The sequence below is a fragment of the Vicia villosa genome, linkage group LG3, assembly GCF_029867415.1.
Source record: "Vicia villosa cultivar HV-30 ecotype Madison, WI linkage group LG3, Vvil1.0, whole genome shotgun sequence".
NCBI classification, from domain to species: domain Eukaryota; kingdom Viridiplantae; phylum Streptophyta; class Magnoliopsida; order Fabales; family Fabaceae; genus Vicia; species Vicia villosa.
The window spans coordinates 214,648,075-214,719,600 of record NC_081182.1 but is presented as its reverse complement, the minus strand read 5'-3'; the positions used below and the strand labels follow the sequence as shown (position 1 = coordinate 214,719,600).

At 33.2% G+C, this 71,526-nt stretch overlaps 8 protein-coding genes across 9 annotated transcripts; 4 read left to right on the top strand and 4 right to left on the bottom strand.

The window, feature by feature from the left end:
* Window positions 1-1,496: 1,496 nt before the first annotated feature.
* On the bottom strand, window positions 1,497-4,110 carry LOC131593516 (phytolongin Phyl1.1-like). Of its 2 annotated transcripts, none has more exons than XM_058866023.1 (2): window positions 3,978-4,110; window positions 1,497-2,867 (listed from the first exon to the last, which is right to left on the bottom strand). In XM_058866023.1, the coding sequence occupies exon 2, from the start codon at window positions 2,621-2,623 to the stop codon at window positions 1,796-1,798; it is 828 nt and encodes a 275-aa protein (XP_058722006.1). In that variant the 5' UTR covers window positions 2,624-2,867; window positions 3,978-4,110; the 3' UTR covers window positions 1,497-1,795. The 2 variants fall into 2 exon arrangements, with proteins under 2 accessions (XP_058722006.1, XP_058722005.1); XM_058866022.1 differs by having other exon boundaries at window positions 1,497-2,961; window positions 3,978-4,063.
* A 17,019-nt stretch (window positions 4,111-21,129) lies between these two features.
* On the top strand, window positions 21,130-23,250 carry LOC131659915 (WAT1-related protein At1g25270-like). The gene is made up of 7 exons (XM_058929029.1): window positions 21,130-21,323; window positions 21,424-21,486; window positions 21,572-21,688; window positions 21,859-22,120; window positions 22,223-22,381; window positions 22,815-22,966; window positions 23,079-23,250. The coding sequence occupies exons 1-7, from the start codon at window positions 21,130-21,132 to the stop codon at window positions 23,248-23,250; spliced, it is 1,119 nt and encodes a 372-aa protein (XP_058785012.1).
* Window positions 23,251-25,333: 2,083 nt separating this feature from the next.
* LOC131659914 (zinc finger BED domain-containing protein RICESLEEPER 2-like) lies at window positions 25,334-25,969 on the bottom strand. Its single transcript, XM_058929028.1, has one exon. It carries the CDS (start codon window positions 25,967-25,969, stop codon window positions 25,334-25,336), a length of 636 nt encoding a protein of 211 aa, XP_058785011.1.
* A 17,785-nt stretch (window positions 25,970-43,754) lies between these two features.
* On the top strand, window positions 43,755-47,378 carry LOC131593514 (endoglucanase 9-like). The gene is made up of 6 exons (XM_058866019.1): window positions 43,755-44,009; window positions 45,641-46,144; window positions 46,316-46,465; window positions 46,543-46,654; window positions 46,748-46,911; window positions 47,000-47,378. Exons 1-6 carry the CDS (start codon window positions 43,800-43,802, stop codon window positions 47,324-47,326), a joined length of 1,467 nt encoding a protein of 488 aa, XP_058722002.1. The 5' UTR covers window positions 43,755-43,799; the 3' UTR covers window positions 47,327-47,378.
* A 116-nt stretch (window positions 47,379-47,494) lies between these two features.
* LOC131593515 (uncharacterized) lies at window positions 47,495-49,018 on the bottom strand. Its single transcript, XM_058866021.1, has 5 exons — window positions 48,928-49,018; window positions 48,822-48,843; window positions 48,601-48,706; window positions 47,852-47,959; window positions 47,495-47,752 (listed from the first exon to the last, which is right to left on the bottom strand). The coding sequence occupies exons 1-5, from the start codon at window positions 48,986-48,988 to the stop codon at window positions 47,651-47,653; spliced, it is 399 nt and encodes a 132-aa protein (XP_058722004.1). The 5' UTR covers window positions 48,989-49,018; the 3' UTR covers window positions 47,495-47,650.
* A 1,586-nt stretch (window positions 49,019-50,604) lies between these two features.
* Window positions 50,605-52,175, top strand: LOC131657356 (endoglucanase 9-like). The gene is made up of 5 exons (XM_058926767.1): window positions 50,605-50,871; window positions 51,042-51,191; window positions 51,269-51,380; window positions 51,471-51,634; window positions 51,723-52,175. The coding sequence occupies exons 1-5, from the start codon at window positions 50,626-50,628 to the stop codon at window positions 52,047-52,049; spliced, it is 999 nt and encodes a 332-aa protein (XP_058782750.1). The 5' UTR covers window positions 50,605-50,625; the 3' UTR covers window positions 52,050-52,175.
* Window positions 52,176-52,223: 48 nt separating this feature from the next.
* LOC131657355 (uncharacterized) lies at window positions 52,224-53,774 on the bottom strand. The gene is made up of 5 exons (XM_058926766.1): window positions 53,696-53,774; window positions 53,589-53,610; window positions 53,372-53,477; window positions 52,575-52,682; window positions 52,224-52,475 (listed from the first exon to the last, which is right to left on the bottom strand). The coding sequence occupies exons 1-5, from the start codon at window positions 53,754-53,756 to the stop codon at window positions 52,374-52,376; spliced, it is 399 nt and encodes a 132-aa protein (XP_058782749.1). The 5' UTR covers window positions 53,757-53,774; the 3' UTR covers window positions 52,224-52,373.
* Window positions 53,775-66,047: 12,273 nt separating this feature from the next.
* LOC131659913 (F-box/kelch-repeat protein At3g23880-like) lies at window positions 66,048-67,187 on the top strand. Its single transcript, XM_058929027.1, has one exon. The coding sequence runs from the start codon at window positions 66,048-66,050 to the stop codon at window positions 67,185-67,187; it is 1,140 nt and encodes a 379-aa protein (XP_058785010.1).
* The last annotated feature ends 4,339 nt before the right edge of the window (window positions 67,188-71,526 follow it).

The following is a 71,526-nucleotide window of genomic DNA, read 5'->3' as shown; positions in this document are numbered from 1 at the left end:
ATGTGGCTACCCTCAATTTCGAAGGAGTTTGAGATAAAGGTAAGAAAACCTATGTTCCCATTCTTAGACAACAAATTTATAATTGATTGGCGAAAATTCCTATGCTATACGGAAGAAGTAAGCAGATTAAAACAAAGTTTAATAAAGAAATAAGCATATTGAATCAAAAGTTTCATTTTATTAAAGAACAATTCAATAAGAAAATGTTAAGGTGATTTATTACTCAACTGAAAAACTAATAGATACTTATTCACTAAACCATTTAAGATTGACACTTTTGAAAGACTTAAAAAAACTTAAATTAAAGTTTTATGTTGACTTTCTTATAATTTAAATTGTTTTTTTAACTTAAGTTATTTTATTAAGACACTTAACTTTAATTGAAATAATTAGCATTAAGATAGCATCAATTGAATTTGGTTATGCAAAATTTAAGACTTTCAGAAAATGTAAATAAAATGTGAATACTTTTATTGAAAATGACCACTTACTTTCTTCTATGAATTATTCAAGTGAATGCAAAACCAAGTCTTAGAGTTAGAAACCAAACATGAAAGAGACACGACAACATGTTTCAAGTAGACACATTTGGTTTTAAATTTAATAAATAGACAAACCAAACATCATTGCTCAATTCATCAATTTGATTCAGTCTTTTGAGAACTAGTCAACAACAAATCTTTCAACCTCTCTCTAAAATTTGACCCGGCAATTTTCCTTCTTTTGATGAAACTTTCAAAGAAAAAAAAACTGAATGTATATTGGTTATAGTTATTCTCGTTGATGAAGCACCGACATCTCTTAAAACATATTTGTCTTTGTTCATGTCGATATTAAACACTTATATTTATATTGACATTTATCATTATATTTATATTGACATTTGTGATTCCGTTTAATTTATTTATTTTTTTAAAATTATTACCAGTGTCAGAGAATCAGTAGGAAAATCAGTAGTAGGGTCATATTCGGAGTGTTTGCACTTCATATGTGGATAAAACTTGAAAATATCTAGAAGACCATAATCTCAATATTAAAAAAAAAACATTTTTTTCGCAAATCCTAATTCAACTAACAAGAGTCAATATTACTAAATTAGAAACCATCAGAGTTCGAACCGTGATATTCATGTGAGTTTATAGTAGTTATTACCACTTCGTCCAGACAAAAAAACAAAGCCAAAAAGGCTTAATTGCAACTTTAGTCCCCCTATTTTGTCTTTTTTTTTTTATTTTGATCTCTCTATTTTAAAAATCACTATTTTAGTCCCCTTTTTAAATTTTCAGTGCAATTTTTGTCCCCCTATTTTGCCTTTTTCTGCAAAATTAGTCCCTATTCCTGTATCTTTTTCAATAGAAAATTCAAAAGGGGGACCAAAATCGTGGTTTTAAAAATGAGAGGACTAAAATCGAGAAAAAGACAAAATAGAGGGACCAAAGTTGCAATTAAGCAAAAAAAAAAAAAAAAAAAAAATATTACCAATCATATCTACATGCTTGTATGTATGAAAGAGAAATACAGAAACAGACCAAACCTTTAAAATCTTCTCAAAATTCATATACAAGTACAAATTTTTAAAAGTGATGAAACTGTACATAAACATCTATAATTAAAAAACTCATATAGTATTGAATAAACCAGAAACACATGCCTAAAAATAGATCTTACTAACATGACAAATGTGTGATTTTCTCCAACTACATTCTCCACTAAAGAAACTAATTTCTGTTGTTGATCGATCACGCACAGAAAAACGATCAAATTCAGAGTCGCGTAAGAGGTTTGAATTTGAATTCTATCGAATGCAGGATATACCGCGGCATACTACTAACCAGATGACAAATAATATAATACATACAGCTGCATCGATAGCTAGAACAATACGTACTTGGCGCCACCATTTCTTACGAACGTTATGAGGGGCTTGTCTCATTCTCGTTGAACCGATATCCTTTTGCAGAGAAGTAGATGCACCTGCGCCGCCTTGGCTAATACCGTCCAGATTTCCTGAATCAGCCCTTACTCCTCTATCCGTAGATTTTCGATGCTCCTCTAACTCAACATCTCTCATTACAATCACGTGATCCTTTACTTTCTTTTTCTCTGGTTTGCTCGATTTTCCTAATAAAGGGGCTTTTGTTGAAACAGCGCCTTCGATTTGTCCGTTCAAATTGTTCGGTGACGGAGACAGACCGTCGTAGGAAGCTTCGTCTCTCCAATTACTACCATTACGCGAGACATTCTCTAACGAAGTGATCAGATTGCGAATCACAGGAACCAGTTTCTCTTGAATGTTAATCGAATTCATGCTTGACGAAAATCCCCTTGAACCTTTTCTAGCTACCTTTCTGAATTCATCTCTAACGTGTTCCAAAAACCGAAGAACTACCAAGTTACCAATACCTTCATCGACAATCGCAAAGTAAACATATCCATCTTCCATTAGAAATTCGTAAGTCCTTTTACCTATTGTCTCAAAATACCACCTGTGAAAAGAAGGGGCCGCCTCCAAGCACAGGGCCGCGACTTTCTCAACTTCTTCACTTCCGCCACTATATGCATACAGGACGTGCTTACCTTTAGAAACACAACAGTAGTGAACTTTATTTTGAATCGAATCCATTGACGACCGGCGGTTCAATAAATATATCCCGTATCAAATCGCAACCAACTCCACTCAAATGACAGAACCGCAGATCATAAAATTTGCTTCTCTCTATGTCTCAGATGTTAAATCTCGGAAAACACCGATATGTCGTTATCATAAAAAACAAACAAACAAACAAACCAAAATCTTCAAGTCTTGTCTCAAACAAAAGCCGTTAACGTAATAAGCAAAACCAAGCGAAGTTCTCGAAAATCGCCGGCTGCAAAATCAAAACATCCGAGGTTACCAACACGAACCTTCAGCTAAGTAAATCATAAACAAAGCTCTTCATTCTTGCCAAGGGACCAACTTGACTATTCATATGGAAAAAAAGGCAAATATTCTTTTAGTAAAGAAACAAATACTACTAAAGTATAATAGGTTAATATAGTAGGTAATAACAACAAGCAACATTCATATATACAAAAAACTCCTCAATCAAATGACATGAAGCATCGACTCTCGGATCCAGATTCCGTGCAGTCACGCCACGCCGACAGACACTTCAGATAGAATACGGGATCAGGATTCTCTTAAGTTACAAACTGCGTGAACTCACACAATCAGGATCCGGTTACAAACTGTCTGAGTGCGTGAATGCATGCAGTCTCCTACTGTACTGAATCCAAATTTTCGAATTCGAGTTCCATGTCCAGCACAGACAAAACATAGTTTACTGGTTTAGCTTTTGGAAGAGCCAAAATCAAATCAATTCCAGAGATGTAGAATTGATTTTGAGGTGTTTGATTCTTCTAAAGTAGAATTGATTTTGTTTTCAAAATTGATTCTACTAGAACCGGTAACTTTTGAGTTTAAATATTGAAATCTACTATTCAACTCGATCGATTTTGCATAAAATTATTCAAACATAAATCACTTTACATCAACTCACTTTTAACCAGACATAATCAATTCACTCAAAATCAATTTTTTTCACCGCAGAACCAAACATACTCACAGTCACTTTGATTTTCTCAAATTATTACCGATATTTACGTGTCAGTGTAGTGTTTGGTGTTCAGATAACCATATCAGATCTTCAACAAAAGAAGTAACAGAACCTAAGATCATAAAACCTACAAACTCAACATAAAAAACCCTAAAAAATTTCTTAAAAAAAGAAAGAGAAACTTCAAATCTACAACAGCAATTCAAAAATCTTGAAGTGAAGTCAAAGATCCAAAACATAATCAAATTCAAAAATTTAACTAGTACTAATTTCTGTTAATTTTTAGATTAAAAATTTGAATCAAATTTACAAGTGTTGCAGAACTTAAAATTGAAAGTTGAAAACTAAGAACATGAAAATTAGAATGCAGAGAGAACATACCTGATGCATGTGTGGTGGGTGGAGAGAGAGAATGAGAGAGAAGAAGAAGAACGAAAAAGTCTGATTCAGATTTTGTTTTCCATAGTTGAATAATTATTATGTAAAAATAAATAAATATTAAATAATGTTTTTTTAAGCAAAAAAAAAAAAAGTAGTTGAATTAATTATTCTTCTCAAGCCTAAAATGAGTAATCTATTACAAATATAACTTACCGTTAGTGTATATACGGACCCAAATGAAACTCAAATCCAAGTGAAACTTTGTATCTATAGGTTTGTTTCTCCATGCAACATTGGGTTATTGGCAAGATTTATTGAAGATTTTGTTGTCTATCATCAATTTGAATGGATTGCTCTCCTTGAACTTCAACTCCTTTAGCAAATTCTTCAGTCAAACAACTAGACAAACTTACAGAGCCTCGACAATGTACTTAGCCTTACATGTTGACAGTGCAACCGTTGGTTGCTTCTTGGAACACCATGAAATGGGAGCTATCAAATACATAAATATGTATCTTGTAGTGCTTCTTCTGCCAACTTTGTGCCCACACCAGTTAGAGTCTGAATAATATATCAACTCAGCATCATCTAACACTCCATATAGAAACAAAATTGCATGCCTCATAACCCCTTTACATACTTGAGTATCATGACTTCAACTTGGCAATGAGACTACTTTGACTTACTCATAAACCTGCTTATCATTCCAACTGCATATCATATGTTAGACCTGATGTTACATTGGCATCAGAGTCAAGTTTATGGTTTGTCTTTGTAGGTGTGACTTCAAGCTTACAATTCATCAGCACAAAACTCTTCAGCAACTCAAACTCATACTTTAGTTGGTGCACAATGATTACCTTCTTAGAGTGTAAAATCTCCATGACTAGAAAATATACCATCTTTCCAAGGTCACTCATATCAAAAGCATTCATTAGCATCTTTTTGAACTTATTTATCTCAAAATTTCAACTCTCTGTCAAAAGTATGTCATCTACATAAAGACACGTCAAAATCACATTGTCATCAGAAGTATGCTAAACATACAAACCATGCTCCATTTCACATTTTTTGAATCCTTGACACTTAAAAAAATGAATCAGTTTCTAGATTTCAAGCTCTTAGAGCTTGCTTAAGCTCGTACAAAGCTTTATGCATCTTGTGTTAGACTTGAGATTTCACACACAAAATGGGGGTGAATTGTGTGGTTTAGAAAAACTTGGTTTTGAAATTTTTTCCTAAGATCTATCAGAGTTTAAAAAAGTTTTTCTTAGACTTAGCAGCAAAATATAAAAAATATTTTGAAAGTAGAGTGCTGAAAATAAAAAGTTTAAGGGAAAATAAGAACACCACGATCTATAGAGGTTTGGTCATAAATAAGAGGCCTACTCCTCTCCCCGGGAATTGGTAGAATTTCTATTATGTACTGAAGAGCTTTTAATAGGTGATGCTCACGAAACCCTTTATTCAAGGAAATGGTGGTTGATTTACAACCATGTTTATACAAAACAGAGGGTATGATCTTTTGCGTCTTCTCCATTGAAATGTTGAGACTGAAGTGCTCAAGTTTCCTTTTTAACGGTAGATTGAAGTGGTAAGACTTCTCTCCACAAAATATTTAAGCTCAATATGATTTAACAGAATAACCATTAACCTTTTGAGATTTTAACAGGCTGATCTTCTAACCTATGGTTTTATACGCAATAACCATGAACCTAATGATAAGTTCATCAATATTGAAGAACTTCATCCTTTAAATTTACAAGGCTTTATAATAGCTTTAAGAGAAGTTGAACCTTATTAAGGATCTTCAACCTAACTAAATATTAAGAACTGATCACACAATCCCCAACCAAATCTTTTAACGGATTTAGCATCCAACCACATATTTTTATCTCTAAACGGACAGTGTTCATCCAAGGTGCATGAATAACAACCTTGAATAACTTTACACATTTCTACCCATTCAGAATTACATAGACACCTCACTCACAAAAGAACGTTCTTCACAAAAGCATATGTCTATAAGAACTAGTGAGGGAAAGTGACAGAGAAAACTTAGAAAGAGAGAGAATGTGTGTGTGTGTGTGTATGTGTATATCTTTTATTGACTACCGGAGATGGTTTTATGTCTTCTGGATGATTTGAATCGAGAAATTAGACCTCTATTTATAGGCTTTAAATCCTCCAAAAAAGGAAACAACATTAATAAAATTTGATTGTTATCAATCGATTATCTCATTTAAAAATAATTGATCTACTTTTCAAAATAGGTAATAATTGATATATAGTTATTTCTAATTGTTTGTGTACATTCAAATTTCTTTGTTTCTCAAGAACGCGCCAATCTAAACGATTGGCACTTTATGCTTACTGATTAGATCTAGTCAAAATAATTTTTCTGGCTCTTTGAATGTTTCCAACACTTTCTAAGCAACTTCTATATATCTTTTCAAGGTATTTTATTTTCAAAAAAATTATAAAAAGGTTTTAAGTGTGTGTGTGTATGCGCGTGCGCGTTTATAGCCATTTACTTATAAGAAAGAACTTTTGCTTTTACAAAAGTTTCGCTCACTTACTAAATTGGGGTAACTTCTGTAAGCTCGTGTCTGATGTCTTTGTTGTGTTGACACTTGCTTGAGATATTATTATACTTTTGATGTAATTTGTCTGTTTACCTTTTTCTGAACAATCTTTGTTGATGTCTGAAACTTCGTTATCCTTGATCAAACCAATGACTTGCATCTTTAATTGTTTAGAGTATATTGGTTGACTTTTGTTATTGCATCTTTACTATGCTGAATGTTCTCTTTCTGATCCTTTATAGTTGTCATCGTACCACATCTCTATTATGATGAGTATTTTTTATGTACTATACAATCAAGGACTTGTTGCATCTATCCATATGATTTATCTATTGTGTTCTTTTATAGTTAAGGCAAAACTTTGTTGCATATTCAATATGCTAAGTGTCTTTTATGTGCTTCGAAGTTCTCATCATCAAAACAAAGATCTAATACCTGCAAAACAAGGTTCTATATTCTCCCCATTTTTTATGATGATGACACATCTCTCAGGGAAGGTGGTAAAAGAAACAAAGAATAAATATTTTCGAGTGGTAACACTCCCCCTAAGTTAGTTAGAGTATATACCCTCTCCTTGAGAGTATACCTCACCCCTTTTGTCATAATAAAAAAGGCAATCAAAAAGATACAAATGGACATGCAAACAAATAACATCAATCTTCATATAAGTCTAGTTATGGAAACATTCTTATAGGATTCATCAAGCATAACATATAAAAAAGACTTGGTAAACATGTTGTAACACCCCGTTAATTCTGGTGTATTAATTTAATTATTTTATTAATTAAATTATTAGAATTAATAATCTGTGGGAATTATTTGGAAAATAATAAAATATGGTGTTGGGCTGAGTGTGATAGTTAGTAGAAGGGGGGTGTTAACTAAGCAAGCCCATTAAGAATATTTTATTTTATTTTCATAAAATAAAGGAATTGGGGAAAGAGAAGCAGAAGCAGAAGAAGAAGATTTTGGGAACTGAAGAGCACGTGAAAGTGAGAAGAGCCAAAGGGGAAGGAGAACTTCGAAGATTCGACTCTGAGGTAAGGGGGATTCTTCGGGATAGTAATCCTTATGTGATTGTAGGTAGTAGGATTGATTAGGATTATTGTTTAGTTCATTCGTACGTGTCGGGCTTGGGAATCTTGATTAGGTTTTGATGGATTGTATGAATTACTTGATTTTTGTTAATACTTGTGATATATGATGTTGATACATGTATAAAACTTGTCTGAAATGTGTAATGATGTGGAAATTGGTGATATTGTGTGCCATGTCCGTTTGTATATGAATCGGGGAAAATGGGATGGGGTTATTACGATCAAAATGGTGATTTTGCTGTGCATGTACGTAGGAACCGGTTCCCATGTGGGACGAATCGGTTCCCCCTTATCAAAAACAGAGCGTGTGGATTCTGGGTAGCTGGGAACCGGTTCCCATGTAGGGACAACCCGGTTCCCCATAGTAAAAACCAGAGACGTGATTTTTGAAGCTTCCAGGAACCGGTTCCCACGTAGGGACAACCCGGGTTCTGCAGCATTTTCCTGAAAATGTTTTATCTCTAAAATCCCATAACTTTTGATCCGAGTATCCGATTTATGTGCCGTTTTGAGCATTGTGAAGCTGAGTTAAAGGCCTATATGATGAATAGGTAGTGTGGACGTAAAGTCCGAGTTTTAAATTGTGTTTATACTACTTATTGGATGATGTCTTTCATGTATGCGTGTGACATGTTTGTATGAATGCTAGAAATATATACATGCTTATTGGTGATGATTTGGTGATGATAATGAGACGATGTGTTACATCGGATTGGTGATGTTGTAAGCATGTTATATGTTGCATTCATTGGCATACATTTTTGGTGATGGATCCCGGTGATGAAAGTGGATCAAAATGGTGGGCATAATTCTCATTGTGTGGAATTTGTGCTGGTTAAAACTGTATCTTGGTGATGAAAAAGATCGGTTGGATGGGTTTATCCCATGGATGGTACCACATGCATTAGCGTCAGTTCATTCATTGCATTATATTATGATATGACTGAATGATTGGGTGGAGTGATAGAATATGCTTATGTACTGATATTTGGTTGTTATAACAAATTCCGATTTTATGTATGATGAGTGGATGATAATTGCTATGATATTTTATTGCTTATGATTGTATAATGTGTTGCAAATTATTAATGATAATTAATAATATGATTGTGTTCCAAAATGACAAGGAAAATATGTTATGATTTGAATTTTGAATTCGAAGAGTGGTAACTCTTCATGGAATGTTGCAACTTTTGGTGAACCATACTGTGGGCCAAAAGTCATAACTCTTGGAAAAGAAATTGTTTCACCAAGGGTCGCTACCTTGTGAAACAATATCAGCATGGCCTATAAAATCATAACTTTGGATTCAGAATTCTTAATCAGAAAAAATACAAATCCTTTAGAATAATTCCAGAGCACTCTTCGCTACATTCGAGTTTTCGTCGGTCTTGCGCAAACTCGATAAGGCTGAATTATCCTGGGTATTCCTGCGTAGAAACTCCAAGACAAATTGGGAGTGCTTGAAATACTATAAGGAAAGTGTTCCGTACACGATTCTAGCCTCGTTTCCATTCAGTTTAAATTAATTTTCCAACAATCTTATAGTAGTTTCTAATAATGGCAACCGAGGCTCGTATCAAGAATCAAGAACAAAATCATCATTATGAATCCGGGATTGTTGAAATACATCCCAAACTAAGGATAAGCTAGAGAATCTGAAATGCTAAGGATCTAAGATCGAACAAAATCATTTTTGGACTCATTTCTCTTGTGTAGAAGGAAATAGAGAGAGTTTTGTTCGTAAGATTACTATTATTCTTCAAGTGGAAGATGATCCTAAGATTTACAAGAAATAACTTCAAAGGACTCATCTTTTTGGCACGATTTTGTCCAAGACAAAATAGATTCAATAATGTCAAACTACGGTTTGGAACTTGTCAATCTATCTAAAGGATAAAAATCTATTGAATGGAAGTGGGTGTTTAGAAGGAAGCATCATAGTGATGGTACACTAAACACCTACAAGGATAGATTAATGACCAAAGGTTTGGATAAAAGGAAGGTGTTGATTATTTCGACACATGTGCACTAGTAGCAAACACAACGAAAATTAGAGTTTCGTTTGCATTAGTTTCTTTGTGAGACCTTATTGTTCATCAAAAGGATGTCAAAATGACATTCCTAAAATGGAGATCTCGATGAGGAGATTTACATGGAGAAATCAGAAGGTTATATACTTCCTATTAATGAATAAATAGTGTACAAGCTTGTTAAATCCTTGTATGGATTAAAACAAGCACCGAAACAATGACATTAAAAGTTTGACTTTGTCATTGTAAGATTCTCTGATTAAGGAGGAGACACTCAAATTAAAAAGGAGACGCACAACTTAGGCGGAGATTTTTAATTCTTATCAAAACAAGAATTCAAAGAGTTTGTCATCATCAAAAAGGGGGAGATTGTGAAGAATATATCTTATATTTAGTTTTGATGAAGACAAAGGTTATCAAATAAGAAAAGGATCTAAAGTGTCATGTACATCAATGATGTGGTTGATCAAGAAGGTTGAACATAGAAGTTCAAGAGAAGATTTGAGAGAAGTGAACATAACTAAGGTACTCATTGCAATTCATACTATTTATTTTAAATTGCTCATAATTTAATCTCTCACTTCATCTAAAAACCTTCTTGCATCATCATGCATTATTATCTAAAAACTTTTTTCATCTAATTCTTATGATAAGTGTTTGTACACAAAGTTGTGTAAAAATTTTGTGATATTCCTTTGTTTCCATGTTGATCATTATCAAAGAGACGAATGAAATCTTAGAAACAAAGAGGTTTCTAACTTCCACATTCAAGATGAAAGATCTTGAAATAGTGGCCACTCTTTGCGATCAAAGTAAAACGAAAGAGTGGGGGTTGAGAAAACCACATTCAAGATGAAAGATCTTGGACTAATTGACACTCTTTTGGAGATCAAAGTAATGCAAAAATAGTGGGGGTTATAAACTTAGTCAAAGACACTTGGAGAAAGTTCTTGATAAGTTCAAACCATCACGTTTCAAGAAAGTGAATATTCAATTTGATCTTAGTGTCAAAATGATGATGGAAGAAATGTGACTATATTAGAATACGCAAGAGAAATTGGTTTTCTAATGTAATGTACTAGACCTGACATAGAATTTGCACTTAGTAAATGAGTAGATTTACTAGAAGTACATATGGTGAGCATTAGGAGGCAATCACAAGGATTTTGATTATCTTTTAAAAATCAAAATCTTGACCTCCATTATGGTAGGTTTCCTGCCATATTAGAAGGATATACCAATATGAGTTGGATATCGAGTGTTGGAGATCATATATTTACAACTTAGTGGATATTTACACTAGTTGGAGGTGAGATTTCTTGGAAGAGCAAGAAACAAACATGCATCACTCTTTTGACCATGGAGCCATGGTGTGTGGATCTTGCTTCCACTGGTCAAAGAAGTTTAATGGTTGAGGGACCTTCTGTCGGAAGTTCCATTGGCTAAATACAGTGTTTCAAAGGTGTTAACACAATGTGATAGTCAAGCCAATTTAGCATGAGAATTCAGATAAATGTAAATTAAAAAATCTGGGCACTGAGGCCTTAGACATTCTTTCGTGAGAAAATTGATTAATGATGTAATCATTTCATTCACATATACGATCGATCTATAGTTTGAATGATTCATTTACTAAACTACTAGCCAGGGATTTAGTAAAGACAACCTCAAGAGGTGTGAGGTTGAAACTCCTTGAATAAGTGTTCCAACAATGATAGCAACCCAATCTGAAGTTAATACATCTTAACCTAAGATTCAATGGGTAACAACAAGTCGTTGATTTGGAGATGGTGCAACATTTTGTGACAATGTTGACTATTACATAATTGAGGGTTGAGTTTTTAGAAACTCTTAATGAAGTTATATATCGAGGAGGATAAGTATCTCAAGAAATAGATACAAACTGAACTTCACCTATATGAATTTCAAGATGGTGCCGTCTTAAAGTGAGAGTTGGAGTTTCTCTCATGAAAAATTCATGAAAAACAGGAAAAGCACATGGCCATAAATAGTGCTAGGCGAGATATGTAGGCGAAGAACCTTTAAAGAGTGTGTGTATAGTAACGCCGGTCTAATCACATGGGATAACGGTTCAAAGCATAGCTACCTAACATTCCGATTAGGCTTTGCGTTGTCTTTACTAAGGTTAAGTTCAAATCGAAAGATACTTAACTGTATTAACACTCTTTTGCTTTCTATATTCTGGAATTAGACTTGTCATTATTAGAACAAGTGGGGGATTGTTGCAAATTATTAATGATAATTAATAATATGATTGTGTTCCAAAATGACAAGGAAAATATGTTATGATTTGAATTTTGAATTCGAAGAGTGGTAACTCTTCATGGAATGTTGCAACTTTTGGTGAACCATACTGTGGGCCAAAAGTCATAACTCTTGGAAAAGAAATTGTTTCACCAAGGGTCGCTACCTTGTGAAACAATATCAGCATGGCCTATAAAATCATAACTTTGGATTCAGAATTCTTAATCAGAAAAAATACAAATCCTTTAGAATAATTCCAGAGCACTCTTCGCTACATTCGAGTTTTCGTCGGTCTTGCGCAAACTCGATAAGGCTGAATTATCCTGGGTATTCCTGCGTAGAAACTCCAAGACAAATTGGGAGTGCTTGAAATACTATAAGGAAAGTGTTCCGTACACGATTCTAGCCTCGTTTCCATTCAGTTTAAATTAATTTTCCAACATAATGGTTATTAATTCGAATGAAACTCACCCTTACTTTGATGATTTCAGATTAAGGATGTAGCGGCGTCTTGATTGGGTGAAGATAGCTTGTAGGCTAGCCCGTAGTTCGTGTCGAGTCATGCTCTGATTGTAACACTGAGATCGATTAGTTTTAGCGTTACTTGAGATACTTGTTGCTATTTTAATTAAGGATTATGTATTGTTGAACTGTTTGGATATGTTCCTTACACTGTTTAAAATAAGTTTCCGCTGTGATGAACACATGTTTGAAGTTTGGTTTAATCTTAATAAAGCATGACAATTGACTTGATGTTTTTATTTATTTAATAATTGTAGCATCCTTGATGTGTTAATACTCTGATTATATTATTTTACCGCGGGGGTTTTAGAAGGGTGTTACAATAGTGGTATCAGAGCATAGTCGGTCGTTAGAGTCAGAGTCTTAGTGTCAGTGTTCCCTTGTATGCGACTAGTGTAAGGTAAACACTGTCGGTACTTCTATTCTGATGAGATTGTTTTGTGATTTAGCAGAACAATGGCTGGAAGAGGTGGAAGGAACGACGACGCTATCACAGAGGCCCTAGGCATGATTGCTGGTGTACTAGGAGGGAATGCTAATGGGGCTGTGATTGGTGCTGACAGGCAGTTAAACAGCTTTCAGAGGAACAACCTTCCACTGTTCAAAGGCACTCATGACCCTGATGGTGCTCAGAAATGGTTGAAAGAGATCGAGAGGATCTTCCGAGTGATCGATTGTGCAGAGAATCTGAAGGTGAGGTACGGTACTCACATGCTATCGGAAGAAGCTGATGACTGGTGGGTTACTACTAGGACTGAGTTGGATTCAGATGGGATTGCGATTACTTGGGCCATATTCAAGAAGGGTAAGAAACCTATGGACAGAGGTACACCATATGGTAGAGGAAACCCAAGGGCTGGTAATTGGAAAAGGCCTAGTGGGGGAGATTCTGGTGCTCCCTTTAGGTGTTTTAACTGTGGTGAACCAGGACATAAGAGGAATGAGTGCAAGAAAGAAGAGAAGAAGTGTTTTAAGTGTGGCAGAGTAGGCCATGTTGCTCCTGACTGTAAAATGAGAACTGTGACTTGCTATAACTGTGGAGAGGAAGGTCATATCAGTACACAGTGCACCAAACCGAAGAAGAACCAGTCCGGAGGGAAAGTCTTTGCTTTGTCTGGATCAGAAACCACTCCAGAGGATAGACTGATTAAAGGTACGTGTTTCATACATAACACACCTTTAATTGCGATTATTGATACTGGTGCGACTCACTCGTTTATTTCATTGGATTGTGCTAAGAGGCTGAATTTAGAGATAACAAAGATTAATGGAAGTATGGTTATTGACACTCCTGCATCGGGTTCAGTGACCACTTCATCTGCATGTTTGAACTGTCCTATTGATATATTTGGTAGGAAGTTTGGAATGGACTTAGTGTGCCTTCCACTTGAACAACTTGACATTATTCTGGGGATGAACTGGTTGCAATTTAACCGAGTTCATATCAATTGTTTTACGAAGACGGTCATCTTTCTTGAAGAGATAAGTATCGAGGGGTTGGCAATGACTGCAAGACAAGTAGGTGAAGCAATTCAGGACGGGGCAGCCGTGTTTATGCTTTTTGCATCGATGGAGATGAAAGGGAGAGTAGTGAGTAAGGAATTACCAGTGGTACGAGAATTTCCAGAAGTTTTTCCAGAAGATGTTAGAGAGCTACCACCTGAAAGGGAAGTAGAGTTTGCTATTGAGTTAGTTCCGGGAACCAGTCCTATATCGATGGCACCTTATAGAATGTCAGCATCTGAATTGACCGAATTGAAGAGTCAATTAGAAGAATTGTTGGAGAAGGAGTTCATCCGTCCAAGTGTGTCACCGTGGGGTGCACCGGTGTTATTAGTAAAGAAGAAGGAAGGATCTATGAGGTTGTGTGTAGACTACAGACAACTGAATAAAGTTACTATTAAGAATCGGTATCCATTGCCGAGGATTGATGATTTGATGGATCAGTTGGTCGGAGCTAGTATATTCAGTAAAATTGATTTGAGGTCTGGGTATCATCAGATTCGTGTGAAGGCGGACGATATTCAGAAGACTGCGTTCAGAACGAGGTATGGTCATTATGAATACACTGTGATGCCTTTTGGAGTTACTAACGCACCTGGTGTTTTCATGGAATACATGAATAGGATTTTTCATCCTTATCTTGATAAATTCGTTGTGGTGTTCATTGACGACATTCTGATATATTCCAAAAATGAAGAAGAACATGCAGAGCATCTCAGGATTGTGCTGGGAGTATTGAAAGAGAATAAGCTTTATGCCAAACTGTCGAAATGTGATTTCTGGTTAAGTGAAGTGAGTTTCCTGGGTCATGTAATTTCCAAGAACGGTGTTGCCGTAGATCCAGCAAAGGTAGAAGCCGTGTCTCAGTGGGAAGCTCCGAAGTCCGTGGCAGAAATTCGTAGCTTTCTGGGTCTTGCAGGTTACTATCGGAAGTTTATAGAAGGATTTTCAAAGTTAGCTCTACCGTTGACGAAGTTGACTAGGAAGGGTCAAGCGTTCGTTTGGGACTCGAAATGCGAAGAAGGATTCCAAGAATTAAAGAAGAGGCTGACTAGTGCTCCTATTTTAATTTCGCTGAATCCGGAAGAATCTTTTGTTGTGTATTGTGATGCTTCATTGATGGGACTTGGAGGAGTACTAATGCAGAACCAACAAGTAGTCGCTTATGCGTCGAGACAACTTAAAGTGCACGAGAAGAACTACCCGACTCATGACTTAGAGTTAGCAGCAGTGGTGTTTGTGTTGAAATTATGGAGACATTATCTTTATGGTTCACGATTGGAGGTGTTTAGTGATCATAAGAGTTTGAAGTACTTATTTGATCAGAAAGAGCTTAATATGAGACAGAGGAGGTGGTTAGAGTTCCTTAAAGATTATGATTTTGAGCTGAATTACCATCCGGGTAAGGCGAATGTTGTTGCTGATGCCCTGAGTAGGAAGTCCTTGCATATGTCAATAATGATGGTGCGAGAACTAGATTTGATTGAGCAATTCCGGGATTTAAGTTTGGTATCTGAAGGTACTTCGAATAGTATCAAGTTAGGTATGTTAAAGCTGACAAGTGGAATTCTTGATGAGATCAGAGAAAAGCAGAAAGATGATGTGGGACTAGTTGACAAATTGACTTTGATTAATCAAGGAAAAGGAGGTGAATTCAGAATTGATGAGAATGGCATAATGAGGTTTGGCGACCGTGTTTGTGTTCCTGATGTTACCGAACTAAAGAAGAGTATCTTGGAAGAAGGACATCGTAGTGGATTGAGTATTCACCCTGGTGCTACTAAGATGTACAATGATTTGAAGAAGTTATTCTGGTGGCCGGGAATGAAAAAGGAGATAGCTGAATTTATGTATTCTTGTTTGACTTGTCAGAAGTCAAAGATCGAACATCAGAAGCCGTATGGAACTATGCAACCTTTATTTATTCCTGAATGGAAGTGGGATAGCATATCCATGGACTTTGTATCTGGATTGCCAAGAACAGCTAAGAACTATGAAGCCATTTGGGTTATTGTGGATAGACTGACGAAGTCTGCTCACTTTATACCGATGAGAATGGATTATTCTATGGAAAGGTTGGCACAGTTGTACATTGAGAAAATAGTAAGTTTGCATGGTATTCCTTCGAGCATAGTGTCAGATAGAGATCCAAGATTTACGTCCAGATTTTGGGAAGGGTTACAGAAGGCCTTGGGTACTAAATTGAGGTTAAGTTCTGCTTACCATCCGCAGACTGATGGCCAGACTGAAAGGACGATTCAATCCTTGGAAGACCTATTGCGTGCTTGTGTATTGGAAAAAGGTGGTGCATGGGATAGTTATTTGCCGTTGATTGAGTTCACTTATAATAACAGCTACCATTCGAGTATTGGTATGGCTCCATTTGAAGCTTTGTATGGTAGGAGGTGTAGGACACCACTGTGTTGGTATGAATCTGGTGAAAGTGCAGTGATTGGACCAGAGATTGTTCAAGAGACGACGGAAAAGATTAAGATGATTCAGGAGAAGATGAAGGCTTCTCAAAGTCGTCAAAAGAGCTATCATGATAAGAGGCGGAGAACACTTGAATTTCAAGAGGGATATCATGTGTTTCTGAGAGTAACTCCTACGACGGGTGTTGGTCGAGCATTAAAGTCAAGGAAGTTGACGCCGCGTTTCATTGGTTCGTTTCAGATTACGGAAAGAGTAGGAGAGGTTGCTTATCGTATTGCTTTACCGACAACACTTGCAAACCTACATGACGTATTCCATGTATCTCAATTGAGGAAATATATAGCGGATCCGTCTCATGTAATCCAGGCAGATGATGTGCAAGTGAGAGATAATATGACAGTTGAGGCGTTGCCTATGAGGATTAAAGATCGGAAGATAAAGCAACTACGTGGTAAAGAAATAGCTTTAGTCCGAGTAGCTTGGGGAGGAGCTGCAGGTGGAAATGTTACGTGGGAGCTGGAAAGTCCGATGAAAGACTCTTATCCCGAACTCTTCGTTTGAGGTATGTTTTCGAGGACGAAAACTCTTTTAGTGGGGGAGAGTTGTAACACCCCGTTAATTCTGGTGTATTAATTTAATTATTTTATTAATTAAATTATTAGAATTAATAATCTGTGGGAATTATTTGGAAAATAATAAAATATGGTGTTGGGCTGAGTGTGATAGTTAGTAGAAGGGGGGTGTTAACTAAGCAAGCCCATTAAGAATATTTTATTTTATTTTCATAAAATAAAGGAATTGGGGAAAGAGAAGCAGAAGCAGAAGAAGAAGATTTTGGGAACTGAAGAGCACGTGAAAGTGAGAAGAGCCAAAGGGGAAGGAGAACTTCGAAGATTCGACTCTGAGGTAAGGGGGGATTCTTCGGGATAGTAATCCTTATGCGATTGTAGGTAGTAGGATTGATTAGGATTATTGTTTAGTTCATTCGTACGTGTCGGGCTTGGGAATCTTGATTAGGTTTTGATGGATTGTATGAATTACTTGATTTTTGTTAATACTTGTGATATATGATGTTGATACATGTATAAAACTTGTCTGAAATGTGTAATGATGTGGAAATTGGTGATATTGTGTGCCATGTCCGTTTGTATATGAATCGGGGAAAATGGGATGGGGTTATTACGATCAAAATGGTGATTTTGCTGTGCATGTACGTAGGAACCGGTTCCCATGTGGGACGAATCGGTCCCCCCTTATCAAAAACAGAGCGTGTGGATTCTGGGTAGCTGGGAACCGGTTCCCATGTAGGGACAACCCGGTTCCCCATAGTAAAAACCAGAGACGTGATTTTTGAAGCTTCCAGGAACCGGTTCCCACGTAGGGACAACCCGGGTTCTGCAGCATTTTCCTGAAAATGTTTTATCTCTAAAATCCCATAACTTTTGATCCGAGTATCCGATTTATGTGCCGTTTTGAGCATTGTGAAGCTGAGTTAAAGGCCTATATGATGAATAGGTAGTGTGGACGTAAAGTCCGAGTTTTAAATTGTGTTTATACTACTTATTGGATGATGTCTTTCATGTATGCGTGTGACATGTTTGTATGAATGCTAGAAATATATACATGCTTATTGGTGATGATTTGATGATGATAATGAGACGATGTGTTACATCGGATTGGTGATGTTGTAAGCATGTTATATGTTGCATTCATTGGCATACATTTTTGGTGATGGATCCCGGTGATGAAAGTGGATCAAAATGGTGGGCATAATTCCCATTGTGTGGAATTTGTGCTGGTTAAAACTGTATCTTGGTGATGAAAAAGATCGGTTGGATGGGTTTATCCCATGGATGGTACCACATGCATTAGCGTCAGTTCATTCATTGCATTATATTATGATATGACTGAATGATTGGGTGGAGTGATAGAATATGCTTATGTACTGATATTTGGTTGTTATAACAAATTCCGATTTTATGTATGATGAGTGGATGATAATTGCTATGATATTTTATTGCTTATGATTGTATAATGGTTATTAATTCGAATGAAACTCACCCTTACTTTGATGATTTCAGATTAAGGATGTAGCGGCGTCTTGATTGGGTGAAGATAGCTTGTAGGCTAGCCCGTAGTTTGTGTCGAGTCATGCTCTGATTGTAACACTGGGATCGATTAGTCTTAGCGTTACTTGAGATACTTGTTGCTATTTTAATTAAGGATTATGTATTGTTGAACTGTTTGGATATGTTCCTTACACTGTTTAAAATAAGTTTCCGCTGTGATGAACACATGTTTGAAGTTTGGTTTAATCTTAATAAAGCATGACAATCGACTTGATGTTGTTATTTATTTAATAATTGTAGCATCCTTGATGTGTTAATACTCTGATTATATTATTTTACCGCGGGGGTTTTAGAAAGGTGTTACACATGTCATCAAGATATAATCATTATAACAAGAATATGTCATATGACATGCTCTCACAAATAATATCATAATTTTATAAATATGGATGAGCAAGTAGGATGGCATGGTAAATGTCACATAAGCATAAACTACTATACGAGTCGAGCCAAGTCAAATCTAGTTTAGTTAGGCTCGACTTGATAAGTATTGATATAATTTGAAACCCAACTCAAATTTATTGAGTTATTTTTAGCTCAAACTTGACTTAATTAAAGTTCGCGAACAATTCTTTCCAAAAAAAAAAAATCGCGAACAATTTGATTCAACTAGATAACTCGAACTCAGTCCGGGTAAATAACTCAAAATGAACTAAAAAAAATATAAATTCTTTACTATGACTCATCTAAAAATTTTCCCATATTCTTTTATCTTTTTTTTAAGACGGACTATTGTACATGGTCCAAAATTTATTACAGTTAAACTATAACTAAATAAGGTCTCATAAAATATTTGTAACGGTAAAATCGTACTTAAATAAGACCGTTATTTGTTTTGTTTGTGGTTAAACTACTATTAATCATAAAAATGGATGATATAACACATGACCTTCCAAAACTTGAGACAACTCTTCAATTAACAATGATGTTATTTTAACTCATTTTCAATAAATATATGATAGACGAATTTCATTATAAATGTATTGTTTTAAATGATATTATTTTCTGTGTACTTAGTTCATAGCCACAACAATAAGAAATGTTTGGATCCGCCCCTGATTTCTACGTAATATTTTAAAAAGTTCGATAAAAATTCATACTGTCATATCAAATTTTTAGAAATATCTAGTGGAAGAAAAAACTGAGACGGTCAATCAGATTTTTCGAAATATCAAGGAAATTCATTCTAAATCTCAACCATTAAAAGTATACTACCAAATTTTTTGATGTCATCTAAAAATTCAATAAATACTTAATCGTTTTAATAAATTCAGTGCTTTTACACTATCAGGTTTTTTAAACATTTTGCAAAAAAATAAGTACACAATGATGATTTTCAGAAAAACCAGTATCAATGCAACCAAAATTTTCGAGTATACCTGTGAATTTTTCAAATCAAACAGAATTTTTTCTTTATACTATCGAATTTTTCACTTAACTAATTTTTATATTATGATATTATGGGATGTCAAATTTAATTTCACTCGAAGTGCCAAGTGCACTGATAGGACATCCGAATGATATAACTAATATTAACAAACAATATAAAGATACAGACACGTGTGTCTTTTAAGGAATTATTACTATATTTAATATATAAACCAAGCGCTTGGGCTCGAGTGGCAAACGAGTCTCTGCAAAGGACGATATTCGGAGAATACCGACTTCGATTCCTGGCAGAAACAACGCTTGGCCAGTGCACGTGCCTCCGTAGCACGAGCCGGATTAGTCGATCTACTATGTAGGTCGGAAACCGGTGCGAAAGCTAAAAAAAAATATATAGTACTTAATGAATATATAAACATTAATATATATTAATTATATATATATATATATATATATATATATATATATATATATATATATATATATATATATATATATATATATATATATATATATGTTTATATATAAAGATCGATATATATATATATATATATATATATATATATATATATATATATATTTTAATTATATATCAATATATGTTAATTATATATATGTTTATATATAAAGATTGATATATGTGAATTTTCATATATAAAAATCAATATATGACAATTATATATATCTTTATATATAAAGATTGATATATGTGAGTTATAATTCATTATATATAATTAGAGGAGGGATATTATTATATATACAATTAATATATATTAATGCTTATTTATATATATAATTATATATATATATATATATATATATATATATATATATATATATATATATATATATATATATATATATATATACATACTTAACATATACATAATTCATTATATATACTTTTTTTTTGACAAACAATTCATTATATATACTTTTTTTTTGACAAACAATTTATTATATATACTTAACATATACATAATTTATTATATATAATAAATATTATATATATATATATATATATATATATATATATATATATATATATATATATATATATATATATATATATATATATATATATATATATATAATGGAAAAATATAGTAGTTAAATCAGCTTATAAATGTATTGTTTTTGAGTAACATTTTGCATAACGCCACTTTCTCAATAAAACACAACCAACATTAATAGTGAAGATGAGAGACATTAGTAGTATATGGCAGAGGATAAAATCAGAAGTGCTAATGGTGTTTGTACAAATTGCATTTGGAGCGATGGCTATAATATACAAGCTAGCAATAAATGATGGAATGAGCATGAGAGTAGCCGCAGCATATCGCCTCATTTTTGCATCTGCTTTCACTATCCCAATTGCTCTTATTTATGATAGGTTTCTTTTACCACTTTATTATTATTATTATTATTATTATTAGAAATTCAACAAGAAAAATGAACACAACTAAGCTTGAATAATTTGGCCTTTTTTACAGGAAGAATAGGGAAAAAATTACTTGGAGTGTGATTTTTAAGACATTTCTATGTGGACTGTTTGGGTATGTGACATGTTGTTATACAAGTATTCTCTTTAATTATTTATATTATCAATGCCTAACTTTACATTGATATGCAATATTTTAGGGGAAGTTTGTATCTAAATCTTTATCTTGAGGGTCTAGCTTTGACGTCAGCAACATTTATGTTGGTCGTTGTTAACCTAATTCCATCCATTACCTTCCTCATGGCTATATGTTTTGGGTAATTGCCTTATATTATTCTTTTAATTTTTATAATTCACTATTATTTGGTTATTACTAGATTTTTCAAGCAACAATGACATAGTTTTCATACACCACAAATATGTCTTGCAAAACAATTTTTTTAAAAAATAAAATACATTAACATATTTTACTTTTTGGTTTTCATAGAATGGATAAATTCAATTTGAAGGTTGTGGAAGGAAAGGCGAAAGTGATAGGAACAATAATGGGATTTAGTGGTGCAATGTTGATAATATTTTTTAAAGGTGTAGAAATTCATATTTTGTCTTCCAATATCAACCTTTTACATCCACATCACAACCAAAATGAGCAAATGACATTTCACCATACTGACCTTCATAAAAAAGTGTTGGGTATTTCATGTGCAATAGCAAGTAGTTGCTCTTATTCTATGTGGTATATTATTCAGGTTAGCTTATTCATTCATTCGTTGATGTACACACAAGTAGTTGTCTATATGCATCAATGGTTTTATGTGATTGTAGTTACCATTCTCTTTTACATGACACAGGCTAAGTTGAATGAGGAATACTCAAGTCCTCGCTCAAGTGCAGCTTTAATATCCATAATGGGAGCCATTCAAGCAACTGTTATTGCTCTCATAGTTGAAAAAGATTGGAGCCAATGGAAGCTAGAGAACAACCTCAGGATTTTCACTGTTGTTTTTTCGGTATGTGAGTAGTAACTTAGTATTACCTCTCTGGTCCTATTTGTAAGAAAATTTTAATTTATATACATTGGATAATTAATATATTTGGACGTATTTAAAAGACGTATCATATGAGAATGTCATTTTTATGTGAGAACACGAGAATGAATATGAACCATTGAATTTTTTCCTCTCTCCTCCATTATTAAAATAAATGATGGAGGAGAGAGAAAAAAGAATGACACATAATCTCTACTATTTATTTTAAAATATAATGGTTCATATTCATTCTCATGTTCTCACATAAAAATGACAATTTCATATGATACGTCCCCTATATAATACATTAGTTATTCGATGAATACAAAAAATAAATTTTTGTTTATAAATAGGAACAGATGGAGTAAATATTTAGTAAAAGGAAGTTTTTAAATGTGAGTGAATATTTATGCAGGGAATTGTGGCGTCTGGATTAGTTGTTATCGCTATGGCCTGGTGCATAAAGAAGAGGGGCCCTGTATTTACGTCTCTTTTCAGTCCTTTTCAACTCTTACTTGTAGTTATAGCTTCTTATTTGATATTGAACGAGAAATTATATTTGGGAAGGTATATTATAAATCTCAGTTCACCTGATAAACTTCTATCAATTCATGTTTTTTAGTTTGTTTTTCAACCATCATTATATTTACAATTAACATTATGGAAATTAATTTCATAGCATGCTTGGAGCAGTGGTGATTATTTGCGGTCTCTACGCGGTACTTTGGGGGCAAAGCAAAGAAATGAAAAAGAAAATGGAGATATTAGAAATTACAAGAATGTCTGAAAATGATGAGCATGTTGTTATTTCCATGTCTGTTTCCCATGATAGAGTCATCCAAAGCTCCTAGAGTTCAACCATTACTAATTAATGATTGTTTATATCAAAGACAATGTTTACTTATTCTGATATCAACACGTTTGGATTGTGATTTAAATTGTACGAGGATATCGTGTTTATATATAGGTGAAGGTTAAGATATTAAATTATATTTATTGGTCTATCATGGTGAATTAATAAATTATCTATTATTATAAGTTAAGCAAGTTTTTTTAGTTTAAAGTAAAAGATCCATATATTACTTTAACTACTTTACAATTTTTATATAAACACCCAACGAAATAAATAATTATTTATTAGCCCAAAAACTATTTTATTTTTATATTGTAAATATTTCTTTTAAAAAAAATTATTACTAATTAAAAACTAGAAGTAAAAATATAGTATTCTTTATAGATTCATTTCATACTCGGTCCTAAAGGGACTGGCCCATGCGGACCTCGGGCCTTTCAGGGCCGGGCCCAAAATACCCATATTTAAATGGGCTCTTATTTTACTACCTAGACCCAGCTCTGGCTGGGCTGCGGGCTACCCGGACCCAGGCCCTAAACGGACCCATTTAAATAAAATTCTCCTTTCTTTTATATTAGGTTAACAATTAAAATATAATACCTTATACGGGCCCATATGTGTGTGTGTGCGTGCGTGCGTGCGTGCGTGTGTGTTTTTCTAAATAATCCATATATGTTAACAATTAAAATATAAAACAACACATTGACTTAATTCAAATATCCAAAATACAACAAGTTTTAAGTTTCAAATATTCAAGATAACAAAATATTCATGATAACACAAAATAACTTTGTTCAAATTTTGACTCGACTCACAATGTCACTTGAGTTTTCTTCAACGGCATTCGAATGCTCAAATGTGTTGGATGCTTGTCCACTTCCAAACCCAACATAATGATTAACATTAATGTCATTATCAAATTCTACAAAACAATAAAATAATTTGTTAAATAAAATCAACAAGAGGTTTCATGATTTTCTTCCTTAAAAGGGGTGAACCGTGTTGTAGGAGGACATAATATATAGGAAGATAATGTTTTTTTATCTTTTCAAGCTATATTAGTTATTGATTATGAACATATATTGTAGGATGACCTTTAATGATACATATTTGCTAGTGTTGTTGTCAATAATAGTGCCTCCAACATTGTAATTAAAAGCATAAGGTTTTAGAAAAGAAAAAGTGATAACCTCCAATACAAGAACACTATTTACATCTCCTAAAAATATTAATTTCTCTAGATATATCTCAAACAATAATTTCTCTATTTATATCCTAACATATCCTAACATATATCTGAACAAAAGAACATTAGATATATCCTAACATATCCTAATAATATAAAGGTGAAGTTAACAAGTTTACCTTCAAAACCATCTAACCAACTTCGTGTGCACATGAGAGCTTGAATGAATTCCTCTTTCATTGAACTTCTATACTTGGTTAAAAATCGAGAGCCAAAACTAAAAGCATATTCGGAAGTCACTATAGTTATTGGAATGCTCAATATATCACATGCCATTCTTGCAAGATTGAGACATCTACGACTCCTTTCTCTCCAATAAGCCAAGATATCAAAACCAACCGATGGAGGCAACCTTTGTTCATCTAAATAAGCATCAAGTTCAAATTTTCCAGTATTGTTACTTGCTTGACTCTCATGCTCTTCAAATTCCTACAAGTTAAACATATAAATTGATAAAAATTTAAATTTAAAAATTAAACCAGTCAAAAGAAATAACAATAATAATGTACACTTACTTCTCAAATATATAACATGGTTGCCAAAGAATCCTTTACTCCTCCAAAAATAGGTACCACTTGTGAAAAGTTAGGATTAAGAGAATTCCCGTGTTTGACATATTCCGCATAAAGCTCATACAACTCACCCTTAATCTTTTTGTACTTGAGTTCACTAGTGTTCTCATCAATTTTTGTATATGCAAAATTCAAAAAGTTGATTTTTTTTGTTGGATCAAGAATAGCACCAAAAGCTAAGATAATATTATACTCACTCCAATACTTGTCAAACTTTTCCCTCATCTTTTTAGCCATGTCTTGAATCAAAGAACCTTTACTTATCAAATAGAATTCAAAAGACACTCAATCCTCCATATTTCTTCAAAGTACAAATTAGAAGGAGGATAAGAAGATCCGAAGATCAAGTTAGTAATGTTGTAGAATAGCTTCAAAAGATCAGACATTATTTCGGATCTTGCCCACTCTTCACTTGAAGGACAACACTTGAAATTTGAATCTCGCAAACTCAAGCTATAAAAGGCACGACGATAATTGATCGCACTTTTGAGCATTATAAAAGTGGAGTTCCATCTAGTAACACAATCAGATCTTAATCCAATTGTAGTTTCGATCTCACCAACATTACTAACACATTCATGAAATTGTAGTCTTCTACTTTCGGTTACCTTTACATAAGCAACACTTTGTCTAATTTTATACAATGCATCACTAACTACCTTCAATCCATCTTGAACAATGAGATTCAAAATATGCGCACAACAACGAATATGAAACAAATTTCCCTTAAATAACAAGCTATTTATTAATTCTAAGTGTTCTTTCAAGAATCTTTGCATGCTATCATTTGCAGAGGCATTGTCCAAAGTGATGGAAAAAACATTGTTCTCTATACCCCAATCACTTAACATTTCCAACACCTTCAAGGATAATTCTCGACCGGTGTGTGGAGGTGTCATGTGAGCACAAGATATATATATAGGCCAAGTTCCAGAAATGATCGATTGTCTTTGAGTGATAAACTCTTTGATCATGTATGCTCATGAAGGAAAAATATTTTTTTATCATAGGAAGACTTTTGAAGAAGTAACGGTTCTTGGGATGCCATGAAATTTCTCCAATAAATTTTATGAATTTCCCTCCAACTCTTGCACACGCCAGCGAATCCGAAGAGCTCGTCAATATCTAGTTTCCTGGAGATGATATCAAGCAGGTCCCAAGGAATTTCACAGTTCTCTGCTACCTTCATTTTTTCTCCTTCGAATACTGATGTAACTGAAAATTGAAATAATGAAAATGATATGAAGAGAAACAATTGTGCGAAATTTTTGAAGGGATGAAAACAAACAGATAAAACCCTTTATGCATCCCCCAATTTAGTGAGATTAAAGCCATTGGATTCCAAACATTCATATCTACATTTCTTACGAAGACGTCAATACTAGATTCGATTGTTTAACTTGTAAAAATGTTCATTTATCAGATAATTAATTTAAGTCACAACTTATTTTTCAGCAGTTTAGCACGATTGAATCAATTCATGCCTATACGGAATTTATTCAAAGATGTCAAATTCGAATTTAAAAACCAGAAGCACATCTTAAAACGAATCACACATGCTTGGAATCGATATTATCAACCTCTAAAAATGCTTATTTTCATAAAAAAGAAAACAGTTAAAATTGGGTTTGACCCATTGCAAAGCTCATTAAAACTATTTAAACTCAAAGAATCTGAATTTGTTCTCTCATTTGAGACCTAGACAATTGGAAAACATGAACCTAGCTTCTCTCCATCTTCTCTGTCAAACCCCTCACTTAACCTAGCCGTTAACTATAAGGCATACTTTACAAGTGCGAAATGTCGCAACTTAATCTCTTAATCATGCAAAACACCATCAATTTAGCCCCTAAATTAAGAGTTCATTACACTCGTTTCTCTCAATACTACAAAGACGCACTGATATAAAACTAAATAGCTAAGTTTACTGCAGATCTTATTATAGCAAAAAACTGCATAAATAAGTTAAACATTGTCCACATATTATAGCAAAGTTGGACCAACTAGATAACTAAGTTTATGGCATATTATAGCAAAAAAAACAGCATAAAAAATAATTCTTTGGCAAGAGGGCATTGAATTCCACATTAAATTTGCATGCCCTTTAAACAACTCCTTCAATCTCTTCACAACAACACTTGCATCAATTCTCCGAGCCTTGAAATTCTTAAAAATTTCCAAAAACTCATCATACTTTCCCTTATTCTTACCTTGAAACAAGTCTCCTATACTTTCCCTTATTCTTACCTTGAAACAAGTCTCCTATTTCCTTGAGAAAACCTAATGCATCTTCTTTCTCTAATCTACAACATTATTGTTGTTTATCATCGCCATCTAGTGAAAGTTTGACTACATATTGAGATGGCATAGAGGTGTTGAACCTCAAAATTAAATCTTTATGGCCTTTAAACAATTGTTGCACTTTTATTCTAACAACTTTGTATCAATTCTTTGAGCTTTGTAATCTTACAAAATTTGGAAAAAAGATTGGTACTTTTCTACGTTCTTATGGTGAAACTCAAGTTTTATTATTATTATTATTATTAATTATCGTGAAACTCAAATTTTATTATTATTATTATTATTATAATGAAAGAAATGCTCGTATTAACGGTGTATAGCAGAGAATAGAAGTTAAAATGAACTATTTTTATTAAGAGTAGAAGCTCGTATTTACAACTTTGATTGCAATGTCTATATCACATAATCAAGTGATATCTATACAAAGAATCTTCTACTTATAAAATAATAAAGAAACAATGTAAAAAATGTAAAATCATAATCAATATTCAGTTTATTTATTTCACCCTCAATGATTTCCACGCCAACCTTGGTTAAAAAGACTTCCCAGTCAGTATTCCTACTCTTCACCTTCATATCCACCATGTTCATGACTTGGTTGGAAACAGCAAAGAAAGACGGATCGACCAGGAAATCAACCCAGTTGGGAAAGTAACGTACGCGAAACTCCTCCCCGGCGACAACAAGTTTATATAGTTTCCAAAATATTTTTTCACTACATTTGTTCGATCCAATAAACTTCGTTGCTGCACGATTCTCCTACCGAAGGAAACCAAAAGACCCGGATCTGATTTCTTGAAAAACACCGAATCACCTGGGATTAAACCCTTTTCACCACACAAGTCTTTCCATTCACCACTGACAAAAAAACCCTGGTTTAGGATGTGCATCCATCAAAGTTCCATTCGAGTCTGATACATCCTCCAGCCATATATTACCTCATCTTTAAATTATCCAGCCATATATTACCTCATCCTTAAATTATCCACAGTAAAAACAGAGTTATTATCTACCAAAATATAGAACCTTTCGTTAATATAAGTTTTTGTTAAGACTCTTCCATAATACCCTTCTTCCTTTTCATCAGTAAACTCGAATTCAACAAACTCTGGTTCTTTAAACAGCTGCAACTTCCTTTTTGACTTAAAAATTATCTTTATCCCAAAATTTCTATTTTTATTAAACAAACAAAACAACGTTTTGTTATAAATTAAACTTATTTTCTACTATTTTTTTAGTTGATTGGAAACAAATTTTGTTATTATATTAAATTTAATGTTTCCTACTTTTTAGTTGATGGAAACTGGTTAAATACATTATTAACAAAACATCCTATTTATTAATAATAATAATAATCATAATAATAATAATAATAAATAAAATAATAAATAAAATAATAAATAAATATTTAAAGGTCTAAAATTCCAAATCATAAAACCATAATAAAACCACAAACCACCCACGTTGTTTTAAAATAAAATCTATAATTCACCATTTATTATAAATTACTAAATTCCAAATCATCATAAAACCATAAATCACTTTCTTTTTTTAGCTAATTGAAAACCATTATTAACTCTCTCTTAATCTCCTAAGATACTTATTAGCTTAAAAAAAACTGTAATACACAGCCACGTTCTTTTTAAAATAAAATCTATAATTTACTGTTTATTATTAGTTATTAAATTCCAAAGCATCATACTTGCTATTAATCTCCTAAAATATTTATTAGTTTCATATTTTTTAGTGGAAAATTTAAAACATTACTTATTACTTATTACATCCGTGCATCATTATATTTTTATTAAAATATTGTTAATGATTATTATTATAGAAAAAAATTAAAATACATTTTAATAATATTTTTATAGGGTTAATAGGTATTTACACCTCTGTAATGTTAGCGAATTTTGTTTTTCCCCATTCCGTTGTCAAATGCAGGTTTGACAACGGTTTTTAAAAAAAAAAAAACGTTGTCAAAACCTGTCTTTGGCAACAGAGGAGAAAAGCAAAATTCGCTAATATTACAGGGGTGTAAATGCCTATTAACCCTATTTTTATATTGATTGTATTTCTAATTTAAAATATAAATTAATTGCTTTGATGTTTTATAGCAATATTTGATACTTTCAAATTAAGTTATATTATAAAATAAAATAGTTGTTATATTTATTGATGAAAGTTTTATAAATAGGTGAGATTTAAAAGAGTTAATGAAATTATTATAACGGATGACACAATAATAAAAAGAAAAAAATTATGTATAATATGTTAACCTATTTTTAATATTAATAAATTATTAATTATAATTATAATATTAAAATAATAGTAAAGAAAATCAATTTTTACAAAGAATAGTTTCTTCTCAACTATATGTTAACCTATTTGCATTCTTCTTTCTCATCTCCCCTTTTTTATAGATTTTAGAAAATAACATGATTGAAACTGAATGCATAAAAAATAAGAATATTATGTTTAGCATGTATAACATCAATGAAAAAACATGTAACATCGATGAGAAATCAAATCAACATGCATTAAGAATGTAAATATTTCTCTATTCAATGTCATAAAAAAAATGTTCACACCGTAATATTTATAATTTAGGTTTATATATTTAGGTAATTGTCTCCACGTTTTTAAAAATTTAATTAGTTACTTAAATTGATTTAGTGGGATGACATGGCATGTACATCAATGTATAGCAGTTACAAACTAATTAAGTGAAATAATGACATTGATTATAGGAATTAACATGGATTACTTAAGAGGTGGGTATATAGAAATTTATTATTATATTTATCAGTATCATTATTTATTTAATTAATTGAATAAATGAGGAGATTCATAGTACTTTTTGGTTTTCATAGAATGGATAAATTCAATTTGAAGGTTGTGGAAGGAAATGCGAAAATGATAGGAACAATCATGGGATTTAGTGGTGCAATGTTGATAATATTTTTTAAAGGTGTAGAAATTCATATTTTGTCTTCCAATATCAACCTTTTACATCCACATCACAATCAAAATGAGCAAATGATATCTCACCATACTGACCTTCGTAAAAAAGTGTTGGATATTTCATTTGCAAAATGTTCTGGTCCTATGCTTTAATGTATGTTGTTCACATCATTAACAAATTACCTTCTAAACTTATCAACAACCAAAGCCTTTTTTATCTGCTTCACAATAATATTCCTGATTATTCTGCTATAAAAACTTTTGGTTGTCTAGTTTATGCTTGTAGTTTGCTGGTACATAGAACTAAACTTGACTCAAGATCCCACAAATGCATCCTCTTAGGGATCAAACCAGGTGTAAAAGGATACATCTTATACAACATCAAAACTAGGCAAATTTTCCTCTCAAGAGACACTGTCTTTTATGAACATATTTTTCCCTACCAATCGCCTATACCAGCACCATACCAGTCCACCCAACCTATTCATCACCCTAACATAGATGACCTATTTGATTATTCTCCTCAACACAACCCTTTGTCTTCCCATGATCAATTACCTATTCAATCCAACAAAATATCCCCACCTTCATCCACCCCTGCTTCCACTTCTTCCACACCTACACCTACCACACCCATTTCACCAACCTCACAACCTAATCCACCCACTCACAGCAGCCCTACTCCCCCCATCAACCACCAGAAAAACCACTATAACTCACAAACAGCCAGCCTACCTCAAGGATTACCATTGCTCCATTCTTCAAGGCACTCACACTATACCCTCTCCCACTCCTTATCCTTTAGCTGCTTACCTTTCTTATGATAAATTATCCACCAGTCACAAATTATTTACCCTTAACCTATCTACTGGCACTGAACCTACCTCTTACAAAGCAGCCACAATTGATCCTCTTTGGCAACAAGCCATACAAAGTGAGCTCCAATATCTTCACAATGCCAACACTTGAGACATTACATCCTTACCACCCAACAAGACAGCCATTGGCAGCAAGTGGATTTTTAAACTAAAATATGCTCCTGATGGCACCATAGCAAGGCATAAAGCCATGCTTGTAGTAAAAGGCTACACACAAACTGAAGGATTAGACTACTTAGAAACCTTTAGCCCTGTCATTAAAATGACAACCATCAGAATCCTTTTATCAATTGCTGCTACAAACAAATGGCACATTCATCAATTGGACATCAACACTGCTTTTCTCCATGGGGATCTTGAGGAAGAAGTTTACATGAAACCCCCACCAGGAATGAAACTGCCTGCCAATATGGTATGCAAACTAAAGAAATCCATCTATGGCTTAAAACAGGCTAGCAGGCAATGGAACCAAAAACTCACCACCACTCTCATTCACATGGGTTTTCTCCAATCTAAATCTGATTATTCACTATTTACTAAATATTCTACCATATCATATACTGTCATTCTTGTCTATGTAGATGATTTGATTGTTGCAGGTACAAGTCTCTCATAAATAACAACAATTAAAGACACCCTGGACAACCAATTCAGCATAACAGACATGGGAATCTTAAAATATTTTTTAGGTTTTGAAATTGCTCACTCTACACAAGGGATCACTCTGTGCCAATGCAAGTATTGTCTTGATTTACTTCAGGACACAAGCCTGCTAGCTTCAAAACCGGCTTCTACTCTCATTGATCCTAGCCAAAAACTGGACAACAGTCAAGATGAACTCCTACCAGATCCATCACTCTTTCGCAGCATCATTGGTAAGCTATTATACCTCACTCACTCCCGTCCTGACACTGTTTTCTCTGTCTGCATATTAAGTCAACATCTGGCCAAACCGACACAGACACACCTGCAAGCAACACACCGGATCATTCGCTACCTCAAAAATGCTCCTGCCATGGGATTGTTCTTCAAACGATGCTCCAACCTTCAGCTTACAGGGTTTTCAAATTCGGATTGGGGGTCATGCCCAATTTCCAGACGTTCCACCACTGATTTTTGTTTCTTCCTCGGAGACAACACCATTAGCTGGAAAACAAAGAAATAAATTGTCGTATCTCGTTCATCATCTGAAGCTGAATACCGCGCCCTAGCCAATACCACATGTGAGGCTCAATGGTTGTTATATCTCCTTCGTGACTTCAAAATCAATCACACGACACCAATCAACATCTACTGTGACAACCAAAGTGCTATCCAAATTGCCACAAATCCTATTTTCCATGAACGGACGAAACATATAGAGTTAGACTGTCACCTTGTCCACGACAAAATTCAAGATCGTATCATACATCTCATGCCAATCAATTCTGCCAATCAGGTTGCTGATGTCTTTACAAAAGTGTTTCACCTTGGTCCTTTTTCATCCCGCGTTTCCAAACTTGGACTGCTGAACATCCATTCCAGTTTGCAAGGGGGTGTTGAAATACAAAGGCCCAATGACAAGCCCATAACATAATTATACCATTGGCCCCGTTTACTTTCCTTTTTTCTTTCTTCTTTTATCGCTTGACTGTTATGTAACGGCTATATTTATTTCCATAAATAGCCTACCATCTCTTTGTAATAATCAATTCAAGATTCATTCAATAATAATGATATTTTCAGCTTCTCTCTCTGATTCATGATATTCCCAATGCTTCCAGTTCATCAATTTAACAGTTATCACATCTTTTTCAATAAATCACACATCGCATTTTCTTCATTCAACCACCTCACTTTATTAATATCACATCTTCATCCAACCATTACATTATTATCATAGTTTTCTCAATCAACAATCTCATTAATATCATACCTTCTTCATTCAATTATCACATTATCATCAAATCTTCTTTCGACCCGCTAAATGCCAACTTCCACTTTTTATTTTTACGCACTACATTCATCTCTCATTCTTCGTACTTATATATTTTTTCTAAATCTCTTGCGTTCTTTTTTTTTTTGCTTTGCTTATAATATCTTTGTTATGGATGAGAGATTACAAAAGAATAAAAAAACATATTACTTTGTAAGTTTTAATGATATGTCATTTTCATATATTTATTTATTTACATTCTGGTCAATTTATTTACAGTATTGCTATTTTTATCTAATTTACAGTATTGCTATTTTTATCTAAATATATATTTATAATGTGTACACATTTATATTTATTTGTAGTATTGTTATTTTTATCTTTCGATTTATGTATATTATTGTAAATTTAATTAAATATTAAGAGAATTATTTTGCAAGATATTTCATTTTTATTTAATAGTTTATATTAAAACAAAAAATATAAAAGTTAATATCATTAATTAAATATTTTCAAAGAAATCTTAAATTTTCTATCTTTTAATATTTAATTATTAATTAAGTAAATTATTAATAATTATAATATATAAGCAATTTAAAATAATAAAAATAACCACGTTACTATTTCCGCAATTACATTAGACGGCACCATACTTCAAACTTTTTTCTTATAGGTTGAGAAATAATTTGAAAATAAAGATATTTTAAGATTTTCATTTAAAAAAAATCTTTATATGAAAAATATAAACATATGATATATTGTTTAAGAGATTAATTAGAATACAAAAAACATTTTACATTATCATGTAAATAAAATGAATTATTTTGTCACATGAAAAGAGAAAAATCATTTTATCATGTAAATAAAATGAATTATTTTGATTAATGAAAAGAAAGACACATAAAAGAAATAATTATTAAAAAATTTAATTTCACACTTATGTGTCAATAATTCATTCTAATTAAAAGATAGTGCAAAACAATTTTACACTGACAATCTATTTCAATTAATATTATTGTATCCGCTTAGTTATCAATTTTCTTTTTAATTTTGAATTAATAAAGTATTTTAGTTTTCACAAAAATTGACATACATTTTGGTACAGGTATAAGCCCATCTAACCTTAAAAAGCCTGGATAAGATATACTATTCAAAAAGAATCTTAAGAAATACAGGCCTCCTATTTATTTAATCATACATAACATACAATTTAAAAAATCTAAAAATTTAAAAATTACGATTTCCACTTCCACCAGAATCTATCGTACCAACAGCCGCCGCAGTCAAGACGCCCTCCCATTTTGTAGCCCGAAATCATTTTTTAAAGATGATCAAAAATGTTATTTATATTTTTTAAAGATGATCAAAAATGACTCTCAATACAAAACAACGTGTTTCTATGTTTGTAGAGTTCACAAATAAACTTATTAAGAATTAGTGTAAATTCTAAAGATATAAAAAAATTCAAGATGTAATTAATTTTTAATAAAATATTAAAATTTAATTTATAACTCCACTACATTTCTATCTATCATTTCTATCTATAAATATAAATAACATTTTCATATGACATAAGTTATAAATTGAAAAAAAATATGCACTATAGTGTAAAATAGTTTTACAGTGTCAACTAATGACGATCATAAATCAGGACAAAGTCAGATTAAAAATTTAAAAAAACTTGTATCACATGACATAACGTTATATTCTAATTAGATGACAGTGTAAAATTTTTTTACATTGTCAGTGCATAAACATTAAACTCATTATAAATTATAGAGTCACAGAACAACATATATAATTTCAACGGAACTGTTTTAGAGTTAAATAGACCCTCTTAAAAAAAATCATAACTAAAATAAATTTAATTTCAACATCTTACAAAGAACCTCTCAAAAGTTTGAGACGGCTATGAATTTGAAAATACATGTGATGCAGTGACATATAAAATAATTTTATACTGTCAACCAATCACAATCATGTATCAAATTATACTCTATTTTTATTTTTAAAAGAGATTGTTGATTTTCTATTGGTTGATCTATCGGTGTATAAATATTATTCTCATATGATTTTTATTTAAAAAAAATTGCACCCCATAAACTAAACACAATTACTTAGAAACAAAGAGAGAATCATAATAGTCGAAATCTAAGCTAACACTAAAGATCAATAAAGAGAAGATTACACATAACGTAGAACACCAAAGAAAGCAACCCAGAAAGCCTTTCTTTATGCTTCTTCTGTTCATAAACTTTTGCCAAGATGCAAGATCCATGACTCTTGACTATAGATATGATAAGATCTTGCATATATATTCAACTCTATATTTTTGTTAGTTCCAAAGGCATCATTAATTCTCTTCATTATCCATGCAAGAATCCACGTTCCACACAAGCAACCATATATGTATTTGGCAAGCAACAAAAGTAATTACCCATTATATATAGCCTTGTCAAATAAGAAATTATTAAAATTATACATAACTGAAATATTAAGGAGAAAAATTATATATATATATATATATATATATATATATATATATATATATATATATATATATATATATATATATATATATATATATATTAAAAGTTAAATATTTGTAATGATTTAAGGGTTGTGATGCATTATCAGTACAAAAAATATTTATACTAATTGTGTATATTAATTAAATTTAAATGAAAATAACCTTTTTTTAAAAAAATTATTTCTTTAAAGTAAAACATATATAAGTTGCTAAACTCATAATAATTTTTTTATAATTACGGTTTAAATTTTATTAATATTACTTAGTGAAAAATTACATAAATAAAAAGTAAACAATAAATCATACCACAAATGTTTTGACAACAAAACTAGTCCCTTTTATTTTTAGACGTTTGGATAGTATATTTGATCCTTTATTTACTATTCCAATGTTAAAAGAAAAAAAATAAAGTGGTGTGGTATATATTAATACTTATTATAGATGCATATGACACTTTATGTTGGTTGGAGTGATTAGAGATTTTAGAGTTTGTGGATGTTTAGGGCAAGCTCACTAAGGTGAAAAGCTTTGTATTTAGGAGTATTTTTTTGGGGAATTCAAAATATCCCCTTAATCTTAGGTTTGAGGTATTTATGGAGGCCTAAAGGTCTGAATTTAGGGAATTCTGAGAAGCGGTAACCACTCCACCTTGAATGGAGAACCTTGTTGAATACCTACTTTTTAGGAAATCGTTGCGACTTCTTCCGCACATGGTTATGAACTACATACATGTCACCATCCATGTTTCCTCTCAGGGAGAGCCACTTACTGAGCTGAGGTCATGCCTAGGCGATAATTCCTTAGACAGACGCCCAACAATGGTACGTCCTTCTATCTTCCATGTGGATCTTTTACAAATATATCATTACATATTTTCTCAAGTACGAAGAGTTGTAAAGGAGGAAATGATTAAACTCTTTCTCCATATAGTTTTAAGCCCTTCCTTTCAAGAAAATCATGCAGTTGGGGGCAAGCCCCTCTATTAGGGGTGGCCCCTCAAGTAAGGTTAAGTCCCTCAATTAGGGTGAGCCCGTTAATTAGGGGCGAGTCTCTCATTTAGGGGCGAGTCCTTCAGTTATGCGTGAATATCTCAATTAGGGGTGAGTCATCACACCCCCTCTGGGTGTCCTGTGTATAACTTGTATGTCATTTGGGGGGATGTCAAACATCAGTCTAGTTAAAGGACTTACATGTGTCATTAACGTGTGGAACCACTTCCACTTCTTGCAACAGTTGCGCTACTAGGAAAGTATGTTACTTACGTTATTGGTTTTTCCCTAGAAAGAAATATGGTTTGCTTTATAGTAAAACCTTTTTATCTACTTTTCATTTTAGAATTTATGCTTTGCTTACTCATAGAAGTTTCATAGGTGCGATAGTGCTTCTTTGACCCTTAAGCCTAAATAGGATAGGAGAAGATTATGGGGCGCATTAAGATCTTAGGGATTTAAGTACTCCAACTTTGTAACCTCTTCTTTTTCATCAGAATTGATGGAAAGGAATAATGCTAAGTGTTTCCATGCTTGAAACATCATATCCCTATACTTTGACTTGGAAAAGATCACGAGGTTCCGTCAGAATATTGGGTTATGAAGTACAAGGCATGGAGATGATGTTATCTGGGAGCTTATTTTAGAAATGGAAAGAGCTAACATGGAAACTTTGGGTGGTTTATCCACCCTTTATTTTTACTTGCGTCTCCCTATCATTCATGAATTAGGGGGGTTAATATCATTTACGCCTTTTAAAGCGGACTTCCTAGAAATCGCTAATGTCTCTCCTTCCTATGTCACATCCAACATCTGGATCATCATTAGGGCATTTGAGATCATCTATTATCATTTGGGCTTCGTCCCGACTGTCAGGGCATTCCTTTCTTTTTATGACATAGTGATCCTCCCCGACCATGGTATGGTAACTTTACGCCCTTTTCCTATAAGGAGTTTGCTTCCAACACTCAAGAGGAGAGAAGTCACGATAATAAAGAGGATGGCATGTTAGATGCTATTGCTCTTCTTGGAAAAAATTGACAATTCCTTGAAGTACCTGGACACAAAATTGAGGACAGGTGTCCAAGACAAGAGGTCCAACATCAGTCCTCAGAATAAATGCAGTAGTGAAGACAAACCAGATGATGGCAGGGTAGTCAGTACTATGAATGTAAATATCCTACCTTTCTTAAGAGAAATAAAAAGGGTTTAACCATCACTTGGTCTGATTCTGATATTGAAGGAGAGAGAAAAATTGCAAACAATCTCATGGCTTATTCGGGAAGATGTGAATCCACAAGTGTATCCACTAGTGAAGACCTATCTGAAGAAGAGTTTGATACTTCCTTCAGGATCTTGCATCCCAAATGGAAAGAAACATGCTTAAGAATAGACATCCAAAAGAAAACTATTTGTGGACTTCTGAAGGAATTAAAGGAGCTTGCACTAACCATCACAAGTGTAGAAAATAAGGTTGCATCAGTAAACTATAAATTAGATAACTTGATGGATTTGGAAAGCAATTTAAAAACTAGCTCAAATTCACTTGATGGAACGATTGAGTTTGGAGAGATATAAGGAGAAGAGATCTTGGGACGAGCATGAAAGAGATGAAGATTTCCTCATAGAAAGGTATTATGCTTGAAAAGAATATTAAGGTTCTGATGTCAAACCACATGTCTTAACGACGTGCTTAACATGTGTTACCTTATCACAGTAGCAAAAAGAAACAATCTTTGATATGTCACCATTGTGGTAAATATGGAAATAAAAGGCCTTATTATTATGAACTGCAAAAGATCAGAAGATGCAAGAAAAACCTTGCCAAGAAGAAGATGTAATACAAGGCTAAGTCAACTGGCACATTAGCTCATATATTTCATAGAGTCTCCTCAAGTAAAGAATGGCAATGTAATGATGAAGGTACCTAGCACCGGTCTAAAGAAAAGGATGCTTATGTCACTCCTAAAAAATAGAGCAAAGGAAAGAATCAAGACATTTAGAAAAATGGTTAATTGTGATCAAAGAAGGAATATAGACTTCTACAAATTCAAAGGAAGTGTCACTAACAAAGGGAAATATGTTATTGTGAAGAAGGTTATATTTGAGGAAGACATAAGGGGCTTACAAGGCAGCAAGATTAGTAAAGATAATATGTATGAAGAGGAAAGGCCAAACAAGATGACAGAAGACGCATATGTTCCCATGGCTACCTAATCCCACTCATTAGGCTTTTCCACTTCCCCACCTCCATTAAGCAATGGCACTCCCAGGGAGTATAAGATAAGAATAGAGGACAAAACGACAACCTAAATCATTGCTTTATCAAGTAACAATAACGACTTGTGGGGCAACTGTTTCTGGTCGGCCAAAAACCCACAACGACAATCCCAATTATGAAGGCCTTCTCAAGAACTTCGTCAAGTAGAACAGATGGACTTGTGGAGCTTCCTTGAGACACATGATACTTTATCCTAACTCCCCAAACATCCCATGTCATTGGATATGATCAGAAGGCTCCTTAAGTCAAACGTCAGATTAAACATAGACACTTTCAGCGAAATGACTTATGTAAACATCGTCACACGCTGATTACAAGTATTATCTCACTCTCACTTTTAAACTATATTCCTAAAACTTCACTTACTTTAACGTTAAAGTACTAAACTTACAAATTTTCATCACTTCATCGTATCAAAAACTCTCATATATTTTCCACCCTGACCTCGAGGTCAAATGAAAGAAAGAAAAGAAGAATCATCATGGAATTCAATGTAAGAGCTTATAATCAAGTGGTTCGAATTTCACTATTATTGTGCCTGATCGCTATAAACTGTTGCCTCTCTCATCTAATAGGTAGTTTTGAGCTTTATAAAGTAATGTTAGGTAAGATGGGTTCACATGAAACATAATACTTGTTCATATATATTTTTAAAAGAAAACTTTTATCAGAATTCACCTAAATAAATTAACTTAAAAAAAAAAACTAGATAGTTTTAAATGGCGCGAAAAAGAAAATTTCAAAGTGTTACTTCTCCAAATGATAGAAAAAGGAATCTAGAATTTGGGATACACAAAAAAAAAAAAGTCACAAACATTTGAAATCAAAATCATAGGAAAAAAAAAACAACAAAGAAACCATAAACGTGATTATGCTAATTACAACTTAACTTCCTTTTAGTATCTTTCAAATACACTAATCGGCGCCGTTAGCTTAGCATAATTCGAGGCCCACATTTTAAGGATAATAACCCTCCAAATGGCACCATTTACGCCTCTTCTTTTCATGCTAATGTTGACACACAAAAATGATTAAAAAACAATTAGGAATCAAATTTGCATTTTAGGGGATTGTGTTAAATGTCTCCCCAAACAAGTTTTAGGGTTCACATTTTAGGAGCATAAAGTAAATCACATGAGAGACATAATGAGAGGATTAAGTCATGTGTGCTTAGAAACTTTGATGTTATAGGGTCCCATTTTCTTGTACTTTCATCATTTTAAACATGTCGTATCATATAATTGTTTATTAAACAATTTTTTCTTTTTTGGTTTGTGGTATTCCAACTTTACTTTAATGTGTACATACTACAAATACATTTTTCTCCTCGAGGAGTATTTATTAATTGGTTTAAATTTATTTATTAATATAAAAAGTTAAAATGAGTTGATTTTAAAAGTTAACCACACAAATGGGTAAACTTTAAATTTATTTGAATGTGAAGACATTTTTTATCAAAATATATCTTGGCCACCATGCAACTCAATTAATAAAAAAAAATCAAATATCTCATGGACGCAATTGCGACCAGTAATTTCTCGAATTGAGTATGACTTTTAATTATAATAAGATTTCGTATAAATTGTTATAATTAAATAATAAAAAATTAAGATATTAAATTAAAAAATATTAACATTATTAAATTAAAAATTATCACTAGAGTTCAAATTTTGATAATCTTCAATTGACCGTCAACCAATCGCCAACAAAAATTCTTGTGCAAGTTGGCTTCTTGGAAAGGCTCCTCCTCTCTTTTGCCGGTCAGGTTAAACTTGTGAAATCTTGTTTCCACGGCATGCTCATTGTTATTCTTGCACGATTTTTGGTGCAACTCCCCTTTGATTCATGATTTGGTTAATCATGTTGGCATTGTTGGTTTTCCGGTCAGCAACATCATCTCGGGTCTGTCTTGGAATTTGACAGCTCACCCTTTTCCTGTTCCGGACACAATTTCAACCCAGCTTTCCAAATGTTTTATTCCTTTCGATCTTCGTCTGGACAAATTGGTTTGGAATCCCTCTCCCACGGGTGATCTCACTCTTCAGCTTGCTTACGAGTTCAAAAGAGGTAAAAAAACCTCCTGTCAGTTGGCATCATTTTATTTGGTCCAAACATTTCCCCACTTCCAAATCCTCCATGGTGTGGCGGTTTATCCTCAATAATTTTTGACAGACGATAACCTTAAACGTAGAGGCTTCTTGTTTGCGTCTGCTTGCCGCCTCTGTAATGCTTCGGTGGAATCCTCTCAACACCTATTTTTTTAGTGTTCTTTCGCTGCTAATATTTGGTTTTTGTTTTCTACTTTGATTGTCAACTTTTCTGATATCCGCAATTGGGACGATGTTTGGCGAACTTGTGGCCTTTTTTGGTTCGTCCAGTGTGCTACAGTCGTGCACCGCGCCATTCTGCATTTGTTCAATGTTGTCTGGACCGCTAGAAACAACATGACATTCCATGGTAAATCGGTTTCGGTTTCCTCTTCTACTAATTTTATCATGGCTACGTGTTCGGTCTCTTGTATTGGTTCGAAAGCTACTCATCATTTCCCCATGTTCGATTTTGCTATCCTTAAAAAGTTCCTGGTTACTATACTGCCTCCTAACTCCCTTAGTATTGTGGAGGTGATTGGGAAACCCCCTCCTTATAGTTGGATTAAAGCCAATTGTGATGGTGCGTCTTCTCATAACCCAGGAAATTCAGCTTGCGAAGGTATATTCAAAGATCATAACGGCAACTTCGTTGGAGCTTTCTCTCATTTTTTGGTGTCTCAAACTCTCTCATTGCCGAACTTTCAAGTGCTAAGTTCGATTTTTCTATCCTTAAAAAGTTCATGGTTACTATACTGCCTCCTCCTAACTCCCTTAGTAATGTGGAGGTGATTTGAAAACCCCCTCCTTAGAGTTGGATTAAAGCTAATTGTGATGATGCGTCTTCTCATAACCCGAGAAATTTAGCCTGCGAAGGTATATTCAGAGATCATAATGACAATTTCGTTGGAGCTTTCTCTCATTTTTTGGGTGTCTCAAACTCTCTCATTGTCGAACTTTCAGGTGCTATGTTAGCCATTGAATTCGCCAATGAGAAAAATTAGAAACACCTTTGGTTGGAATCCGACTCTACTGCTGTGATTAAAGCTTTCAATCCCCTTATAAGATGTCTTAGAGTATTCGAACCAGATGGATCAATTGTGTTAATATAACCTCTCATATGTCTTTTGTTGTTTCTCACAATTATAGAGAAGGGAAACACTTGTGCAGACTCCCTTGCTAACTTCGGTCTCACGATTACTGATTCAATATTTTTTGATGTAACTCCCTCTTTTTTTAGAACTGATTTTGTTAAAAACAGGCTGAGTTTGTCTTTCTTTAAGTTCTCTATTCCTTGACAGGTTCTAGTTCGGTCCCCCGCTCTTTTTTGTAATTTGTTTTTCTTTTTATTGAAGTTTAGCTTTATTAAAAAAAATTAATCACAATTGTAAGAATTTTTAATAATAATAATCATTTCATATATAGATGAAAAAATAAAATAACATTGAAAAATAAAATAGTATAAATTTAAAAAGAAAATATAATTCAATTCTCAAGATTTGGTCATCACAACTATAATTGTTTACCTAACTACAATAAACCAAGAACAAAATTGGTGACAATAAGATTTATTGGAAAACGGTTTCAAACTTCATTTTGATTTGTAGCAAATGTCTTGATAAGATTCACAATTTACTTGCCATTTTAAAATCCCCATGCAACGTCATTACTTTAATATTCTAAAAAAAATCTCTAAAACACATAGTAAGTGCATTAGAACTGATTAGTGCAATATAATTTTTTTTTGTTCTATGGTTAATCTCTATTCATTTCAAACGTGAAAATTGTGAAGCAACAACTAGTAGCATCATCCTAAACGCATTTACAGTAAGTGCATTAGAACTGATTAGTTAGAGTATTAAAATTGATTATGAGTGCATAGAATTGATTTAAATTATACTATTTAACTCATTTTTATAAATATTTATCTAAATATAAATTATTTTACTTTTATTTATTATTTATTTCTTCTAAATATAAATTATTTTATATTCATTTTACTTTTATTTTCACTATTTTATTTATTATAGACACTATCCCGACACTCTACAATATTTTCATTTTAATTTCATCATGTCGAGACTTATCACATTCACCACAACATTCTCATCTCTAATACACTTGTTTTTTTCTCTTAATACAGTATTATTTATTAACCATCCAACATTTTGTCCCGCACAAAATCACAGATCTTACTGTAATCCGATAAAACTTTCTTTTTAACTTGAGCAGTACTTTTGCATCACGTAAAACACTTAACGTCTTTCTCCATTTCAATGACCCAACTTAAATCTGAGGGTTTACGTCCCCTTTTATTCCTCCATCATTCTCTTTTATTTCTTCAATCATTCTGTATTATATATCCAAAATATTTAAAGAATGTCAGTTGAAGTATAATATAGTCTCAAACTTTCATCAACTTTCATCAGTAGATTAGAAACACTTCATCAATAGATAATAAAAATAATTTAATAAAATCATACGTTTTTTATTTATATTTTTTTAAAAAGTATTTAATTCATAAATATATTTATTTAACTAAATTAACCAGTTATATTTTATTAATATTCATTTTTAATATAATAGTTAATATGAAATGAAATAAGTACACTAATTTTCTATTTCAAAAAATTCCTTAAAAAGCCTTGATTAACGCCAAGTGATTGATATTATTTTTTTATGTGCTTACTTCACTATAAAAAGGGTAGCACATAACTCATTTTGCTTCAACCAAGAAGTCATCATAAATCAAATTCCAAAGCAAGAAAAGCACTTTACTGTTTGAGCATGATGAAAAAAACTCCACTGCTTTTCTCGTTACTTATCCTCATCACATGTTTGTTGGTTGTTGAAAATGTTGAATGCAAGCCAAATTACAGAGAAGCTTTGGCAAAATCCTTACTGTTTTTTCAAGGACAGAGGTCAGGAAAACTCCCTCCTGATCAACAACTCAAATGGAGATCCAATTCTGGTCTTTCTGATGGGCGTCAAGCCAATGTAATATACTTCCTTTTCCTTTTTATTACTATTATTATTATTATTATTTTCTGTATGCCGTTTCTAGTCTATTAACGTTTTTTTTTTCTTGTTTGTCGTCTCGATGATTCGAGTTCAAACATATAAGGTGGAAGTGATAGTTCAACTGGTTTAGATTAATTGAGTTAATACTTAAATGAGTTCGAGGTTTAGGGTTCAACCTTTAAACCTCCGTCCTAGAACAAGGACCTCATTTCATTTGATCAATGAGTCTTCAAATCATCCTTTTCGTTTTTCTTGCTTGTTATCGTTTTAGTATTCACTTGAGCGAGACCGTCTTGAATTTTTTGAAGCCTGTGGAAGTTAGTTATAATTTAACCATGAAAAAATAGTTAGAGGTTCTATTTAACCACATTTTAACAATGACAATGATTTTTGAGACCTAATTTAAGTACAGTTTAACTACTGTGAAAATTTTGTGGCTTTGTCCGGTAGTCTGTTTTGCACACCCTCAAAGACGGTCTTGAGTTTGAGTAATAGAATATATGACTTTTCTCGCTTGTTTAGAATTATTTGGCTTCGCCGTCTGAGTTGAACCATAGTAAAGGAGAAAAATATAATACTAACTACTAACATTTTGCCGTTAAAAAAAAGTTTTTTTTTATTGTGGCAATGTTTTAAAAATCAAACCGAATTAATTTGAAGAGCAGAAAATTTGTCACTTATTTTGTTTTATCTTTTGTTTTTCAATTATTTTTTTAAATATCTTTTCTTTTTTTGTTTATGTATTGTTTTAAAAATCAGGCCGAACTAGATGTTTTAACGGGTTGAATCGAGTTCAATTAGGTTGAATAATTGCTAGTTCGACTTCTTTTTTTTTGGTTAGTTATTTATTGTTCATTTGATTTTTATTATTTAAACATAATTATATTTATCTTATCTTATACTTGCTATATTTGATTTATTATTTAAATATTGCAAAAGTATGTTTCTTTTGGAGCCAACATAATAAGTTTGAAAATTTTCAATGTTCAACTAACCATAATAAGTATGTACCTTGTTGAATCTGTTACTTTTTGTTGACTAGTGATTTTTGTACTCTTCTATATGATGTTTAGTTTCTTGAGTCATTTTCCTTTGGTTGTTGAGAAGTTTTTTTAATCACTTTTGAGTGCTTCAAAATCAATTATGTTGAGAAATGATTCTGTTCTGTACATTGCTGAAAGATTCCAATTTTACAGTACTGAATAAAGACAGAAGTCAAATAATAAAGTTGGAGTATGGTCTTTTTCTTTTGTCAATGTTTGGATATGCTGTGACAAAAAATTGATTATTTAAAATGCATTTTTATTAAAAGTGAGTTGAAAATAAAATTATTTATTTTTTATTAAAATTAGTTAAATAATAAATTTTAGTGTTAAAATCATGTTTAAAGTTAAAAGTTACAAATCAAACCCGACCGACCCTGCATCTGATGTCCATGCATAGTTATAACTGAACTGAATTACAACATAGGACATAATCAATTCTATAAGTGTTTATGCATAAAATATTTTTACATTAAAATAAAAGTTATAAGTTGTTTTCACAAGTTAGTCAAAAATAAAACTTATAAAAATAAGCTGAAAGTGCTAAGACATTGTTTGGCGCAGGTTGATTTAACTGGAGGCTACTATGACGCAGGAGACAATGTGAAATTCAATTTTCCAATGGCATTCACAACAACAATGCTATCATGGAGCACAATCGAATATGGAAAGAGAATGGGACCTCAAATGAAAGAAGCAAGAGCGGCGATTCGCTACGCCACCGATTATTTTCTCAAATGTGCAACATCAACACCTGGAAGACTTTACGTCGGTGTCGGAGATCCAAACGTCGATCACAAATGTTGGGAAAGACCAGAAGATATGGATACTGCTAGAACTGTTTATTACGTATCTTCGAAGAATCCCGGTTCTGATGTCGCGGCTGAAACCGCTGCCGCACTTGCTGCAGCTTCTATTGTTTTTAGAAAAGTTGATCCATCTTATTCTAAGCTTTTGCTGAGAACTTCACAGAAGGTTTATCAGTTTGCTTTGCAGTATCAAGGCTCGTACAGTAACTCACTCGGTTCCGCTGCTTGTCCGTTTTATTGCTCTTATTCCGGATTCAAGGTAAACTTGTTTTCTAGTTAGTCTCAACTTTCAATAAGCCTATGATGTTAGGTTGGACGTCAACATCAGGTCTCGAACCACCCTGACTCTCTGTGAGTTTCAGTGGTTATGACCACTTCGTCTACCGATTAAAAAAAAAGTGTTATACTAATAAGTTTTACTTATTTTCAGGATGAACTATTGTGGGGAGCTGCGTGGCTTTTTCGAGCAACAAACGCGGTTTACTATTACAAATTGGTGAAATCTTTGGGAGCTGATGATCAACCTGATATCTTCAGCTGGGATAACAAATATGCTGGTGCACATGTTCTTCTTTCAAAGGTAAGTTTCTGATATGAGAAAAACAATTTCTTAGTCTCAACATTGTCTAACTTATTCAGTTTCTATTGTTACTGCAGAGAGCATTGTTGAATGGTGATAAGAACTTCGATCAATATAGACAAGAAACCGATAATTTCATGTGCAAGATCTTGCCTAACTCGCCCTCTTCAACTACACAATATACACAAGGTTCAAACAAACAATCGATCTTCTGAATCACAACTCGGTTATCGATTTTGATAACCACCGTCATGATGATTACTAATATTCATGAATGTGCAGGAGGACTCATGTTCAAGTTACCTGAGAGCAATCTCCAATATGTGACAGCTATAACATTCTTGCTTACAACCTATTCAAAGTATATGTCAGCTACAAAGCACACGTTTAACTGCGGCAACGTTTTCGTCACTCAGAATACCATAAGATCCATAGCGAAAAGACAGGCAAGTCTTGTTCATTCAACCGTATATTGACTTCGATATTCTCTTCTCCAATTTGCTGATAAATTTTGTTTCGAATTTTGAATTTCAGGTTGACTATATATTAGGTGAAAATCCTCTAAGAATGTCGTATATGGTAGGGTACGGTCCATACTTTCCAAAGAGAATTCACCATAGAGGTTCGTCGTTGCCGTCACTATCAGTTCATCCACAAACCATAGGCTGTGATGGAGGTTTCAATCCATTTTTCCATTCAATGAGTCCTAACCCTAACATATTAGTCGGAGCCATAGTTGGAGGTCCGAACCAGAACGACGGATTTCCGGATGATCGCGGTGATTACAGCCATTCTGAACCGGCAACTTACATCAACGGTGCTATTGTTGGACCTTTAGCATACTTTTCTGGAAACAAGTAATGTTAGATTTGACTTCGATAGCAAGGCTAAAACGAAACCTTGCTATCGAAGTATAGATATTGTCACTCGTCTATACCCAACATAGGGATGTCGACCAACTCAAAAATCGGATGGTAGACTATGAAGTGATCAGTGTTAATTTTCAGTCTTCGATACAAAAAATGTAACTTTTAGTAATCTTAAATTTAATTGAACATGTTATATTCTCGTAATCTCTAATCACACTTTTCTTTAACAGTAAAGAAATGTTCTTTGTCTAATCTAGTTTCCACAAAGCAAGATCTTCGTTTTCTTAAACATGAAATAAAAACAAAAACGCTAGTGCTATATTTTGGAGAGCAGCAAAGCTAGCTCTTCATCAGGTACCTTAACTTCGACGTACGATCCCAACGATGCAGCAAGTCTCGCAGCTAATTGATGTTTACACTGAAAAACGTACACACACAACGCAGCGCAATGATAAGAATGCCTATAAAGAATTTTGAAATACGAAGAAATAAAAGGCAATAAAGTATAAGGCCTTACACATAGCTGTTCCCCTCTGTTGACAACATCATAGAAGAAAGAATAACATGCACAAAAGTTTTCTGCAAAACACAGATACTGGTCTTTTTTCCGCGATTCCCCTGTAACCTAAACAAATGAAGAATATACGTATATTAATTTAAATCAAAATCATCAACGATTCGTTACATTGTCATGAAACTTTGCTAATAATAGTCAGAATTTAAAAACCAGAAACAAAATAATATCTCTAAGCCAAGTATTAGATGCAACTAAAGAAGCACGGGTACGAACACGACACTGATAGACAAACACCAATAAAAATTTGAGAAAATGAAAGTTGAAAAAGTCAAAATTGATTTTGACATATTTTGATGTTCACAAGTAAAATTGATTTCAATTTCATCATAATGAATTTTGCACTATCAATTCATTCAAAATCAGACACACAATGAATTCAACCACATATGTGAAATGTCTGTGTCCGACACAAGCATATGTCAAACACCGACTGCAGACACGCCTTCAATCTGAAATGTCGGCTCACTTCATCATTCAAGTGTTTCAAAAAATGTGTATCCGTAACCGAAACTGAAACCAACACTAACACTTGTGATTACATTTAATTTATTCATTTTTTTCAAATTATTACCGGTGTCAACGTGTCAGTGTGGTGTTTCTGGTATCTGTGCTTCATAGAACAAAAAATCTATTGAATGTAAGTAAAAAAACAAAGGTAGATGCAAAGCAAGATAGGTTGAAAGTGAAACCTGAAAGATAAACCTTCCACTTGGTTCACCAGAAATCCTCTTAACACCTCTTTGATCAACTAATCTAGAAGCTCCCTCAAAGTTCTTACCAAACAAAAAATGTAAACTGAATTTTCACAAAAACATACAAATTTCAAACAAATAACAATAACAACAACAATCTATGCTATGAACTGAATGAAAGAAGAAAAAACAGTAAAAAATGGAAGCAATATACTTACATATAAAGTTGATCATCATTCACTGTGACATGAAAAACCAAAATTAGGGTTTGAAATTTTGGATTGAAAAATGAAAGTATATAAATACACATTAATGTGTTTATACCTGTGTGTGTAGATTCAATTTCCTTCCACACTTTTTCTGCTACTATATTACTTTCACTCATTCTCAAATTTTTCCAGTGACAACCAATAAAAAAAACTAATTGCAACAAAATTAAAATGGTTCATTTTCTAGAAAACCAAACCGGGTTCATAAACCGGTCCGAATTTTAAAAACCGGGCTGTAAAACCGGAAACCTCCAATGTTTTCAACCATAGCAGTTCGCATAGACCCATAGAGTGTGTTTTGTTCGGGATAGATGGAGGGGAGGAAATATTTCTAATTAAATGTGTTTAGTTCAAATTTTATGAGGGAAGGGGAGGGAATGGGAGCAAAATCTCTCTAATATACACTTTTTGCGTCCTCAAATCGGGGAGATTTGGAGGGAAGAGGAGGAAATATGAAGATTGATATTTTAAAATTTATTATAATTACTATAATATCCTCAATTTTATTTTAATATTTCAAAATTATTCATTTTCTTTTTTATTACTGCTCTCTTTGTGTGATTTTTCTCGATTACTTCTATCAACTTATTATAATTATTCTCCACCTTCAAATTATTTTAAAGTTTTTATCCTTAATATAAATCATAATCATTGTACTTTTTTGATTTTTTTATAACTCTTTTATGTTTATTTATATATATATATTTTTAACTTTGTTATGTATCCTATCATATTTTCTTTTATATCAAACTTTAAATATTTTATTTTAATTTTTTTATTTATTTTACTAAAACATTTAAACCGCTTATATTTAATAATAAATTATTTTATGTATTTGATGTGTTAAATAATTCATTACGATTTAAAAGTTATTATCAACATATAGTTTAATTTGTTTTTGAACATGGTATTCGAATTAAGTGAACTCAATTTTTTAACATTATATAGTAAATTATAACTTTTTTTAGTAACTCAATATTAGAAATTTTACCAACAAAAAAAATATGTATAAATTTTTCACATTTGAATATCATATTGTATCACTTATATGAGATAATAAGGATAAAAATGCAAATTATTAATAAAACTCCTCCCCTCCCCTCCTGAACCAAACATATTTTTAATTAAAATCCCTTTCTTCCCCTTCCCTCCCCTCGTTTGAACCAAACACCTATCTAATTAAAAAAATTCCCTCACTTCCCTTCCCCTTCCCTCCCCTCCATTAAAATCCCTCACCTCCTCTTCCCCTCATTTGAACCAAACAGACTCTTAGACATTCCTCTAAACTCCAATTCAGCACTAGATAGTGCCACAACCTTCTGTTTTTTTACTTCTCCATGTAACAAGATTATCACCAACAAAAGTAAAGTACCCGGACGTAGAACTCCTGTCGGACAAACTGCCTATCCAATCTGCATTTGTATAACTGATAAGTGTCAAAATATCGTTATTTTAAGTATATAATTATGACACTTATCGATTCTATTCTTTCTATTTTTATAATAAAATCCCAACTTTTGGGTAAATATATGCATACTTGAGTTTTGATTCATTTTATGTACCGTTGACCATTTTTCATTCGTTTTATAGGTATTGATGCATATCAAAGCCTTGAGTAATAAAGTGTCAAACACACAACTTCGATTACGCATTTTTTAGCAATAAATGGAAATTATGCAGAAGCTCGCTAAGCCAAACTGTAGCGCGCTAGGAGCTTCTGAAACAAAATAACTGTTGGGAAAGACCAGAAGATATGGATACTGCTAGAACTGTTTATTATGTATCTTCGAAGAATCCCGGTTCTGATGTCGCGGCTGAAACCGCTGCCGCGCTTGCTGCAGCTTCTATTGTTTTTAGAAAAGTTGATCCATCTTATTCTAAGCTTTTGTTGAGAACTTCACAGAAGGTTTATCAGTTTGCTTTGCAGTATCAAGGCTCGTACAGTAATTCACTCGGTTCCGCTGCTTGTCCATTTTATTGCTCGTATTCCGGATTCAAGGTAAACTTGTTTTCTAGTTAGTCGCAACTTTCAATAAGCCTATGTTGTTAGGTTGGACGTCAACATCAGGTCTCAAACCACCCTGACTCTCTGTGAGTTTCAGTGGTTATGACCACTTCGTCTACCGATTAAAAAAAAGTGTTATACTAATAAGTTTTACTTATTTTCAGGATGAACTATTATGGGGAGCGGCATGGCTTTTTCGAGCAACAAATGCGGTTTACTATTACAAATTGGTGAAATCTTTGGGAGCTGATGATCAACCTGATATCTTCAGCTGGGATAACAAATATGCTGGTGCACATGTTCTTCTTTCAAAGGTAAGTTTCTGATATGAGAAAAACAATTTCTTAGTCTCAACATTGTCTAACTTATTCAGTTTCTATTGTTACTGCAGAGAGCATTGTTGAATGGTGATAAGAACTTCGATCAATATAGACAAGAAACCGATAATTTCATGTGCAAGATCTTGCCTAACTCGCCCTCTTCAACTACACAATATACACAAGGTTCAAACAAACAATCGATCTTCTGAATCACAACTCGGTTATCGATTTTGATAACCACCGTCTTGATTACTAATATTCATGAATGTGCAGGAGGACTTATGTTCAAGTTACCTGAGAGAAATCTCCAATATGTGACAGCTATAACATTCTTGCTTACAACCTATTCAAAGTATATGTCAGCAACAAAGCACACATTTAACTGCGGCAACATTCTCGTCACTCCGAATACCATAAGATCCATAGCGAAAAGACAGGCAAGTCTTGTTCATTCAACCGTATATTGACTTCGATATTCTCTTCTCCAATTTGCTGATAAATTTTGTTTCGAATTTTGAATTTCAGGTAGACTATATATTAGGTGAAAATCCTCTAAGAATGTCGTATATGGTAGGGTACGGTCCATACTTTCCAAAGAGAATTCACCATAGAGGTTCGTCGTTGCCGTCACTATCAGTTCATCCACAAACCATAGGCTGTGATGGAGGTTTCAATCCATTTTTCCATTCAATGAGCCCTAACCCTAACATATTGGTTGGAGCCATAGTTGGAGGTCCGAACCAGAACGACGGATTTCCGGATGATCGCGGTGATTACAGCCATTTTGAACTGGCAACTTACATCAACGGTGCTATTGTTGGACCTTTAGCATACTTTTCTGGAAACAAGTAATGTTAGATTTGACTTCGATAGCAAAGCTAAAACGAATCCTTGCTATCGAAGTATAGATATTGTCACTCGTCTATACCCAACATAGGGATGTCGACCAACTCAAAAATCAGATGGTAGACTATGAAGTGATCAGTGTTAATTTTCAGTCTTCGATACAAAAAATGTAACTTCTAGTAATCTTAAATTTAATTGAACATGTTATATTCTCGTCATCTCTAATCACACTTTTCTTTAACAGTAAAGAAATGTTCTTTGTCTAATCTAGTTTCCACAAAGCAAGATCTTTGTTTTCTTAAACATGAAATAAAAACAAAAACGCTAGTGCTATATTTTGGAAAGCAGCAAAGCTAGATCGTCATCAGATACCTTAACTTCGACGTACGATCCCAACGATGCAGCAAGTCTCGCAGCTAATTGATGTTTACACTGAAAAACGCACACACACAACGCAGCGTAATGATAAGAATGCCTACAGCGGATTTTGAAATACGAAGAAATAAAAGACAAGAAAGTATAAGCCCTTACACATAGCTGTTCCCCTCTGTTGACAACATCATAGAAGAAAGAATAACATGCACAAAAGTTTTCTGCAAAACACAGATACTGGTCTTTTTTCCGCGATTCCCCTGTAACCTAAACAAATGAAGAATATACGTATATTAATTTAAATCAAAATCATCAATGATTCGTTACATTGTCATGAAAATTTGCTAAGCCAACAACATTAAGAATAGTAGTCAGATTTTAAAAACCAGAAACATAAAAAGAAGCTTGGGTACGAACACGACGACACTGATAGACAAACACCAACAAAAATTTGAGAAAATGAAAGTTGGAAACGTCAAAATTGATTTTGACATATTTTGATGTTCACAAGTAAAATTGATTTTCCCTCTGGAACATATTCTAACATGAAGTTACTATTTGAAACTTTTGCCTCTAGAATTGAATTGGAACCTCAAACTTTGCACTATCAATTCATTCAAAATCAAACACACAATGAATTCAACCACATATGCGAAATGTCGGTGTCCGACACAAGCATCTGGCAAACACCGACTGCAGACATGCCTTCAATCTGAAATGTCGGCTCGCTTCATCATTCAAATGTTTTAAAAATGTGTGTCCGAAACCAAAACCTAAACCTAAACCAACACCAACACTTGTGATTACATTTAATTTATTCATTTTTTTCAAATTATTACCAGTGTCAACGTGTCAGTGTGGTGTTTCTGGTGTCCGTACTTTATAGAACAAAAATCTATTGAAAGTAAGTAAAGAAACAAAGGTAGATGCAAAGCAAGATAGGTTGAAAGTGAAACCTGAAAGATAAACCTTCCACTTGGTTCACCTGAAATCCTCTTAACACCTCTTTGATCAACTAATCTAGAAGCTCCCTCAAAGTTCTTACCAAACAAAAAATGTAAACTGTATTTTCACAAAAACATACAAATTTCAAACACAATAACAACAACAACAACAATCTATGCTATGAACTGAAACAAGAAAAAACAGTAAAATGGAAGGGAATATACTTACATATAAAGTTGATCATCATTCACTGTCAATTGAAATAAAACCAAAATTAGGGTTTCAAATTTTGGATTGAAAAATGAAAGTATATAAATACACATTAATGTTTATACCTCTGTGTGTAGATTCAATTTCCTTCCACACTTTTTCTGCTACTAAATTACATTCACTCATTCTCAATTTTCCACTCACTACCCCCTTCAACAAACAAAAAAAAAATAATAATAAAACTAATTGCAACAAAATTAAAATGGTTCATTTTCTAGAAAACCAGACCGGTTTCATAAATAAACCGATCCGAATTTTAAAAACCGGGCTATAAAACCGAAAACCTCCGATGTTTTCAACCATAGCAGTTCGCATAGACCCTTAGAGTGTGTTTGGTTCGAGTTAGATGGGAGGGGAGGAGAAAAAATATTTTAAATTAAATGTGTTTGATTCAAATTTTACGAGCGTTGGAGAGTAAAATTCCTCCAAAACATAGTTTTTGCGTTCCCAAATCGGGGGATTTGGAGGAGATGGAAGAGAATTTGAACATTGATATTTTAAAATTTATTATAATTACTATAATATCCTCAGTTTTATTTTAATATTTCAAAATTATTCATTTTCTTTTGTATTACTGATCTCTTCTGTGTGATTTTTCTCGTTTCTATCAACTTATTATAATTATTATTCACCTTTAAATTATTTTAAAATTTTTGTACTTAATATAAATCATAATTTATAATCATTGTAATTTTTTGATTTTTTTATAACTCTTTTATGTTTATTTATATTTTTTTCTAATTTTGTTATGTATTCTATCATATTTTTTTTTATATCAAACTTTAAATATTTCATTTTAATTTTTTTATTTATTTTATTAAAATATTTGAACCGTTTATATTTATTAATAAATTATTTTATGTATTTGATATGTTAAATAATTCATTATAATTTAAAAGTTGTTATCAACATATAGTTTAATTTGTTTTTGAACATGTTATTCGAATTAAGTGAACTCAATTTTTTAATATTATATAGTAAATTATAATTTTTTAGTCACTCAATATTAAAAATTTTACTAATAAAAAAATATGTATAAATTTTTCACATTTGAATATCATATTGTTTCACTTATATGAGATAATAAGGATAAAAATGTAAATTATTAATAAAACTTCTCCCCTCTCCCTCCTGAACCAAACATATTTTTAATCAAAATCCCTCCATTCTCCTTCCCTTCCCTCGTTTGAACCAAACACCTATCTAATTAAAAAAATCCCCTCAAAATTTTCCGATTACTGAAAAGAAGCAAAGCAACGTCTTGTTTTGTGTTGTATCTTGTTTTCAAATGGCAAAATACCCTTTTTCGTCCCTTAACTTTATCTCGGGGTCCATTTTGGTTCCTTAATTTTTAAAACGTTCAAATAGATCCCTTATCTATTAAAAAGGTGTCACGTTTATCCTTCCGTTTGCTTCCGTTAGCAATGTTCTGTTTTTCTTATCCACGTGGCTGATATGAAGGATGATGTGGCATAGGCTCATCATCAAGTTCAGAAAAATTCAAAAAATTGCTTTCACCAAGGTTTAAACCTTGGTCACAAGGGTTGCAAACATATTACCTTACCACTTGTCCACTTCATTTTTTCTGATAAAATTTACACATTAAATATAATTATTGTAATCTTAATTTAACATAACCAATAACAAACCCAGAAATCCAAAAGCCCAGAAACGCTTAAATGTTCATCATCTTCCCATAAACCCTAAAGGTTTGACGCCGGCAAAGTCAGAATTCGCGGTGGACCCTGAAGGTTGGACCCTGAAACACATCACATATTCATCACTCAAAATCAAACTTCTCACAAATTACACAATACTCATACCTCACCCTCTCAGAATCAATACTCGGCAACCCATCCACAAAAACAACATCCAACTAACAGTAACAACACAAACAATTCATTACGTACCAGAAGAGGAAGGTAAAAGGAAATTTGAATGAAAACCATAAAGCAACATACCTTTTTTCGTGCGCATCTCTTTTAACTTCTGAAACTTGTAACATTCAAACCATTGTGAATAAGGGTCGATTTTGATTTAATTTGGGGGTTAAGGGCTTGATGCATAAATTTCTTGATTCGTATGTTTCTTGTGTGAACTGTGTTTGTTTTGTTCATGATTGAATGAGAGAAACGCAGAGAGGTGCGAGAACGAAAGAGAGAAGCGAGGTACCGAGACGAATCGAGGCGGAAACGAATCGATGATAGCGAGAGCGAGAACATGAGAGAAGAGATGAAAGGAAAGCCATGAGAGCACACGTTATTGTTGTTGTTCATCCATGGAGATTCTGAGAAACCAAGCAAATAGATGGAATTCCTTTTTGTTTTTGTTTTTATGCGCTGAAGAACAGAAAAAAAGAGCCATAGATGGAATTCCTTTTTGTTACTGTTTGGATTGATTTAGGTCATGGAACATATTAGTTTAGTGATGCATGTGGGTTTCTGGAAAATGAAAACGATGAAGATGAAAATGGAGGTTGTCTGTCTCCTTCAAAAGAACCATAAAATTCATGTTAAAATAAAAATTAGTAATTATTAATCAACAAAAGTCATATGGCTCAGTGGTAGACATATTAGTTTAGTGATGCATGTGGCCTTGGTTCGAAACTTGGCTAAAGGTGCAATTTTAAAAAATTTTATGGATTTTTGATAACCTTTATGACAAACAAATACCACCTCAGATGCCACGCGTATTAAAATAAGCCATGTCAGATGCCACACATGCAAAAATAAACGCCGTTTGTGAGAATTGGATGGAAAGGACTTAAGTGACGTTGTTTGAAGACATAAAGGACGACATTGGTCTTTTTAAAAATTAAGGGACCAAATTGAACCCCGAGATAAAGTTAAGGGACGAAAAGGGGTATTTTGCCTTTTCAAATATTCCAATGTCTTTTATTCCATTAAAATTGAATGGGTTGAAGTATATAATGATAGCACTCAGCAGTACCAAGCTTTCCAATTTCTACCTCTTGTATTTTGATATTAATAACAGTAAACTAGTTTTCCATTGCATCCTATTATATTGGTTAAAGTGAATTATCTATGATATTTAAAATAGGAAATCATGTATACAAATTTTTAATTTAATTTAGATTTGAAATTATATATTTGATTTTGCCATAAAAAATTTTAGCTGATTTGTTTTGATTTTGATATGATATGTTTGATTTGTTATATATATATTTTTAATTTGATTTATTTATATATATGAATTTATAATAAAAATTAATTATAGTATTTAATTTGTTATAGATAGAAATAAGAATCAAATATATAAAATAGGTTCAAACAATGTTTATAATAAGGTTTTAGAAATAAAGGGTAAAAGTGGAATAAAAAATTATAATTCTTTCTGCTCCGTCTGATATCCAAACAATGGAATCAAATATTAGTTCCGCTCCGTCGTAAAATATCCAAACAATGGAATGAAGTTTATGTTTTGTTTCGTTCCATTCCGCTCCATTGTAGTCCGCTCCGCTCCGTTAGTTTTAAATTATCCAAACATAGCCTTAGACATTCCTCTAAACTCCACTTCAACACTAGATAGAGTCATAACCTTCTGTTTTTTTTACTTCTCCATGTAACAAGATTATCACCAACAAAAGTAAAGTACTCGAACGTAGAACTCCTATCGGACAAACTGCCTATCCAATCTGCATTTGTATAAATAATAAGTGTCAAAATATCGTTATTTTAAGTATATAATTATGACACTTATCGATTCAATACTTTATGTTTTTATAATAAAATCCCAACTTTTTGGCAAATATGTGCATACTTGAATTTTGATTCATTTTATGTACCGTTGACCGTTTTTCATTTGTTTTATAGGTATTGATGCATATCGAAAAGTGTCAAACACACGACTTCGATTACGCAGTTTTTTAGCAATAAATGGAAATTGTGCAGAAGCTCGCTAAGCCAAGCTGTAGCGCGCTAGGAGCTTCTGAAACAGAGAAGAGCATATTTCCTGAGCTCGCTTGGCTAGGATCTCGCTAAGCCATCTCAGCTCACTTAACCAAGCCACTGTACCAAATATTTTTGACAGATCGCTGAGCCAGCTTGCAGAAATTTTTCTTTATATTCTTTCATTTGTAACATTTCTAGTTTATGGGATTTTGGAGATTTTTGCTCCCAAACTTCATCACTCTCCTTTTTAGGATAGATTAGGTTAGAAAATAACTATGGAGATTGCATTTGGATGATTTAAGGTGGATTAATCGTCGAACAGAGTTGACAAATTGAGAAATTTTCTGTTCATTTCTCTTCCTCTTTGTGTTTTCTCTTATAGTTGGGTTTTGTGTATGTGTTTACTTTGAACTCATGTATATTTTTTGTCCATGGCGTTATATTTAATCGGTTTTACAAATCTGTGTGATTGTTGTCCTGAATTTTTGCTTTGTGCTTTGGGTTTGACTTGTTTTAGAGATAAACTTCTTGAATCCTTATCTAGGATGATTATCTTTTAGTTTCTGAACTCTAGAGATATATTTAGAGCTAACAATCACTTGTGTATTCGTCCTTAATGCTTTTGTGTCTGAGTGATGCGCGAGAGATTGTCGACGCGAGAATACGGATATTCTCGCAACTTTGTGTTAGAGATGACATTGGTTGTGATTTTATCTCATAAGTGCTTCAGAGATGAACACTGATGTAAGAGATACGTGATGACATTGACGAGTAACGTAGGTTGGGTATAACTAGTGGATAAGTTTAAGTTTGTGATAAGTAGATTATATGCATAGCTTGATAAGTCTTTTCTTTCCGAAGAATGAATTCTTTTGTGTTGATATTTACTTTTCTGTTTTTAAACTCTTTACCCATTCAACCCGAGTTCGAAACCATGGAAATTGTTGAATGACATTCTACCACCATTCTTTATGGACACGATAATTTCCGGATAAATATTTCCAAAACCTTTGTTTCTTGCCCTATACAACTTCAACAATAACCTCCCACATTAATGTGGTTATTTTTGTAGGACATAAGCCCTCTAGCAGTAGCATACTTTAGGTATCAGATTATTCTTATTATTGCATCCATATGGGCTTCACTTGGATTTTTACATGCGTTGACCGCATATGCTATATCAAGATGAGTATGTAACATATATATTAACTCTCCTATCGATTTCTGGTATTGTTCTTTATTTGTGGGTAGTGGGTCATTATTTTCTCCAAATTTATGGTTTTTAATGATTGAAGTATCAATTGGCTTACAATAAAGCATTCCAACTTCATATAATAAATACAATATGTAATTTCTTTGGGAAATAAATATACCTTCATTTGATCTAGCCACTTCTATTCCAAGAAAGTATTTTAGTCCTCTAAGGTTCTTTATTTCAAATTCATTTTCGAGTTGCCTCTGAATTTTGGAGATCTCCTCTATATCATTACATGTAATAATCATATCATCAACATAGATTATTAATTATAATTCCTCATGTACTCTTGTTGGAACATGGCTGGAGGAAATTTTGTCTGCAAAGGCCTTTAGTGGTTCAGAGAGTCTCTTAGTGTTAACATAATTAGTAATTGGGTACTTTGAACCCTTTTCTTTCAAGGTCTGGTGAATAGCAGTCTAGGGCTTTACCTCTATTATGCATGTAAGGTAATTGATAATTTGTAGTTGTATCTGAACTATCATTATAAAGTGGTTTCTCGGGTGACCAGATGTCTCATTTGTAGAACATTTTCTCCAGTCTTTATGATTTGGCCTAGTTCGACATTGTGCCTGCTCGGGCCCAGTCCGAAATAGGAGTTCTCAATTTGTTGTGTCTAGTCAAGAGGCGATGACTTAGACAAATTGCAGAAGTCGAATAGGGCCAAGATGTGCGTCAGACTATTTCGGTGCCAGCAAGGGAGGCTTCTTGCGCGAGGATGGGCGCACGAGGACAAAATTCCTGTGGGTTTTTGTGATCCTATGTTTGTATCATCAGATGTTGAGTGATGAGGACAAGACACGGTCGTCGCGCGAGGAGATGTTGGGATTACGCGCCACATGTCACTGCCATTGATGCGTAAAATGGCCTAGCGGCTTAGGAGCATGGTTTTGAGGCAAAGGAATGATGACACGTCATTTTGTTGTTTCGTTTATCTGTGCTTTGGCATGTTTCCCCATTTGCCTCTATAAATACCCTAAGCTCACTTGCTCATTTACACTTTTCTGCTCCCAAGTCACCACAAGAAGCTTCCGCGACTTTATCGATTTCATCACCGTGAATAGCAACTACCACCACCACTTCCCCTGGACTCTAACCACTTCACGCTGTCGTCCTATTCTGGTAAGCTTTCACCACTCGTATCCTTGATTTCAAGTTTTTTTCTCATTTAGCCTAGGAAATCTAGGGTTTAATGGTTTACATTTGTAATTTCTTGAATGATTCTTGAGTTTCAAGCGTTCTGCTTTTGGAATGCGTATGGAGATTGTGAATCTGGGCACTTGCATGTCTGTGGTCTCCATGAGTCCCCAGGACATTCATAGGTTAGAGTCAATAGATTTTTTAGGGTTGTGAATCTGGGTATTCTTACCCTCGTAATCTTCACATATCCTTGAAAAATTCATAAAATAATGCTCGGGGCCTCCGTAGGTCCTCGGAACATTCATAAATTCGTGAAGAACTTTGCGTGCATAGAGGCTTTATCCCCGATGCCTCCATACGGTAGAGTGAGTGTTGTCCTGTTGGACTTTATGGGTTGGTTCGCATATCCTCTCCGCCCCCACGAGTTCATTACAAATTTATGATCTTAAGCATTGGCGATGTTTCGTTCGTGTTTCACGATTTTATTGTTGAGCGATATTTTACCCGGCCAATAGCTGAATACAATTTGTGAATTGTCGAGGGGTTTGGTTGGGAAATAAGCAAGACCGATTTGAATGCCTATTATACCGAAACCTTAAACTTTAGCTTTAAACTAACCCCGAGTAGTTTATTTAGCAGTCGACACCGACTTAAACACAAACAACGTAAAGAAACGATGAATATAAGTGAATGATTTCGAATATTTGAAAAAGTTAGATGCTTTATTGTTAGGATTGAAGAATTCACCAACTAAGTTAGGTGACCCTCACCCAGTTATTTAATTCAAAGGATGTGTATCTTACGAATAATAACAAAATAAACCGTTGTCAATTGGTTAAGAAGTATCTAGTATTGAACTTGGTAGGACGGGCTACGGTCTGATCCCCCACAACTTGCAATTGGTTAAGAAGAGTTTACCACAAATATGTGCCAGAAACCCCATGCTAATAAGGATCATAATCGCTAACCAGCTACTCTACTATGTGTGTGTAAAGATAAAGGGCTTAATGTGATAGCGCTCGAATGAAAACGGGCGAACCTTAGCGAAAAGAACTAGGTTGAGCTACAATAGCATGATTCGAAATGGTTTGCATAAGTGGAGTTTTTTAGTGTCTTTACCATGACTTTAGTGTTGGAGTTGAGCTTTTATCATTCTAACAAAAATACATTGCAACCGCATACAATTCGATGTTGTGTTATGTATTTGCATTTAACTCATATTTTATAAATTGTCATATTGATTATTTGCTTGAGGACAAGCAAAGGTTCAAGTATAGGGGAGTTTGATAACACAAAAATGTATTGTTTATTTGACTCAAGTTTATTTTATAAATTGTCATATTGATTATTTGCTCGAGGACAAGTAAAGGTTCAAGTGTAGGGGAGATTTACATTAACTAATTTACCGCTTTTATTCATTATATTGCTTTACTTTGGTATTTTTACTATGTTTTCATGTACTTACTTTTATCCAAGCTTGCATGAGAAACGAGGAAGAAATGGCAAAGGATTAAATTGAAAATCACAAAACAGCAGAAAGTAGCAAAAAACTTCATATCAGAAGACTGTGACGTTCGTCATAGCTAATTGACGGTCAGTACATGTCAAAACATGTGTGCCCCTCAGCACATATGATGTTACGCCCGATTTAAGTGGCCCCTCGGTACACACTCTGTTACGAATGACACAACTCTATATCAGTAACTTAAATATGAGGCTTTTCCCACGTCTGCAACCAACGAAGCCCAATTCCTATATTTTCTCCAACTTCCCACTACTTGCACTTCCTCCAACTACCCATTATCTCCACTACTTCTAAAAAGATTTGAAAGTAACTCCCACTTCCATTCACTATAAAAAGGACTGAGAATTCACATTTTCAACATCTAAGTTTTATGCGCGGAAGCGATGTTCATAGTTTTAGGCATAAATTATCACTTTGTAAAAGTGACAGTTTCTCACACCGAGAACTGCCATACCATTAGTTTTAGGCTTACAATTTATGTACTCTTGGATCACAATCTTGTCGACATTATTTCAAAGCTTTATTCAAGTTTCAAGATTTGTTTCGTTCGTAATTTTATTCAAGTTTATTTTGTCTGCTTTTCTTCCAGGTTTATTTATTTGCAATTATTTTAGTTTCTTGTTCTTATAATATTAATTTATCATTAAAAATCTAAATATGCACATGTTCATGGTTAATAATTATAATTTCATGTTTATTTTTTTAGTATGTCTGGCTAAATCAATTAGTAATGGTATGTAAGTTTTATAACCTATGGAATTCGGTAATAGTTCGGCTTAATCTCTATAATAAAATACCTTTTTAGTTTAAGATTTCTATGTTGAATTTAACTATCCTTGTCACGAGAGTGAAAGGATATTTAACACGGTTTTGCCACGAGAATGGAAAACTAATTAAGGCTAGAACTCGAATGCGAAAGCATGGGGATCGATCCAGATAGTAGTAAATCGAACATTAGTTTTTAAATACACGAGAGTGCTTTAAGAATATAATTAGTTTCAATTTGTTTTCAAAAGGTATTATTGGATTTAAAGGGCATCCACTAGGTCTAGTAATATAACATGTTCTATGGACATGAGAGTGCTAGATAAAGGTTTTTAAATAAATAATCTCTATTGAAAGATATTTTTATAATTACAAACTTTGCCAAATGATTTATTGAATTCCCGAAGTCCAACTATTACATACTAGTATCTATATTTATCTTAATCTTTATTTTATTTTATTTTGATTTTAGTTATTAGTTTCCCTTAATCAATCATTCATTAGCCTTAGCTTTACAAAGTGACAATAGATCACCGTAGGTTGACATTGGTCTTTGTGGGTTCGAAAATCTTTTATATTACTTTGATATTTCTGTGCGCTTGCGGACGCATCACTTGGTTACTTTGTCATCGTGGCGTATGTATATCTTTTGTTTTAGAGATGTTTTTCGAAGGTATGCTTCTGATCGGATCTCCTCGACTAGATTGAGTTTTCTGTGGAGGGCGTCGTCATTCAGCTCCACGTCGATAGGACATTCTGTTTTTCTAGAAGGCTCCCTGATCTCTACTAGGATTACCGCCTCTGTCCCATAGGTCAGATGGAAAGGGGTTTCTCCAATTGTGGAGTGCGGCATTTTTCGGTAGGCCCAGAGCATGTTGTGCATCTCCTCGATCCATCTTTTCTTCGTCTCACCCAATCTTCGTTTTAGACCTCCTAGGATTACCCTATTGAACTCCTCGACATATTGAGAAGGGATATGGAAAATCCTCTTCGGTATAACCTATTATCTAGAAATACGTAGGAGCAAGATTTTCGATTGATCATGTTCGCCTATTTACGGTCGGCTGGTAATGTCCCCGTGGATAGATAGTTGTACACTGTGGACATCCAGCAATCGTCATTGCCTATTACATTCACGTAAAGGGTGGGGGTAGTTTTTTGATGCTAGGTTGGGACATTATCTCTTGGATCACCGATTTATTCCCGCCTTTCTTCTTGGTGTTCGCGAGTTTAGAAAGAATATATGCTCGGATATTATGCTTGCAGGGTACATGCTTCACTTCAGTGGATTTGAATTTGGCCATTGGTTGTCAGACTAGAACGAGATACTCAGCCAGATTATCGTTTTTGGAACGTTATTCGCCTAGCACCTGGGAGACGACAAGCTGAGAGTCAATGTATATTTTTACTTCTTAGACCCCTAGGTCATCAGCCAAGCGAAGTCGTGAGAGAAGGATTCGTAATCGGCTTGGTTATTCGAGGTGAGGAAGATTAAAATGAGGGAAACTTAGACTAGGATTCCCTCATCATTTTCCAAGATGATCCCCGCGCCGCTTCCTATCGAATTAGACGCTTCGTTGACGAATATTGTCCACTTATGTGTCTCGCTTCTTGAGGGTTTGGACGTTGTCATTTCAGCAATGAAATCCTTTATCACATAGGCTTTGAGGGAGGTTTTACTCTCATACTAGATGCTCGTTTATGGTGCCAAAGATCTTTTAGTTTATGGCGCCCGACACCACGCGGTAGTAGAGGTGAGCATTTGCTTTCTCAAGATGCTCATTTGGGTATGCCGATCCATCACGTGTCTCGATGTTCGGGGGGTTTTCCCGACCTCTAGGTAGCGGTATGTCCATGAAATCCCGTGAGAGTGGTCCACGGGGGATATCTTCGTCACTTGTTCCCCGAGGAGGGTATTGATCATTCCTTGTTTGGTCATTCCGTCGACAGGGAGGCGACCGACGGGTTCTTGGTGTTTATCCAAACATGCTCTTTTTGGGCCCCAAGGTATGTCGTCCCTTTGGGGGAGGCGTCCGACCAAGATTTTTAGATGGCTTTGGTTGATTCTTTTCTAGCTTTGGGTCTTTTCTTTGTCGTCGAGGGGATGGTTTATGAGATTCATAACAATGATACCCTCAAGATGCGGAGGGAAAGTAGCAAGCTTGCTTTAGGGCTTCGACCCTTTAATTCTGCTGGTGAATCAACACATTGGTCTAATTCAGCATCGCGAACACAGTCACATTATTTGGGTTAGCTCCTGGGGGTTCCTGGACAGGTTGGAACCTCACCGGCGAGTCCACAGAGGGATTTTCCGGGTTTGCGTGAGATTTTCTCTTTTCTCGATACGAAACGTCATAATCGTTGGATGACGATGAAGCAGTCAGTACCTCCTGAACGATGACCACCACATCTTCCCGTCAAACGTTTCCTACAACGGTACCGTCATCGATGATAGTAGTGATTTGTTCAAAACTTTTGGGGGCTCTGTCCTTGCCGTTGAATTCAGTCATGGTTGATATGGTTTATTTTTTGTCTTTGTTATTGTTGATGAAAAATAGGGAAACCATAAAAATTCTTACATACACCGCCATTGATCGTACCTAGATCAGAGATGACGGTCCAAAGGTCCACTTGCTCAAAAGAATGGGGGTTGTATTTACAATACACTATAATGCTTAAGTTAGTAAGAGTGTGAGACACAATTGAATTCATGTGATAATGAATATACCTGACTCTTCTATAGAGAGAGTATTTATAGCCTTTATTGCTGGGTCAAAGACCTCCTTATTGGGATGGTCGCCCATGCCCATTAGGGATGGTTGCCACGATTTCACCTAGTAGTGGCGTGGGCAACATGTGCCCACGATCATGGTCAAGTCAGTTAGTGAGACTTGCAGAAAGAGTGAAGACCGCATCTCCTTTATAATCGTAGCGTTTATGGAATATAGGAGCACGCGAGTCAAGCGAGCATCCTCAGGAGGAGATGTCCTCGTGAGGAATGACTGGTCCTCGGAGAAGGAGGAACTGGTCCTTAGATGACCAGATGTCTCATTTGTGGGCCATTTGCTTAAGTCTTTACGTTTGGGCCTAGTTCGACGTTGGGCCTACTCGGGTCCAGTCCAGATCATATATATGAAAGAAATATATTTATTTATAGAAAAATATAAATACATGTAATTTTATAAGAAATATATATTTCTTCTAAAAATAATTATAGAAAACATCTATTTCTTCTAAAAATATATATTTCTTCTAAAAATAATTATAGAAAAATATATATTTCTTCTTTATATAAGAAATATATATTTCTTCTTTATATAAGAAATGGTGAATTCTTATCTACCCAACTCAAAAAGTTGGGTAAGGTTACCTCCTTTGTAAAATGATTTAAAAACAACCAGCATTTATAGTATTTTAATAAATAATTAAATGTGTTAAATGAAATGGAATCATGTGATTGGTTGAAGGTAGACTACCCAACTTTTTTATGATGGGTAGAGAAGTTGTCCCCATAAGAAATATATATATTTATAGAAAAAATATATTTTTTTCTTTATATATATTTCTTCTATAAATAAATATTTTTCTATAAATAAATATTTTCTATAAATAAATATATTTTTCACATAAGAAGAAATATATGTATTTATAGAAGAAATATATATATATATATATATATATATATATATATATATATATATATTTTATATATATTTCTTCTATAAATAAATATTTTTCTATAAATAAAATTATATATTCCTTCTATAAATACATATATTTCAGCTCCAATGTTTTGTGTGTGTTAAGTCTTCCATTTCACAATGGTTTCATTTAGTGAGGTCAATACTTCAATTGATGATATTTCGTCTTACTCTCTAATTGAGATTTCTTCTTCTTCCTCCAATGATCACGATGATTTACTTCTTCCACTACCTACTCTCCCAAACGAACTCCTTGAAGAGATCTTTTGTAGACTTCCAATAAAACTTCTCCTTCAACTCCGTTGTCTTAGCAAGTCCTTAAATTCATTAATCTCAGATCTCAAATTTACAAAAAAACACCTTCAGATGTCAACCAAAAACCACCACCTCATAGTAACCACCAAAGGTGAGTCCTACGTAAGATCTTACCCGATTCAAACCATTTTAAAATTTATCACTATCAACGCCAACATACATAACTTTCCTCTCAATGAAAAAGACTTTCATATTGTCGGCTCTTGCGATGGAATACTTTGTCTGGTTGTCAATCTATTCTCTATTATGTTGTGGAACCCTTCCATTAAAAAATTCAAATTGTTACCTCCTGTAAGAAGTCCATTTCAGAGTGGTAGTAGTGCTAATGTTGCATATGGTTTTGGATATGATACTTTAATTGAAAGTTATAAGGTGGTGGTTGTTTTTATCGATGCTAGTGGTAATAAATCTAAAATAAAAGTTCATGTTTTGGGTACTGATTTTTGGAGAGTGGTTGAAAGGGATATACCAGTACCGGTGGATGGAACGTTGAATTTTGTAAGTGGCACACTTAATTGGTTTGAAGATAAGGATTATAATATTGTTTCTTTTAATTTGGTAAATGAAACATATCAAATATTTATGCAGCCTGGTTATGGAATAGAAAATGTGGTTAGTGTGAATTTGGGTGTATTGAGGGATTGCTTGTGTATATTCGCCAACACACGTGATTTTTTTGATGTTTGGCAAATGAAGCAGATTGGAAATGAAGAGTCTTGGTCTAAATTGTGTCGAGTTCCGTTTTGTTCATATTTTTCCTCTATAAAGGAAATATGGATTTCTGATGATGACCAGGTGTTTTTGGTATATACAAAATTGTTGAGAAAGAATGTGGTTGTTTTCGATATCAATAGTAATATTTTTAAGATTCCTAAGATTCAAAAGATCGATAGTTCGATTGAACCTAAAATTTATGTTGAGAGTTTGATATCACCTTGTTTTTAACTTTAAGGGATAAGGGATATGAAGTTCATTTTTGTAAATTGATCATTAGTGTAATCATGTAATAACAATTTATCTTCTTTAAATATTGAAATCTAGATAATATTGGTAGTTATTTTATGGATCATTGTTAATTAATAATTGAGTGAATTTGTTATTTGTTAAATTTTCTATGTTATTCTCATTTATTAGATGGTTGGAGTTGTTTGTTTTTTCACCCTGCAATACTTTTTACATAGTTCACAGAAATAAATTGCATTAAATATTTTAATTCTCTAAAATTAAAATCATGATTTAGCTATTAAAAAAAATTAATGGTATACTTGTTAAAATATCTGCTATATGTTGTACAAATTTTATTAAGTTTGCTTCAAATTTTGCACACCATACATTATGACCTAGAAAAATCAAATCGTAAAATGAATTTAGTATATAACAAGAGTTTCAAAAGTTCTAATAAACACACAAAAAATTGAAAAACGCATGCAAGTCTAAAAACAACCACTCGGAATTAATGTGAACCCATTATGTTTTTTTCCCCTATATGCAATTATGCTATATCCTTATTTTTTTATATGAGAGATAACAACTTGCTACCATCCAAAATGTTTAAAAAAGAAGAGAAGAACCAAAAAAGTGGGAGGAGTACCAAGACTAGAGCCTCTATAGAGATTTACAAATCTAAAATTAGGATAGCCAATGTAAAAGCTCCTATTGGACAAAGGATCCTTAGGCGAGGGTGAGCATAGTCCTAGGCGTGATGGGGTGTGTTAAGAGTTTCACATAGGATAATATATGGCATGAACATGTTCTTATAAGTAGGAACAATCCTCATCCTACAAGCTGGTTTTGTAGGGATGAGTTAGGCCAAAACATATTTCTTAACATGATGTCAGAATCTCGTTTAAGGTCCGGTGGGTCACTTTCTATGGTTTCCGCTATCGGGTTACCCACCATTTATTTCCATGCTCCAGTTGTCTAGTCCTGGACGTGAGGGGGTGTGTTAAGAGTTCTACATCGGACAATATATAGACTGAACATGTAAGATTCAGTGGGTCACTTTCTATTGTTTGCGTTATCGGGCCACCCACCATTTATTTTCACGCTCCAGTTGTCTATTCCTAGGCGTGAGGGAGTGTGTTAAGAGTCTCACATCAGACAATATATGGCTTAAATATGTCCTAATAAGTTAGGGTAATCCTCACCTTACAAACCAATTTTGTATGGATGAGTTAGGTCAAACCAAGTTTCTTAACATATATGTTTAATTATAGTTAAATAATTTCATAATATAAAATTATTATTTATTTCAATATTTTTTACTATAATTTTTAACATTTGTCACACTTTGTTTTTAACCTCAATTTTAAAATGTCAAAACATCAACAAATTGGGATTCTCTCCATTTTCTAAAGGAAGTGAAGTCTGAAGAGCACTATATTAAAATTTTGTGGTATAATACATTTATATTATTAAACACCAACATCTCTTTATTAAAAGTTAAAATCTTATGCAGCCTAATTATGGAATTGAAAATGTGGTTAGAGTGAATTTGAGTGTGTTGAGGGGCTGTTTGTGTATATTAGCCCGTTCACGTGATTTTTTTGATGTTTGGCAAATGAAGCAGTTCATAAATGAAGAGTCATGGTCTAAATTGTGCCGAGTTCCTTTTCGTTCATGTTTTTCCTCTATGAATGCAATATGTATTTCTGATGATGACCAAGTGTTTTTGGTATATACAGAATTGTTGAGAAAGAATGTGGTTGTTTTCGATATCAATAATAGTATTTTTAAGATTCTAAGATTCAAATGATCAATTGTTTGATTGAGCCTAAAGTTTATGTTAAGAGTTTGATATCACCTTGTTTTTAACTTCAAGGGATATGAAGTTTCATTTTTTTAAATTGATTATTAATATAGTCATATAATAACATTTTTTCTGTTTCAAATTTTTAAATCTAGAAAATATTAGTAGTTATTTCATGGATCATTATTAATTAATAGTTGAGTAAATTTGAAATTTGTTAAAATTTCTATGTTATTCTCATTTATTAGATTGTTAGAGTTGTTTGTTTTTTTCACCCTGCAATACTTTTAACACATTTCAAAAAAAATGAATTGCTTCAAATCTTTTGATTCTCTAAAATTTAAACCATGATTCGACTATTTAAACAAATTAATGGTATAGTTGTTAAAAATGTATGATATCTCTAGTACAACTTTTATTAAGTTGGCTTCAAATCTTGCACACCATACAATATGCCCTAGAAAAATTTAATAGTAAAATGCATTTAGTTCATATTAAGAGTTTCAAAAGTTTTAATAGATATCATGGTGGTTTCAATAAATACACAAAAAATTAAAAAACGTATGCAAGTCTCAAAAGAATCACTTGCAGTTAATGTGAAGTAGTTATGTTTTTCCTTATATGTAGTTATATTACATCCTTCTTTTTTAAATGAGAGATAGCAACATGCTTCCATCCAAAATGTATATAAAAGAAGAGAAAGAACCACAAAAATGGAAGCATAGTTTAGCAGCAAAACCACACTAAAAATACACTACTAGAAAAAAAACACTTTTGACCTCGGACGCAAGATGCATTTAACGTCACCTACAGAAGCGAGGTAATAAAGGGCGTTTCATGGCAAATGTCATTGCAAACTTTAAAGTGATAGATATAGATAATTTCAAGAGTTTTATGTTGTTTTATCATCAATTTTTTATATTCAGCATACTTTTATAATGAAAGTTTCTTATGTTTCACGCGAATCACTAATGGAAGTGTCTTGAGCGTTGATACTCATCAAATGGACGATGAAGATTTGTTTAAGGACGATGATCAATACCCCCAATAATCATGCTAAATTATCCCCTCAGTTTTTCAAAACTGAGGTAAAATATGTTTACCCCTCGGTTTCAATAGAAAATCGAGCTATATAAGCTTTTTTTTTCTTCAAAATATTACATTGTTTATATAAAATATTAAAATACATTGATTACAAGAAATCCAGATTTATCATCTTCACTGTTATTCTTTGAGAACAACAAATTCAGATTTTGTTGCATATCCATCTAATCTTTTCAAAGGTTGAACTCCCTTCTTTATTTAATTTGAAGTAATTCAATTGATTATTTTTTAGGTGTAAGATTTTCTTGCAATTCTAAAGTCGAATCACAACCGAATCTAGATTTACGATTCTATATTATAACTGCTAGGTGAAAAAAATCGTATTAAACTAGATAAGCTAACACCTTTCTAGAACTTTTGAGAACTAGATTTACAATTTTTTTCTACTTAACATCTAGCTCTAGTATGAATTTATTCATTCACAAAAGTTCTCAAGACTTTTCAGTTGTTGCAATATACTCAGTCTCAATAGTAAATAAATCTACACACTTTTGCAACCTTAATTGACAAGATAAGGGATTTGAATTCCTTGAAGTCAGTTGACTCTATCTCTTTTCACTTTGTATTTATTATTAAGAGTAGATCACACTGACCTCCATTGAGTTCAATTAAAATAGCACTGATACCTCCTCTAATTTTAAAATATACACTAACGTCTCTTGAGGTTTATTAAAATGACACTAACACCCTCTCTAATTTTAAAACATGCACTAACCTCCTCTGAGATCTATTTAAATAACAATGACACCCCACTCTAATTTTTAGAAACAACAAAAAACTGTAGATATATATGACATTTATCTATGATTTTCTGCCTGCCACTAAAAAAATCTCATTGGTATATATAAATATAAGGGTGGTTCCTACATATTTATTTACCTACGATTTTTGGTCTATAACTAAAAACTTTCGTTGGTATATCTCAACTTAGGAGAAATTACTGCATATTTTCCAACTACAGATACTAACGTTATTTTAACATACCTCAACAGAGGTGAGTATAATTTTCTCTATTATTAATGAATATGATGTATTGATCAATATGATGTATTGATCAACATGTCTAATAGTTTATATATAATTAACTGTAGTGACTACTCCCTCTGATCATTATTATAAGCAAATATTTTTTTTTAGGTTCATTGAATATTAAATGTATCGGGTCTTTTTTGTAGATCGCATTCATTCATTACTCAATGAACCTAAAAAGAGAATATTTGCTTATAATTCAGGTTGGAGGGAGTATATTAGATCCTAAAGTATCTAATGATTTATATACAAGGTCGGTCTTGTGTCTGTGCAAACTGGACCACAACATACAAACCTCAAAAAAGTATAAGAGTCGAATCGGAGAAAAAAATATCATTCTTCATTTATTTTTATAACTACACTAATAATAGAAAAGTTACACAGCACATATATATTAATTAT

What these genes read in the sequence shown, in the direction of transcription:
- LOC131593516 (XM_058866023.1), bottom strand. Translation starts at nt 2,623, where the DNA reads ATGGATTCGATTCAAAATAAAGTTCACTACTGTTGTGTTTCTAAAGGT.
- LOC131659915 (XM_058929029.1), top strand. Translation starts at nt 21,130, where the DNA reads ATGAGAGACATTAGTAGTATATGGCAGAGGATAAAATCAGAAGTGCTA. An exon ending in ATTGCTCTTATTTATGATAG is followed by an intron (nt 21,324 to 21,423) that starts GTTTCTTTTACC and finishes CCTTTTTTACAG; the next exon opens with GAAGAATAGGGAAAAAATTA. An exon ending in CTATGTGGTATATTATTCAG is followed by an intron (nt 22,121 to 22,222) that starts GTTAGCTTATTC and finishes TACATGACACAG; the next exon opens with GCTAAGTTGAATGAGGAATA.
- LOC131659914 (XM_058929028.1), bottom strand. Translation starts at nt 25,969, where the DNA reads ATGACACCTCCACACACCGGTCGAGAATTATCCTTGAAGGTGTTGGAA.
- LOC131593514 (XM_058866019.1), top strand. Translation starts at nt 43,800, where the DNA reads ATGATGAAAAAAACTCCACTGCTTTTCTCGTTACTTATCCTCATCACA. An exon ending in CACATGTTCTTCTTTCAAAG is followed by an intron (nt 46,466 to 46,542) that starts GTAAGTTTCTGA and finishes TTGTTACTGCAG; the next exon opens with AGAGCATTGTTGAATGGTGA. An exon ending in GATCCATAGCGAAAAGACAG is followed by an intron (nt 46,912 to 46,999) that starts GCAAGTCTTGTT and finishes TTTGAATTTCAG; the next exon opens with GTTGACTATATATTAGGTGA.
- LOC131593515 (XM_058866021.1), bottom strand. Translation starts at nt 48,988, where the DNA reads ATGAGTGAAAGTAATATAGTAGCAGAAAAAGTGTGGAAGGAAATTGAA. An exon ending in AATGATGATCAACTTTATAT is followed by an intron (nt 48,707 to 48,821) that starts GTAAGTATATTG and finishes GTGAAAATTCAG; the next exon opens with TTTACATTTTTTGTTTGGTA. An exon ending in ACAGAGGGGAACAGCTATGT is followed by an intron (nt 47,753 to 47,851) that starts GTAAGGCCTTAT and finishes TACGTTTTTCAG; the next exon opens with TGTAAACATCAATTAGCTGC.
- LOC131657356 (XM_058926767.1), top strand. Translation starts at nt 50,626, where the DNA reads ATGGATACTGCTAGAACTGTTTATTATGTATCTTCGAAGAATCCCGGT. An exon ending in GCTCGTATTCCGGATTCAAG is followed by an intron (nt 50,872 to 51,041) that starts GTAAACTTGTTT and finishes ACTTATTTTCAG; the next exon opens with GATGAACTATTATGGGGAGC. An exon ending in GATCCATAGCGAAAAGACAG is followed by an intron (nt 51,635 to 51,722) that starts GCAAGTCTTGTT and finishes TTTGAATTTCAG; the next exon opens with GTAGACTATATATTAGGTGA.
- LOC131657355 (XM_058926766.1), bottom strand. Translation starts at nt 53,756, where the DNA reads ATGAGTGAATGTAATTTAGTAGCAGAAAAAGTGTGGAAGGAAATTGAA. An exon ending in AATTGAATCTACACACAGAG is followed by an intron (nt 53,611 to 53,695) that starts GTATAAACATTA and finishes TTCAATTGACAG; the next exon opens with TGAATGATGATCAACTTTAT. An exon ending in ACAGAGGGGAACAGCTATGT is followed by an intron (nt 52,476 to 52,574) that starts GTAAGGGCTTAT and finishes TGCGTTTTTCAG; the next exon opens with TGTAAACATCAATTAGCTGC.
- LOC131659913 (XM_058929027.1), top strand. Translation starts at nt 66,048, where the DNA reads ATGGTTTCATTTAGTGAGGTCAATACTTCAATTGATGATATTTCGTCT.